This window comes from Nyctereutes procyonoides, unplaced genomic scaffold (genome assembly GCF_905146905.1).
Source record: "Nyctereutes procyonoides isolate TBG_1078 unplaced genomic scaffold, NYPRO_anot_genome, whole genome shotgun sequence".
Classification (NCBI taxonomy): Eukaryota; Metazoa; Chordata; class Mammalia; order Carnivora; family Canidae; genus Nyctereutes; species Nyctereutes procyonoides.
Window position 1 is genome coordinate 25,832,448 of NW_026575082.1, and position 72,089 is coordinate 25,904,536.

General features: G+C 37.6%; 1 protein-coding gene across 3 annotated transcripts; it reads right to left on the bottom strand.

Annotated features, from left to right (window-relative positions):
- Positions 1-407: 407 nt before the first annotated feature.
- LOC129514484 (telomere-associated protein RIF1-like) lies at positions 408-56,002 on the bottom strand. Of its 3 annotated transcripts, none has more exons than XM_055333072.1 (36): positions 55,850-56,002; positions 55,539-55,652; positions 55,027-55,105; positions 50,838-50,934; positions 49,714-49,841; positions 49,529-49,623; positions 48,421-48,610; positions 46,761-46,853; positions 42,363-42,501; positions 39,764-39,915; positions 36,412-36,529; positions 35,179-35,352; positions 34,828-34,938; positions 33,559-33,621; positions 33,031-33,131; positions 31,012-31,098; positions 30,279-30,352; positions 29,871-30,051; positions 28,433-28,540; positions 27,912-28,061; positions 23,952-24,051; positions 21,267-21,531; positions 19,664-19,706; positions 18,906-19,108; positions 18,275-18,374; positions 15,888-16,007; positions 14,735-14,886; positions 14,278-14,355; positions 14,142-14,196; positions 10,552-13,779; positions 8,616-8,762; positions 8,245-8,322; positions 8,046-8,161; positions 7,353-7,506; positions 5,734-5,842; positions 408-5,226 (listed from the first exon to the last, which is right to left on the bottom strand). In XM_055333072.1, the coding sequence occupies exons 2-36, from the start codon at positions 55,640-55,642 to the stop codon at positions 5,012-5,014; spliced, it is 7,407 nt and encodes a 2,468-aa protein (XP_055189047.1). In that variant the 5' UTR covers positions 55,643-55,652; positions 55,850-56,002; the 3' UTR covers positions 408-5,011. The 3 variants fall into 3 exon arrangements, with proteins under 3 accessions (XP_055189047.1, XP_055189048.1, XP_055189049.1); XM_055333073.1 differs by having other exon boundaries at positions 55,863-55,978; XM_055333074.1 differs by lacking the exon at positions 8,245-8,322.
- Between the last annotated feature and the right edge of the window lie 16,087 nt (positions 56,003-72,089).

A 72,089-nucleotide genomic window follows, 5' to 3' on the forward strand; every position in this document is an offset into this window, starting at 1 on the left:
GCCATCTTAATCTCATCTCCCCGCGGGTCACAAAATAGTACTTTTGTCGGCCCCCCCCCCCCCGCCCCGACTTCTAGAAAACGTAAAAACAAACAGGCGGCCGGCGGTAGTTTCTCGACCTGTCCCTAACAACTTACTAAGTCCAGACCGGCATATTTCAGTCTCTATACTCAAAATTCTTTAGTCTCATCTTGAATTAGACGCCCACTCTACAAAACTAACAATGTCCTTAGACACCTGCTAATTACTCAATTAAGGATCAAAATAGCTACTACAGTTTTCCGCGACGTTATTTTGAAGACGAACTTCCTAGTTTACACGCAATGTATTTATTTAAGAAATAATATTGCCTATTGTTGGGAGTTATTTACTGCCGGGGGTGGGGGTGGGAGAGCAGTATATGTATATTTTACTTTTTAAAAAAATTTTATTTTTAAGCAATGTGTACACCCAATGTGGGGCTCGAGCGCACAATTCCAAAATCAAGAGTCACATACTCTACCAGTGACTGAGCCAGACACATGACCTGTAAATAATGTAGGTTTTAAATTATTACTCAGGGTATTTACAAATATCAACTCTGGTACTGTCATATATACGACAATTGTCAGCTATTTTCAAAATATACACGACTGTCCTTGTACTAAAAAGCTACATACTTTTTTATATTCCATGTGCTATCAATTTAAAATACCACTTTTGATCCTATACTCTCAGGTATAGGGAGAAATTCTCTTTTCTTCTAATGGTATACACTTCAGGAGAATAAGCACTTACAGCTTGGCACTTCATGTATGGTTTTTTCTTTGGCTTGGTATACAAAGAAAAAATGGTTAAGATCATGTTATAAAATTTAACATTGTATTCCAAGAAATGGGTGAGCACTCAGTTAAGACTACCACTCTATTAAGTAGCTATACATCTTCAAATCCCAATGACTTCAGATTTTAATAGGTAGACAATATACAGAGCCTGGCATGTAATAAACATATCATCACAAACTAAGGCCCAGATTTGTTTTATAGATCAAGCAGTCAACACATTTTCATGTATCAATTCAAAACACCCCTTACTTAACTTCTGGCTGTATTAAGTGCTCTGGATGAGTCCAATTCATATGAAGAGTATTTAACACATAAAGGAAACAGAAGGCTAAGGAAAACTCATTTTTAGAGAGCCAAATTATTCAACATCTTTCAGACCCCATTTTAAGATAAAATAGAAATTCTCAACAATTAACAGCAAAGTAAACAGAGATCTTTACCAAAATGACAAGTCACATCTGTCAGCTATGACTTACTTTGTTTGGTACTGCTAACTTCACTGCCAAGTTAATCTTAGATAGGAGTAGTCTATTTACAATGGTTATTAGTAAAATAGTGAAGCTCCTTAACTTAGAAGGCAAGATTTATTTACAGACTAGATATATTTCTAATACCTGAAAATTTAGTTTTATGCTAAAAAAGAGAACATAATCCACACACACTACTGTTGGGAAAAGGTTCACATGGCCTCTTATTTAGTAAGGTTCTTTACAACATGAAATACATAACTGTCTGCCTATTTAAAAATACAAATCTTCCTCCCCAAAGCACAAATTTCCTGTATCTAAAAAAAGCTCCAAATGAGGCAAAATTCTACACTTGACTCCTGAAAAACCTTTGACCTTTACTTTGAAGCCTTCAAGACCAGTCTGCATCCCCGATCATAACTTTGAAAAAGCTATCTAAAAAAATACTAAATTCTATCTTTTGTGGCAACAATTTCTGGGGCTTACACCTGCTTGTGTTATCACCTCATCCGCAGCCCGAAGCCCCACAGGCCACTACCACAAATGCAGGCCACAGATATCAGCATTTGCGTGATCATGCGGGAGCTTTTAGAGATGAACTATCAGGACGCATCCCAGACCTGCTGAAATCAGAATCTGCATTTTCATACATACATAGTTTGAGAAGCACTGTGTTAAGAGTCAAAACTTCACTCTAATGCTTGGATACAATGCTGAAGACCTTTCTGATGGCTTAGGGATAAAATGGATTGGGCTAATGAGCAAACCGGTCCCTCCTCTCCAAAATTTCAGCCTAGTATTATCAACTATTTTATGGCCTTCTAGCCTAGCTGCAAATTATCTCCCTGAAAATCAATAATGAAGAATATGAGATGGAAACCAGGCCCTTCTTACTAGATTATATAGTCAAGATGGAAAGAATGGCATTAAGGGAAAATGTGAACCTTTTAAACTTTATTTTCTGTTAAATTCCAATAAAGGTTTTCTAAAGAGCAGTTACTTTTAATTACTGTTATTCCTTGATCTTAAAAAAAAACAAACAAAAAAACTCACCTCTTTCATTTTCCCCTCATTTTGTTTCTTGCCCTGCCACTTTTATTTTAGGCAAAATATAATCCAAGTTCCTTGGCATTTTTATGATTCTTAAATATATTACAGAATCCCTGACTACTTTCAAAGCTGTAAAGAATCCATGAGCAATGCCAGGAACTACCATGCTTTTTATGTTCAGATTTAAATCTTATTTTTGACTATATCATCCAATAATATTGTCACAGTATCAGATTCATTCTACACTATATGGAAGTTTGGCAAAAACTCCATAGCATTCAATAATGGCTTTCAAACTTGTAAAAGTTAGCATCTTTGATAATGGGCTCAGTTCAAAACTGAGAATTTAAATCCACTATATGAAGTCCATTTGGAATGAGAAATTATACTGTGCTTCTGCAACCAGATTCTTTCTATAAATGCATAAAATAAGAAATCACATTTGAGTGTTATTAATATTTGCCATTTGCTTTATTAACCTTTAGAAAATAGCCAAAAATTGATTTAATTTTAATAGTTAATGTACTGAAATGGATCAAGGAATAATAATATTTTTTGCTATTCAGAAATCATTCAGGAAAAAATTTGGAGAAAAATGTAAGGCAAGAATATTAAAAATAAGGTGCCTCAAACACACAACTATCTCAAAAATGAAGATTTAGCAAACTGCTTTCTGCCTTCAAATAACATTTTTAAACATATCCTTGGTTCAATCACATCATGTGAAAATTAATGCTTGTGCTTGTATCAAATTCACTGATTTAAGTAAATGCTAATCAATTACTTTAGTCACATTTTCTCCTATATGATTCACATTCTCAAGAACTTCATCTCACCAGCCAGTTCACACAAACTGTAAGATACAGTCATGAAATAAATGCCAATTTTGACTCTTCAAACAAACATATACACACTCCTTACTCACAACTGTTAACTAAAAATTTATGTGCCTCTTTACTATAAAATTTAATTTGGGAAATGAGAGACAATATAAACCACAATTACAACTGTTTAAGTTTCTATTTTTGGTTATTTCTTTAAGCTACAATCCTCAGTTTTATGGTTCCAGAATTTCTTTTGAAACCAACGTTTGTATAGGACTATGAAACTTACACTCCCAAAATATTTGTGAGGATGATGGATTTATAATTATGAAAAAGACATCAACTTTCCTGGCTGGCAGGTGGTCCCCTTCTGAATACAGGAACTAATAACTAAACACAAGAATTAAACTTCTTGTAACTTGAAGAATGTGTGCCTTTTTAAGCTGGTTAGTTCTGAATAAAGTATGAAACTGTAAAGATTACTCACTCATTCTAATCAGAGAACAAATGAAATATCCTCACTGCAAAGAGATGAAACAAATACAGGAATTCAGGGACTAATTAATACTAGTTGGTAAAATTTACAAATGTTTTAAGCATATACACCCTATTTCTTTAAAGTAGGCAAAACATACATATTTCAAAAACAGTTTCAAATTTCTTTCAAGTTTGCTTTAGGTGTAGGTGGAAAAGAACAGATTAATTCTAGACTTAATAGTTATAGTTCAATTTGTAACAAAAATAGTCAAACTCTGAAATGTAATGAAGCTTTCCAGTGGCTGATACCCTCCTCCTTCCGAACAACAACAACAACAAAAAGTATGGGTATGAATAGTGAAGTTCTCATGTAACACTTTCTCGTTTCTATAACTTTAACTCCTGGTTACTTTAGAAAATAAACTCATGTTTTTACTAAGACTACTAAGTACAAAACTATTTCATTTGTAGATACAGAATCCTACAAACATCTGCAGCAAGCCCACAAAGCACTTCTACTGTCCATACTGATATCTCAGTATCTAATATATACAAAATAGATCTCTATTAAACAAAGGTATTCACATGTAGCTGCAGAAAACTTCATGCCATTAACAAAGGCTGAAATTTATAAATTAAAAACATTATAATCTATATACATAATGTACAAATAGTCGTGCATTTTAAAAAGTCGTGCATGTCTCATACGACTAAATTTTCACAAGCAAATGCTGCTGCACAAATATTTGCTAATGCAAATGAATGGAATATTATTAAGTTCTGCTTTAATATTTTAACCCCAAAAGTTGCAACTTATGGTATTTTTCCTCAAAGCTGTCCAAAGTTGACATCTGTGAAAACACATCTCACTTTTTTTGCATCTCACCTGAGGTGTTCTACTGAGAACAAATTTTTTAAACCTCAGGCACAACAAATATAAATAAAAAAAACAAACAAGCAAGTATAAACACCTTCATCAGTTCAGCAAAAACTTCTAAATGTTCAACTTTGCTTACTTAAAATAAGGTATTTTTCATTTTTCATGAATGTTTCATCAGAGTACGTATGAGTTTAAAATGTGTGAAATAAAATGCTTTTGTTTCTGGTTTTTGCTTCACTATTTCAGTAGGATATTTAAATTTTTGGAAAAACTGCATAGTAGCCAAGAAAATGTTGCATGAACAAAAATCTTACATAATGAACTTACAAAATTGAACTTACATAATAAATCACAGCCCTTCAGGGTTTGAAATGTTACCAACTTTTCAAACATTCAGTCTGAAATTGTGCTATATTTCAGAACTTATTTTACGATCAACAAATCCAGTGATGTGAGGGGGGGAAAAAACTTCAATTTTCTCTTAAAATACTAAATGGAATTTTCATGAGTTGGTGACCTCCAACGTGACTGCAAATTTTTTATTATAGAGTTCGCCATGCTACCAAGTTTCTCATGCATTTCAAACAGCTGGCTTCCTGAATAATTATGGAGATCTTCTGAATCTAGCTGAAGAGCAAGTGCACTAATCTGCGCCAGAAGATTTTTAGGTAATGGAGTTTCTAAAGCAACAGGATCAATTAAATCTAAAAAGGAAAAAAAAAAAAAAAGCACAATGAAGTCTACCAGATAAACTCAGGTTGTATATACCTCCTTTTAAGTTAATAAAAAGCTTAAGTGCCCAGAATTTAGGTTGAGACTGCAGGCTAAGGTATCACTGTTCCTCAAGGGAACAAAACAACAGAAAAATCTACACTATAACTTACTCAGTGCCATTAAAGAAATGGTCAGGCTACTTCATTTTTATTAACAGCATAACTGGAACACTGTTTAGTTTATATCCTTGAGACCTTGATGGAGCAGCAGCTGACAATTAGAGAAAAACAACTAGACATACTTGGAAGTCAAATTAGTTACTTTTTCCTGCACTTGGCCACTAACACACACACACACACACACACACACACACACACACACAAGACCTGTCAAATTAACAGAGTATGGTCAAATTAAAACGAGAAGCGCATAACAAAGTATTTCTTCAAAGTCAGCTGATCCTGTAAATAAAACTATCCTGCTTTGCTAAAACATACCTGAGGCAAGTCTTTCTTCATCAGAAGGGACAGATTTAGTTTGTATTCCATTTACTGTTTTTTCAGTAATATCAAAAACTGGAATCTCCTCTAGTCCACGAGACTTTACCTTGATTATACATAGGCCAATAAAACAAAAACAAAACCAACAAATTGAAAAGTTGCTTTTAAAAAGACGAACAAAACTAACACTGGAAAAGAATCTGACATACTATGCTTCCTAGTCCAAAACATGACTATTAGCTCAGCTAATCCTGCCAAGAAACTAAGTTCTATTAACGACACACAAAATGGGATTATAAAGCACTTTCCCACCAAAGAGCTGGTTATGACTTCGTAGTATTTTCTAGTGGACTTCTCAAGAAATAGCTATGGTAGTCAACAAAATTACACTGTATTTCCCAAGTTTAGGAGGTAAGAAAATACAAGGCAGAGAGTGCCAAGCTTAAAAAACATATGGACTTCTTTAAAAAAGAATGCAACTTTGAAAGGTGTTCCCAGGATTACTGATTAGTGACTGAGAAAATTCAGAAAATCAGCTTCAGGTTAGAGTTAACATACTGATGGGTACATCAATTCGACTCCTATGTAGATACTTAGGAGAAAAGAAAAACACGTCTACACAAAAACTTGTTTAGGAGTGTACATAAGACCAAAAGTAAAAACAACCCAAATGTTAAGCAACTGATGGATGACCTAGATGTTGTATATTCACACAAGGAATATTATTCAGCCATAAAGAGGAATGAAATACTGATATATGTGACCTTGAAAACATTATGCTCAAAGAAGCCCGTCACAAAGACCAAGCTTATATGATCCCACTTTTAAGAAATGTCCACAGCAGGCAGAGGCTAAAAATTACTAATGTAGTCTTTGAATTACTTCAAAGAGTTTTAAAGATCACAAATAAATCTTTAAATCAGAGACTTCAAAAAAAAAAAAAAACAACAACAACAAAACAGCACAAGTCTTCAGTCGTTAGCAAACTCCACTCTTAGAAATTCTAATATAAACACTGGTTCTCAAGCTTAACGTACTGTTTCCACTTATTCATAATTCTGCATAATTTCAATGGACACATAAAGGGTCTCTGCAAAGGTTCTCAAAGGTCTGAATCCTTCTGAAGTGATATAGAGTTTTCCACATATATTCTTATGAGGAGTTGGGAAGTAGAGAATCTTGACTTTCATCAGAATCTTGAAAAATGTCTATGACCCAAAATATTTATGTGCAAAAAGTTAAGAACAAGAAAAATTAGAGTTGTGTTGGACATCAAAACTGAAATACTGTTAACTACAAATTTGCAAGATTCTCATTACAATGTTTAGATTTGAACATCCAGGTTTTAGGAATAGTATCCATGGAATCAATCACCAATTTGGTGGAAATGAGTGAGACAAGGAAGTAGGAGGAGAAATTTTGAATAAAGAAATACATTACATAAAACTGTACAAAAATCAAGAAGCCAACTTCTCTGTGGAATTATAAAGTGATCTTTTAAAGTTATTCTTGACTGTGGGGGAAGGGAAGAAAAGGTGGCATAAAATGAGTTTTTAAGCAAGACTATCTACTGAGATACCATTTATTTACATTTGGTTTAGAACATCTAAGTTTACCTGCTGCTCGTGATAGACTCTAAGAGCCTTTCTTACATTGGACACTTTTGGAGAACGGATAGGAAGAGTTTTTATTTCAGACGCTGTAAGAGTACTCAAATCACCAATCGTTTTTATGTTCTTAGCTCTAATGAGCTGTCCTAGTCCTCTTGCCCTGAAGAGGTTAAGAGAAAAAGGAAAAACATCATCATATCCTTTTACAATCTGAATTTGATGTGTTTGCCTGGCTTAAGCAATAGCGTTGGAAAGAGACTAAGCCCAGTATGTGTCTCAGACTTCACTTGTATTATGACTTACTGGCTGTATGACTTTGGTGGATTAACCTTTCTGAACTTCAACTTGTAAGAGTGGAAAAAATAATCAGACTCCTTATGGGATGAGCACTGGGTGTTATTCTGTATGTTGGCAAATTGAACACCAATAAAAAATAAATTTATTATTTAAAAAAAAGGATTAAATAAGAGAACACATGCAAAGAGCTCAGCACAGCACCTGGCAAAAATTAAGCACACAATTATCTTAGCCATTACTGTATTATTATAAGACACTTTTCTTCCCAAATGAATTATTTCTAAAATAAAATGTGTGAAAGTGCATAGGAATCAATTCTAAATACAAGAAGCCCAATCATTTAAATATTCCTCTTAAACAAGTGGCATCGTTAAGTATAAGCCAGCATAAACAACTACTTACCACATGTTTGATGTAATCTGAGGTAAAATGATATCAACTGGAGCCACGCAGTTCACCAAAGCTGGGTAAATACTTTCTGTTGGACATGGCATAGACTCTTTAACCATTTCTGTAATCTTAGAATAAATTTCAAATCGTTAAATAGAGGTCACCTGACTGAACATGAAAATATAAAGTTGAAAACTAAATCACTTCTTACTAAACACTTCTTTGAGCTCTTAAATTTAGGGCTACGTGATCCTGGGGACAGAAATCCTTTGGTTGAAGTGGCATTATGCTAGACAGAAGAAAGGAGAGAAAAAAAACTCACTCAGAACCCTAGAAAACTGTAATTTTACAAACTTTATTTTCATTACTTAGATTGCACTAATTTCCTAAAATTTTGAGAAAATGTAGCAAACTACTAACCTAATCAATTGCTTTTGGGATTATCGCTGCCTCTTTCCACCTCTTCATATTTGTTTACCATGTTGCAGACAAAACAATGTATCCACACCAAAGAAGTTTATTAATTTTAAGACAAATTGTACTATGCAATTCTGTACCTGCATATTAAAGCCTGCAGCTTACCTTAAAATGTGCAGTAGGTGAAGTTTTAACACTTTTCACTATGGGAGAACTATTTGAAGAATGGGACCTAACATTACAGCATCGTCTATCAATGTCATCTGCCAATCCTGCTTGGTATATAGGATCCGCAAAGGAGACACGGCGAACCTGAAAACACGGGTCATGTTTTTAACAAATTAAAGTTAAAAAAAATCACATCATAAATTCTCATTATAAGGTCCCCCCGAAATAGCATGTAGGATTAGAAGCCAAGTGCACACAGCTGCATTTCCTAATGGCTCTCACAGATACTACTTAATACCACTGGTCATTCCAATTATCCACGTACTAAATGGTCTATACATAAAATACCAAAAAAGACAGTGGTAGAAAATGAAACTGCATATAGCAGTTGAAATTGTATCATCAAATTCTACTTACCTTGTAGGCTTACTACAGTGACTTAAAAATACAAGGAAAAGAAGTAGAAATAGTACTAACTGGTCTCTGGTGTATCACGCTAGCCTGTATACCCTTTAGAGGGTACCAGAGTCACAGCAATTTTTCATTTTGGCCTCTTCTAAACTCTTATGATCTGTTCATTCATTCAGCTATTTGATATAAATATGCAATAAATAATTATGCAATAAGGCATAACCACTAACCACGTATATAAATGTCTCCTGGTCTTGATTCCCAAGAATGGACAGATTTATACTTTCCTGCTATGGAAAACTAAAATGTCTTGCTGTTGCCTAAATAAAAATTAAATATGAGGTACACTATCAAACAAAACATGACTAGTTAACTTGTATTAAAAATCTAAAACATACTGAAGAGGGCACGTCTGAGTGACTCAGTTGATTAAGTGTCTGCTTTCAGCTCGGGTCATGATCTCAGGGTCCTGGAGACAGACTCCCGCATCAGGTTCCTTGCTCAGTGGAGGCCTGCTTCTCCCTCTCTCTCTGTTCTCTCATTCTCTCAAATAAATAAAACCTTAATAAATAAATAAAATATACTGAAGACCTCAACCTCTATACATTCTATCTTCAGGCTTTATAAAAACTTCTATATTAAATACACACACACACACTATAACCCACACACCAAGAGCCTCAATATAAAAGCAAAGCAAAATAAAGCCAAAAAACTGAGTTCTCAGTGTAAGATTTTTTCATACATCTTGAGGAACTCTTCACAATGGTGCTTGTTAAAGGCAAAAGTCTCTCTTCTATCACGCATGTCTGTATACACAAACACATGTCTACAGTAAATGGCAGGTTCAATTTCAAACTTAAAGAATGTTCACATCATACCTTTTCAGAACATATCCTTTACTAAGGAGATGACAAGCTGAGCTCTGTAAGCATATGTAACTGACTTTTTAAATTTATTCATTCAACAAATGATGTGCAAGATAGAGGTTCAGGAGCTGGAGCTAAAGCAGGTACACAGAGGAAATCCATGTTTACAAACTAAAGGAGTCAGTTTAGTAAAGATGGAGAAATAAAATTATGAATCAAATCACATCCAGAAACTGATAAAAGCACAGCCTGAGACTTTCCTCATTAGCTAAGGTCTGGAAATAAAGAGTTTATAGAAACACTTCAAAGTGACAGACTGCGTAATGTCCTAGCACACAGTGACTGCCAACTAAAGCTTATCAGTTTCTAAATGTTTCCTCACATTATGAGCGAGCAAACAAAAACAAAAAACAAAAACTAGGAGAACCTCATTAACGTATGTGGTTAAAGATCTTTAGTGTCCTGAAGTAAAGGACTTCAAGCCCCTTTATCAACCCTTCTTCGTCTGCGTGCTCTCTTCCCTAGTCACTGTGGCTGTTACTCAAAATGTGTGGTCCCATCAGTCTAAAGTCTGTCATTCACCAGGTGTCACTGTACGGCCAAAACACTCAATTAAACATGGGCTAGTTAATATGCAGCCTCGATTCCCCTACCTTGTGAACAGGTGACGATATCTCATCTTCCTGAGGCCTTTTTAGTCCTCTCTTTAAAATGCTGGTGGATGGAGAAGCCAAAGGAGACCAGACACAGCGTGTCTGCATGCCACTAGGACTGCCATTTGCTGATATAAATAAAGGATCAAGTTCCCTTAATTTCTGAGGAGATGCATTATTGTCTTCTGTTACTAGTTCAGAGATGGCTGTTTCAGATGTCCAAGACTGGGAGGTTTCCTCCACTTTCTCTGAAGTATGGTGAACTTCCTGTAAAACTTCATCATTTCCCCCAACCATTCGATTGTTCTCTAATATTGTTTCTTCAGACTTACTAAATTCAGTATTTGTTTCAGTTTTGTTAGAGTCAACAACCTTCCCTTTTTCAGTGCTTATCTCCAGTGTGTTGGGAACAAAATTGCTGATTTCGGTAGCTGATATCTTTGTTTCGGCTTCTACAGGAATAGTAGAGATTTTGGTCGAGTCCCTGTCCTCTGTTTCCCTAACTTGATCCGTTTCACTGCTCACCTCACCAATCACGGTCTCTTCACAATTTTCGGTTTCAGCATTCACTTCTTCAGATGAGCCTGGACCAGATTCGTCACTTCCTTCATCTAATTCCCCAACGGCTGTTTGTTTAGGTATCTCCACCTGAGCATTCACTTCTATGGGTGTGGCATTATCAGAATGACCAATATCAGATTTAAATTCTTCAGCCTCCAGTTTTTCAGCTGTCTCAGCTTCAGATTCATCACTTCTTTCACTCTTTATCTCCATTACCTCTTCTTCGAGAACATCAGTTTCAGTACTCTTTTGTTCAGAAAAGCTAGCTTCAGATTTATCACTTTCGATATCCAATTCAATAGCTTCTTCTTCTTCTGGATCAAATTCTGCTTTAATTTTACATGCATTTGTTTCAACACTGACAATGTTCTCTATACTTACTTCCTTTTCCAAGACAGACTCTGGCTTTTCTTCGTTGGTGTCCAAGGCAGAACAATGTTCCAGTGAATTATCTTTGGAATCACTTAAACATGGGCTAACAGTTTTACATTTCTTATTGGCTGGCTCTTGGCTTTCAAGAGATGTTGCTTCTTCAGAATCCGTATCACAAGTTTCTTCAACACTTACAACTTCGGAAGGAAGAGGGTTTTGAGTAGGATTTTCTTTCAACTCAGTTTCAGATATAATTAATGAATCATTAATAGCATCATTCTCCTCCTTGAGATCCAAATGAAAATTCACACTATGATGTTCATCATCTAAAAGTTTTACCTCAGAGCACAGATTAGAAGTTTCTGATACCGTTACAGGTGTCTGCGTATCTGTCTTTTTGGTTTCACTGACCTTTACATCATAATCTTCTGTACTCTTTAGCCCAATGAATGACTTTTCCTGAGGCTGTGATTTTTCTCCACAGCAATCACAACCTTTAGATCTCCTTACCCTCTTACTTCTCTTATGCTGGCATTCGAGTGTTTGTAAACTTTTTTCAGAAAGCAAAGAAACCTCTGATGTCCCTGTTTTTGAGGATTCTCCCACAGTGTTATTTTCTACAGAATCCCGTTTTTGTAATCTCTTGCTGGCATTTCTAGTCCTTAGATTTGATTCTGGCACAGAAGGGTTTGAAAAGGAATATTCTGCACAATTGGTGGTTTTACTTTTTCCCTCATAAGTATTTGATACATCATCAGAAACCTGCGATAAATCTGAAGACGCCGTAGAATCTTCAAGAGTTACATTATTCTCCTCTTTCTGTTCAGAAATCTGAGATTTTAGGTCTCTCTCTACTTCAGAATTTGCTTTGGGATCAAGTGTCTGGTGTTGGATATTTATACATTCCTGTTTTATCACTTTCTCCTCTGGATCTTCAATGTCAACACTATCGTTGCTTTTGTTTTTCCATTTGCCAGATCTCTTCTTTTTAGAACCTTCTTCTTTTGCCTCAGAACTATCAGATTCTGAGTTCTCAATGCTGGAAAGTAAACCTTGGGATGCTCTTCTTGTTTGATACCGTGTTCGTCCACTTACTGGTTTTTCAGAGGGCTTATCTGCAATGTCCTGGGCACCATCTCCCTCAGATTTAATATTCTCAAGGTCTAGCTTTCTTTTACTTTCATCAATAGTGCTGGTTTCCCCAAAAGTCTTCTCATGTAAATTATTTCCTTTCTCAATTATATTATCCTGCACACTTTGTTCAAAAATCATTTTTGGCTTAGGTAACGCATCATCTTTTACATGCAATGGACTTTTCTGAAGGGTCTTTTCTTCTTCCTTACATCTTTCTTTTTTTTGAGGATTATTTTCCTTTTCTTGGCTGTCAGTGGTAGGCTCTATTTCTGAACGTCGCCTTGAGGATCGTCTAAGCGTTTTTTGATTTGGAGTGATCTGAACAGGACTATCCTCATCTACGATTTGGTCTGCTGGTATTACAGCTGGGGGTGTATTTTCTTTGGATTCCAAACTGATTCCTGTTCTCTCTTCTACAGTATTGTTTTCTAGTAATACTGTATTTTCTATTGTTGGTTTAAGCATTGCATCCTCATTCTCCACTGCAGATTCAGAAAGGTGAGCCAGATTATCTAACACACATTCTGTTTGATTAAGCAAACCAGGTGGGTTATTTTCTAAGACTACTGTGCCATCAATAGATTCCTGAATATTTTTCTCCTGATCAGATCTCGTTAAGAGCTTAGACCTTTTATTCCCTGTTTGTTCAGCTTTATTCGACCTTTTGCTTGATTTCTTAATCCCATGCACTATTTTTTCAGAATCAGATTTTACAAAAGCCATTTCTCTTTTTTTTGCTTTTGGTGGAATATCTCTTTTATTCATGACTTCCTGGTTATTTTTCACTGTAACAGTTGAGGACATATTACTTAAGGGGGACGGACTAAAAGGTCTATTTTCTGAACCATCAAACTTCTCCAAAGTAATAAAGGTTTGCCTCCGACTTGTAGGCTGTGGGGGAGTTCCAGAAATGACGGCATTAGAAAATGAACTACTGTTGACACCAGAAGTATTTTCTGCACTAGATGCACATTTGGTGGTTTTCTTTGATGAAATTAAATCTTTCTTTCTGGCATCATTATTACTGCTCAGTATTTTTGGATTTGTGTCTTCATTAGAAACACACTCATTCGAAAGGGAAGCCTTTCCAAGATGTTCATCCATACCACAGTTTTCTGTGACATCTTGAGGAAAGACAATGTCACTCTCCATTTGTCCGTCCTGCACAGAAACATACACATGTATATAGATAAATGAAAAACAAGTGTGACTTTCTAGGAGAAATCTTAGTATGAAACCTCATTCATTCAAAAGGTAATCACTGACTTTCAGTATTCTGCAAATATTCCAAAGTTGGTGATAGATGCCCATTAGTTTCTATAAAGCCTACTATATTTACATACATACAGATACACATCCACATCCTCACACAGACACACATCTACAAACACAATGACTACAATTCAACCAAAGTCTATTAGTTAGAGTTGAGGGATTATGCAATGTATTTTCAAATTAATACAAGAGACTTCATAAAAGGATAATTATTCTAAAAACCCCAAAATAGGAAATACCAAATATACCTTAAATACCACCTTAGAATCTTCCTTTGATTTTTCAGTTAAAGTAGGAATTTCCCTGAAACAAACATGTATAAATTAAAATACTGTTTATAATTAAAATTAGAAAACCAGTTACTTCAACAACTTCCATACTTACATGGACTCTTCCTGAGTATACTGAGAAAAAGTGTCTTGTGAAACATCCAGATTATTATACATGGCAGGAATATCATACCTGAAAAAGATCTTATGTAAATAACTTCAAAATGTGGTATTCCTACAATTAGAAATTAAACTTAAAATTGTATATCGAGTTATTTTTTAAGAACAATGTAATATTAAGACTTAGAAGTTTACTTTCCATTAACCATCTTCTCTCTCTCTCCAACACTACCTCCATTAATGATTCAGCTCTAAATGCGTAAATATTTGGTCTGTTACTAAGTAACAACCGTATACATTATGAAATGCAGCCTGTATGGCATAGCTTTTTGACATTAAAATATACCATTATTATACCAAGTATACTTGGTTCTAAACACAAAGTTGTAGTTAACTGCATGAAATCTAAGTGTGAATATAGAATACCAATTCAATATAAAAGACTACAAAACCTCTTTGTTTTGAGTACTTCTTTCTGATGTTCAGTTAGTATTCTTTCCTTTGATTCTTTTCCTTCTGGCGGTATAAACACAAAGTCAGTAGACTTTTCTTCTTCCAAAGGCATTTCACTCTTTGTTTTTGAAGAAGACGATTCTAATTTCAACTGCAAATTTATAAAAGACAAATGTATATTTGAGTTTCCAAATCATCTTCCAATATTACAAATCAATCTCTATCCTAGGCTATCTTAGTCAAGTAAAGTTCTTCAATAATGACTAGTAAGTTTAAAGTTCAAACCTACAGGATATCCTAGGTTAATAATTAGTACAGTGTCCCTTGCTTTCATTCTACTTCTAGAAAACATTCAGAAAATAAAAATTATCACTACTCTTCAAAAAGTAGACAACTTAATTATAAACAAAGCACAAATATGCTTTTCAGGCCAACATATGGAAATTAAGTAGTTTGGCAAGAAGAGAGAACATCAGCAGCTCTGAAGCTGAAGCATAAATTAATAAGTTAAATAAAGTTGCCAAAATAATACATTCCATACAGTAACACTGTGACTGTTATTTTTACAAATTTTCAGTGCACTGGTTTTCATTCTATTTTATAGTTGCTACCAGACTGTGTTGGGAGTCATTCTTTAAAAATAGTATTTTTCCTTTCATTTTGCCAAGACCACACCAGGACCACAATTTCAAGATTCTAGAATACCCTTACTGGAAGTCACAGAGGAAGAGAATTATTGTCTGAAATCAGTTAACTGTCAACTAGTAAGATTATGAGTTTTAAATGAGGCCAAAATAGATATCTCACCTAAGCATTCTTTCTATTCAATAACGGAAGTTCTACAATGTTCTCTCATATGCTACCTATGCTGTACCTACTCATACCTAGAGTTCATTCCACTTCAACGGGGCTACTGTACTTAGTGGATACTACATATTAAGCAGATGTAACTTTAATAAGAATGAATCATCTCCCAAAGTTTTTCTAGATTTCCACATTATCCTAACAGTCTTTTTAGTCTAAGCTCTATTATTCCCCTTTAACCCTTTTATTTAGCCTTTAATTGCTTTTTCTTTCAATTAAAAGTTGTATGTTCTCAAGCTACAATATATCTTAATTTTGTAAGTTCTATTAAAGTTTGGAAAAACATACTTTGACTGGTGGTTTCATGTTTTCTTTTGCATCTTTTGTTTGTGCCAAAAAAGAATCTCTTCTTCCACTTGATTTTCTTTCCATGCCACTTATCTTCATATTTAATTGTGAATATTCTGTCTGTTTTATTAAAAATGAAACAATTTTTAAAGTGCAAATGTTGTATTTCTCCTTTCATGCTTTGAATATTCCAGTATAAATTCTCATTTCAAATATCAAATTCCTTCTATTATTCAAACCTCTTAAAATCATGTCAAAGAAAAGCGCCATTGTCTAATTCATGAACAGCAAACAGGCTTGGGATCTCTAACTTATACAGTAGCTATTTTGCAACATTTTAATAAATTTTGAGTTCTGAATATTTTGAGAATTTTACAAATTCTAAAAATAAGATACAGCAAATAAATACTAAAAATGAATTAAATTAATGGACTCAAGGACCCTCTTATTACTAGGAATATATCTAAGAAAAAATCACAGCCATAAAACTTTAAACATCAAACAAAGAAATATGCATGATAGAAAATATTAACTGTCATGTCCCTTTCAGGCTTTTTCAAGACAAATTACACCAAACAAGTCTCAAGTCTAATCACCTGACAAGAAAGTTTTAGCCAAAAATTAAAACTAGAGTGCTTAGATAGCTATTAACTTTTTTCTCTTTTAGGTTCTAAACAAAGAACAGCTAGGCTCCATTTGCTGTTGAATAGGAAAAAGTTGTCTAAGAATGTCCTACCTCATGGATATGCAGTACCCATCCCTTTCCTCCTTGATCCTCAGATAGTAATTAATAAGTATTATTAGCCAAAGCAACCTTGTTCCAAATGGGTTATATGATAGCAAAGATGTGTTTTTCTGACAGAAGGAATGAGATTTGATGGAAAGAACTGAGAAAATGAAGGGTAGTTCTTGCTTAGACACAGACCAGTAACTATTATTCTTGGTTTACCTAAAGCAACACTTAACCACATATTTTAATAATTACATTTGTGAGGGAATACACACGAAATGCCACAGTTCAAAAAAGATTATTAATGAATAAGAATCAGACTATTTACATGAGATTCTATGGTGAAATTTACCCTCCTTAAATCAGAAAATTATTTTTAGTCGAAGGGCAACAAAAGCTAAAATAAACAAATGAAATTACATCATGAAATTAAAAACTGCTGCACAGTGAAGGAAATCATAAACAAAATGAAAAAGGAAATCTATTGAATGGGAAAAAAATATTCACAGATCATAAATCTGGATAAGGGGTTAATATCCAAAATATGTAAAGAACTCTCATAACTTATTATTAAAAAAACAATTAAAAAATGGGTAGAGAACTTGTATAGATGTTTTACCAAAGACATACAAATCTGGCCAACAGGCACATGAGAATATGTTCAACATCACTATCATAATCAAGGAAATGCAAATAATAATAAGAGTAACAATCATGGAAAAGGAAAGAAAAAAAAGAAAGTGCCAACAAAGATGTGGTGGAAAGGGAACCCTCATACACTGCTGGTGAGAATGTAAATTGGTGTGGCTACTATGAAACACAGTATGGAGGTACTAAAAAATTCAAAGGAGAACTACAATACAATCCAGCAATTTTATTTCTGGGTATTTGTCCAAAAAAGCCCAAAAACACCAAATTTTTCCCCAAAAAACACCAATTTGAAAAGATGTTCACCCTCATGTTCACTGCAGCATTATTTACAATAACCAAGATATGGAATCAACCTAAGTATTTCCTTAAAGATGAATGGCTAAGGAAGATATACCCACACCACCACCATGGAGTATCATTCCACCATAAAAAGGAATGAAATCTTGTCATTTGTGACAACATGGATCGACCTAGAGGGTATTAGGTTAAGTGACTGCCAGATGAAGACAAATACTGTACAATTCACGAACACATAGAATTTAAACTATAACATGAGCAAACAAACAAAACAGAAACAGACTCAAAGACAGGAAACAAACTGCTGGTTACCAGAGGGGGGGATTAGATGAGGGCAGATGAATCTGGTGAAGGGGATTAAGAAATACAAACTTTCTGTTATCATGAAGATCATTTCACGGTGTATAAAAATATCAAATCACTAGGATGTATACCTGAAACAGGATTACTGTAGGTCAATTATACTTCAATTAAAAAAAAAAAAAAAAGCATTTAAAGCCAGACAGTGGATTTCATAGGAAAACCCTACATTATGATGCTCTCTTATGCTCAAGTTTTACTTGTTTATCACATCAGTAAAACATTCTAAGTTTTTGTCTTTTAGAAAATTACACTGAAATCCAATAAACAAACTACTCACACATCATTCAAAAGTAAAGAAACCTCAAAAACAAAAAACAAAAAACAAAGTAAAGAAACCTCAACTTACTGCATCTGAATATGGTCCACTGGATTCCTCCATAATTTCAACATTTTCCAAACCAGGTAAGAGAAGCAGAAATTTCTGTTTGGCTTGTCTTAGTACTGGTCTTTTAAAAAGTACATAAACATATATACCTTGAGTCAAGCAGGACTGGTCAATACTAATGACATGTTAACAAGAACACTTTAATTTTGAAATGGCAAAACACATCCACCTTAAAAACTGTTTCTCACACTATATACACAAAACTGGGACAAATGTAGAATATTCGGTTATTTGCTAAACTCTTCAGTTCCCAAATTTTCTTCTTTAAAAAATTTCCCAATTTTTATCATGCAAAATTTCAAGCAAAAGTAGACTATTATATTAAATTTCCATGTACACATCACCCAATTTCTTACCCTTTATATTTCTTTTTAAGAAAAATTTAACACTGCTCTTTATGTTCCTAAAACCAAGGTTACTCTAAGGACCAAAGTAAAAGATCAATTTACATTTAATTACCACGTACTCCAAATAGCATTTCAACTGAGGAATGCTCTGTAATGATTCCTCATAAGAAAAATTCACGTTAAAACCAAAATCTTGATTTACATGATCATAGTAAATATATAAAATAGTTTTGTGGTTAGCATACTTTAACTCTTCAGGATAAGTCAACATCGTCGCTTTAGCAAACGTGGCATTCCAGAACTGAGCACTTTGTTTTCGAATGTGTTTATTCTTGTGCAAAAATATTATGCACAACAATGGAGAGATCTGTTCAAGAAGTTCGCTGTCATAAGTTCCAGTATAGTTGAAGTGTAGACAAGCAATTATCTCTCCTAGTAGCTTTTCTAACTAGGAAAAAAGGAAAACTTTATTAGGATAACATATGGAAATGTTCTTTTAAAAGAGGAAAATATAAAAACACAAAGCATACTAAATTAAATAACTCACAAGTTACGATTTTAATTTTTTAAATTCAAATGTTTTTCTTAAAAGCTCCACCAGTCTTCTTAAATATGATTATAAACTGACAAATTAACAGGTGAATTTACTTAATTACTGTTATAAGACCTTCATTTCAAACTTATTTTCAATTAACAGAAAAAATTACGTTTTTCTCATGAACAGAGATTAACAGTTGGCGACACAAGTTTTACCTATAAAATATCGGAACTAATTACCCTCCTATATAAAAAGGATCAAGAAAGGAGGTGGGGAGTTACTATAAATTTAAAGCAACATTATTCAATTCTTTAAAAACTATGTGCCCAATGTCATGTTACTAAATGTCCATTAAAACTGGATGTATAATGCTTTTAAAAATCAGAACTATACATAAAGACGACAGTTACTAAACCCTAACATTTTTCATCAAAGTATGTTTTATAGACTATTGTCCATTTTTACCTTGTTGCTCATACAAATATACACTTTAGGAACTTCATCAAGCCTGGGAAGAAAAACACAAGAGTACCACTTTTATTTTAGAAAGTTAAACCCAAAAATATGTAATGCAGCCATAAAAATGAGATCTGTGTAGTGATATAAAAAGGTGTCCCAAGACTTAATTTTAAAAATGTCAAATTATCAAACACTGAATGTGAAACAAACTTATTTTTAAAAGTGAACCATAGAAAAACATCTAGAATAGACCTCAAAGTACTAATACTAGTTACCTATTTCTGCACCTCTTCTAAAAATGCATAAATTATTTCTGATTAAGCTTAAAAACTAAAAGATGTTAAAAGTTAATATATTTAGGGTTCTACTTTGCACTTTATAAAAATTGTTCCTAAAACTTCCTCCATGAATTTAGTTTATAAAAAAGACTATTATGTTTGAGCCACATAAGTCTGCTAGAAAAGGCATCCATGAATCCTTTCAAATTGCTCTTTAAAGAATGTTATTTGGGGGGATCCCTGGGTGGCTCAGTGGTTTAGTGCCTGCCTTCGGCCCAGGGCGTGATCCTGGAGTCCCGGGATCGAGTCCCATATCGGGCTCCCTGCATAGAGCCTGCTTCCCCCTCTGCCTATGTCCTGCCTCCATCTCTTTGTCTCTCTCAAATAAATAAATAATTAAAAAAAACCATGATATTTAATAAAAAAATTTTAAAAATATGTTATTTGGGATTTTTCCAGGTTTTTTTTATAAGGCATTGCTTGCTTCAATTCAAATTTAAAGAATAATATAAATTAAATTTTTACAGGTAATTCAGAAATTTCAATGTGTATACCTTTTGAAAAAACAATCTGACATCTAGGACCTCTTTCTGCAGTAGTGGCAAATGTGGACATTGATGTGTGTACAAATATGTCCAACTGTAGTGTTGTTAAGTTAGGAGGGAAAGGGCTAGAAAAACATGTCCACTAAAAAAACTTCAGTACAAAGTTTTATGGAACCCTCTGCAAACATCAAAGAGAATGAGATTATTCTTAGATGAATGGTGCAGGATGCATACAATATTTAAAGTGCATACCATATACTTCATTGCAAAGTAGCATATCAGGTAAGCCTCATATACATCATCTGTTTAAACAGGTGTGCTTGTTTGTATTAACAAATCTAAAAACATATATACTAAATTGAAAAGGCGGGTTGAACTAGCACACAAAATTTTTAAATTCCCGATTTCTACATTATATTTATGTATGATGTGAACTATCTTTTTAACAAAAGCAGTTCAAGGGATCCCTGGGTGGCGCAGCGGTTTGGCGCCTGCCTTTGGCCCAGGGCGCGATCCTGGAGACCCGGGATCGAATCCCACGTCAGGCTCCCGGTGCATGGAGCCTGCTTCTCCCTCTGCCTGTGTCTCTGCCTCTCTCTCTCTCTCTCTGTATGACTATCGTAAATAAATAAAAAAAAAAAAAAAAAAAAAAAGCAGTTCAATATATTTATACTCTTCACTATATTGTAATTCATAACAACAAGCTGACAGGAAAATGACAAGTTTGCTACCTAGATCTAAAGACATTTAATTTAAAGCTTTTAAGTAGAAATTCTAAATACTTACTTTAAGTTTTCATAAAATAACGCCAGAGGTCTTGTTAAAGTTGCAAATAGTTTTCGGATCATAGAAGGCAAAGAAATACGTCCAAGTACATTAGAAAGAATACTGGTGATTGAGTTGCCAACAGTGAGGAGAGTATCAGAATGTACTTCCTTGAGGCTCAGAGTGTGGAAAGAATAGATCACTCTCACAATAAGTTTAAATAAAGAAGCCAACTTCCCTAGAGGCTCTTTCTTCTTTTTGGACCAATCTGAAGGTCTCTGTGGTGCTAAGATAAAATTGAATTTATTAAAAACTCAAGTACTTTGAAAAGTGTTACTGTACATCTTTACAATTTATTTCATTTAAATGGCATACATCTAAAATATAATGATACATCTAAAATATCTATTTCTGTAAAGAGATACCCACAAATCTTAAAATGATATGCCACTAGTGAATAAATATATCACAACATTGTAAGACCAAAGCAGAGACAAAGAAAAACTATTTGGCAGATCTAGAATAATTTCAGAAAAATTAGTATTTCCTCTAAGAAATTATAAAATGCATTTCAAATTTTTATATTCTCTGAATTTCAACAGCTCATTTGAAAAAAAGTACTAAATTATATAAGATCGGCTCCTGGGGTGCCTGGGGGCTCAGTCGCTTAAGTCTCCAACTCTTGGTTTCAGGTCACATTATGATCTCATGGGTCGTGGTGTCAAGCCCCAAGATGTGCTCTGCGATAGGGGAGAGGTATGCCTGAAGATTCTCGCCCTCTGCCCCTCTCCCCACTCACATGCATGTTCTCTAAAATAAATAAATCTTTTTTTAAAGATAGGCCCAAGAATTAAATTTTAAAAGTTAATTTTTAAAATAAACAAAATTTCCCTTAGAAATTACTGCTTCCTGGCTCATCTATAATACATTGAACCCTACAAATAACACAAGTCACAGATCCAAATCCTCAGGAAAACAGGAAAAAAGCCTAACTTTGAAGAAAAAGATGTATCTTAAAAGCACTGTCTGACTTTCCTGTGTTCTATTCTTAGATCCTGTCTCTCATTCAGATAGCTACCTCTAGAGATAAACCCACATCTGTCAGGAATGTCATATATATTCCAAAATTACCTTTCTTTCCCTAAAAGAATACATTTTCTTAAGGTAAAATATCTCAGATTTAAGAGAAAATTCTAAGTAAGTGCTTGTTAATGAAAAATATGTGGTGAAATGAAAAACAAATGTTACTTACTAACAAAAGAAGTCTATCTTCTTCCCTGGAATCAGTTTCCCAGACACAAATATATATTGGAACGGCCACTCAAAAATTCCAGGTCAGGATGTTAAGGCTGAGAAGACAGCCCATGAGTCAGGTGACACCTATCCCACACCTGTCTATTTAAGAGGACCCAGGAGCAGTAATATCTTAATAATAATGAATAGATCTCATTTCTAAATGCCATCCATCCTCAGCAAAAGGAACCATGTTCCTTGTAAATATGGTTGGTTCCAGGTTGAAAGAGAAGTATAGGATGAGCCTCATTATATTGTACCAAAGGTCTCAAAAAAAAAAAAATGGAAATAATGAATAATGAATGAATAAATGTCATACAGGCCAACACGAGCATAAGTATCAATAACAATTAATTATAAACCACTGAATAACAGCCATAGGGGTATAAATAAAATTGAGGAGGGGCACCTGGGTGGATCAGTAGGTGAAGTGGTAAACTCTGGATTTTGGCTCAGGTCATGATCTCAGGATCTTGAGACTGAACCCCAGTTCGGCTCCCTGCTCAGTGACGAGTCTGCTTGAGATTCTCTCCACCTGCCCCTCCCCTAGGTCATGTTCCACAGCACGCTCACGTGCTCTCGCTCTCTCAAATAAATAAACCTTTGGCGGCGGCGGGGGGGGGGGGGGGGGGGACAAAGCTACATCTTACATTAAGATGTCATTTGCACCTGGAAATGACTGGTGCCCAGTAGTGCTCAACAACTATAGAATGATTTTTTTTTTTAAGGCCCCAATGTGGGGCCTGAACTCACAACCCTCAGTGTAGAACAATTTACTATGAACATATGAGATAAGTAACAGGGACAGCTTTTAGAATTAATGTAATTAAAGACAGAGGAGATAAGCATCTTGATACATTTTAATATAATCATATGAAACAATGTGATTCCGGTAATCATCTTAGTGCTTTAGGCAAGATGCACTGATGGATGATAAATTCATGGGTCAAAGTTTGCTAAGAACCTGCCACAAAACATTAGTTTATTAGTCATAGCTACTAACTTACAATAGAAAACCTGGCAGATACTGTCTTAACACCAGTAATGGGACAAGTAAGAACATTTTAACAAACATCAAAGTTTCCTCCGAGATAATCCTTTTCTAAGATGGAGTAAGTAAAATCACTGTTAGGCAATCTCTAAACCGGATAATATTGATCTGTTTTATACAAGGAGGAAACATGTTTTGTGTGTGTGGGGGACGAGAGATCATGAGCATGGTCCAAGAACACATGAGCTTGTAGCATACCAATGTTGTACAATATAGTTGTAGGACAACCACATATGACATAGTTACATAACATCAAAAGCAGGTAAAATGAGGTCGGAAAAGATACCAGGATTTGTCTCGACCACAGTTGAAGACTGCTGTGTTTATAAAATATTAGGTGAACAAAGTAAAAAAGTACTTACATTTAATTTTGGGCTGATACTTAATATTGTATGGTGAGAAGTCGATGCAATCAACCATTACAGTAATTATATGAATGATCCTATCCAAGAATAATACATTCTAGGGAAGAATAATGAAGTATTATATTAGAAACTTTCAACTATTGGCATGGTTTCCAAAAATACTAAGGATCAACAAAAAATATAAGACTTTCACTTCCATATATAACATACAAGGTACATTAATCAAGTACACAGTTATGAATACTTTCTGGTTAACTGCTGTGTGCCAAGTACCATAATTTTTGTTTCTCAACATTTAGGGAAAATAATTCAGTTTTAAGATGCCCATAAGACTCAGCATATAAACCAATAAACAGAATGAAAAGCAAGATTCTTAATTAGATTCCTTATCAGATTCTTCATGAAAATTGTAGGTGTTCATTAAACCCAGTGATTAAAGAAAAAAAGCATTAGAAAATGCATTCCACCTCCCACTATCGACTTTGATCAACAAATATGCACCATCATGAAGGGTACCAGTCCCATGAAAAAGGTGTGCTAAATACTAACAGAACTAATCCATGAAGAAAAATCTAGTAACAAACAGAAGAAAACTTCTATGTTCCGGAGGAAATATTGACTTAAAAACACAAACTGTAAAAACAAAACCATTATAAAACATTTTCAGCATTTAAACCGCAGATGAAGTTAGAAATACCAAGCTCCTAGAAAGCAGTACTAAAACAAGACACAAACAGGTGTAGAGATAAAAAAAATAAGGGATACAGAAGATCCCTTACTCAAAAGATCTAAAACCACCTAAAATGGTACTCAAAAACAGAAGGGACAAGAAGCACACAATTAAAGCAAGGCAATTTTCCTGAGAGGAAGGCACAGCTCTTTATACCAAAAGGGTCTATATCAAGGACTGAAAAGAGTAATTTAAAAAGATGCCCCCAGAGACACCCTGGTGAAATGTCTATATTCCAAAGATTAGAAAAAACTCTTATTTTATAGAAAATGAAAGAAAAAAAATTCTCTCAAACTATGCATTTGCAAAAATGAGCTATAACAAATTAATTATTCAAAACTCTGTGATATAAATTCTCTGGAACCTAAAATTCCTAACTAATCAATTGATTATGTACTGAACAAGGAGGCATCAGTCATACATGATTGTTGAAAAGTGGCTTTTTTAATTGAAGAATAAAATACACTGAAGCAAAACAAGGGAAAATAATAGGATACAGGAAAATAAGCTGAGCAACAAAATACTCTCAAACTTTGAAAACCTATTTATTTTCCAAGTTTTACAGTACCCTGTATAATTTAAGTAAATAAAACTTAGATTTTCAACGAAACCTAAAAGGTGGTAAATTTAAAATTCTTGGGATAGTGATACCAATGTCTTTGCTTGCTGAAGTAGAATGGATATTAAGTCTTCACACTTGACAGATGAATAGAAAGTTTTAAAAGTAGCATGTGAAAGAAGCTAAGAATTAAAACACTTCTTACTTAATAGATCAAATACGTTTATTAAAGACTCCCATACTTCCTTATATGCTACAAGACACAGAAAAGTTAAAACAGATTGAGAAATATCTACCAAGAAAATCCTGAATCTGTACAATGGAAAAATATATACTAATTACAGTCAATGAACTTAGTGAAATACAACATGGATGAACCTTCCAACTAAAACACTATGCCCAAAAGACACACAGTAGGACTTTAAAACTTAATAAAGAATACTAAACAAATATAAGTGTGGGTGTATAGTAAAAATATTGTAATGAAACAAGTTTTCAAAAACATCAGGATAGTAACCTACTCTTCAGAGAGACAAGGGCATAGATTCAAAACGGATAGGGGAGCATCTGAGATGCTAACAGTGCTCTAATAACAGACCTTGGTGAGGTCTACAGAAGTATTTGATAATTTGTCAAATTGTACTGTTAAACGCATTTTGCTAAATTTCTCAGGAAGTTTTTTTTTTAAAAAAGATAAATTCTCAAAAAGGTGTGAGCATATTAATATTAATTAATATCAGGTTGGTAAAATGCAAAAGGCAGTAAAGAGAATAATTACCATGAAGATATAAAGTTACAAACATTAAGTATGACAGTGTAGCATTAAAATGTAATAAACATTTTCAAATACATCAAATTCACAATCAGGGAGACACTTTATGAAGGCTCTCAGAAACAGCTGGTAGGTGAAGATAGCACACTGGAGGATCCTAAACTCACCTCATCCCCAAATATTTATTTTTTTTTAATTTTATTTATGATAGGCACACAGTGAGAGAGAGAGAGAGAGAGGCAGAGACACAGGCAGAGGGAGAAGCAGGCTCCATGCACCGGGAGCCCGACGTGGGATTCGATCCCGGGTCTCCAGGATCGCGGCCTGGGCCAAAGGCAGGCGCTAAACCGCTGCGCCACCCAGGGATCCCCCCTCATCCCCAAATACACCTAAGATCACACCCACAGCAGGTCAACCCAGAAAATGACACAGAAACCGGCAGAACATACTCTCTTGTGGCTCAAGGTAGAGAAGAGGCCGCATGGACAAAGTAGGAAGGGTAAAGATGCAGGTGGGAACCAACCTGACTCACCCAACATCCCCAGGAGGGAGGCCATTGCAGACACAGGGAAGGAAGAGGAGCAGACCCCAGCCCAGGCACCACAAAGATAAATCACCCTAACATTTGGCTTTGAAAACCTGAAGGGCTTATTTTGAGAGTTTTTTTTTTTTTTTAAAGATTTTATTTATTCATGAGAGACACACACAGAGAGGCAGGGACACAGGCAGAGGGAGAAGCAGGCTCCATGCAGGGAGCCTGATGTGGGACTCAATCTCAGGACCCTGAGATCACAGCCTGAGCCGAATGCAGCCGCTCCACCGCTGAGCCACCCAGGCAGTCCCTTATTTTTAGAGTTCTTAAAATCAGTGGGGCTCAACACCTAAAACTTTAAAAAAATCAGCTGGCTGGGCTGGGACTGCCAGCAGAAACTGAGTCCCCACACTTAAAGGGACAGCATAACAAACAACATCACTGAGATATAGCACAGATACAGCAGTTTGAGAAATGCCTCGAGTACAAGGGAAAGATATTTAGAACGAATCTCCAAACAAGTGCTGGAGGGGCAGTGATCTTTAGGAGACTTATCCAAGAAAAAAAGAGCTGGCAGGGGCAATTTCGCCCCCCAACCCCCAGGTTAAATACATGGACCTACTTTTTTTTAAGTCTACAAACTTCCAAAGGATTGCCTTTAAAGATCTAAGAGGTAGGGGATCCTGGGTGGCTCAGTGATTTGATGCCTGCCTTTGGCCCAGGGCGCGATCCTGGAGTCCCGGGATTGAGTCCTGCGTCAGGCTCCCGGCATGGAGCCTGCTTCTCCCTCTGCCTGTGTCTCTGCCTAGCTGTCTCTATCATGAATAAAGAAATAAATCTAAAAAAAAAAAAAAAAAAAAAAAAGATCTAAGAGGCAGCTATGAGAAAGTTGGCTCTAGGATAAGATCCTCATATTGTTTGTTTGTTTTAAGATTTTATTTATTTATTCATGAGAGACAGAGAGAGAAAGAGAGAAAGGCAGAGACACAGGCAGAGGGAGAAGCAGGCTCCGTGCAGGGAGCCTGATGTGGGACTCGATCCCAGGTCTCCAGGATCAGGCCCTGGGCTGAAGGCAGTGCTAAACCGCTGAACCACCCGGGCTGCCCAAGATCCTCATATTGTTAATCTAGAATAGCATAGGCACGGAAGGTACGCAACATAGCAGTAAAAATGTACCACTGTTAAGGGTCCTGAAACATGGACCTCAGTCATGTAGACCAAAGACACCAAACTGTTTTGTCACACTTGCTTTAGATTAGTCACTTATAAACTAAAAGCATTGTAAATGACAGTTCACAAACATTTCAGTTTATTTGAAAAGTATTCTTTAAAAATAACCAAGGTCAGTACTGGGATAAACTCACTGAAAAGCCTGAATCTTCTAAACTGGACATCATCTTGGAAGAAAGTTCCTCACAACACAAATTCTCTTCTGCAGTTGCCACCAAAGCAGCACAGCGGGCAAATGCTCTATATAATTCTGACCAAGTTTTAAGTAAGGTGTTCATGGTGGCCTAAAAGTAACAATATAAAAGAAAATTTAAAACTGTATACCTACATATCAAACACCTAACAGAATGTATACTAAAAAACCACTGGAACATTTAAGGTGTCACAGAAGAGACTAGCATATAGTAAATTTACCTCCCCCACAGAATTCTATTTGAACTGTAATAATGCCACAATACCAGCAATTATCAAAGGTCAAGAGGAATTTCTCTCTTCCTTCAAAATTTTTCTTTACCCTAAGTTGATTAAGTCAAAGGAAATCTCATTGCAGGAAAAATTACTGTAGGAATTCATTATAAACGGCGAAAGAGTATTTTCTAAAAAAAAAAAAAAAAAAAAGTAAATTCCTTAGGTAAAAAATTTGCTATTGCCTTACCACTGGAAATTTCTGTACTGAAAAAATATGGTGTATTGGTAATGTCAATGCACCATATATGGCACTAAAATTATGTTCTAAGGCATCACCTTGATTCACTTCATTGGTCTGAAACAAGAAAAAAATGAAGTTAGACAAATTACCATCTAATTCTAATCCTATGTAGTATTTATTATTTATAGTGAGATAGAATACGTCCCCCAGTGCTGAGATGTTCAAGAGGTGGTAAATTCTTAACTCCTGTAATTGTGAATATGACCTTATTTGGAAACAGGGACTTTGCAGATGTAATCAGGTTAAAATAAAGGCATCCTGGATTAGGATGGGCCCTAATCCAATAATTGGTGTTCTTGTAAGAAAAATGGAATTTGGATAGACAAAATAGAGGTAAGAATACCATGGAAGATGGAGGGAGACTGTGTCTATAATCCTAGGAACAATCAAGAATTGCCAGAACAAAAGGAAGGTAAGCAAGAATTCTTGCTTTGAGGTCCACAAGAAACCAAGCCTGCCAATACACAGATTTTAGATTTCTGGGTTCCAAAGATACAAGAAAATAAATCCTTGTTGTTTTAAGCCTCCAGCTTGTGATAACCTGTTATAGCAACCCTGAGAAACAATGCATGGTGTTTAAGTGCTAAAAAAGACTCCTAGAGGGAACTCCAAAATCCTTTACTATACACAGAAGTTAGGATTCAAGCAAGGACTTATAAACCTCTGCTATCCTTCAAACAGTAGGAAAGTAGGATTGTAAACTTTTTTCTTTCAGAAGAATGTCTAAATGATGTACTGAACTTAGTAGTGAAAATAACTGACTACACTATCATTAATAAACTCTCTGGAGTATTCGTTTCATTTGAGAATTACAGTGAAGTATTTCCCAGAAAATACTTCCATTTAAAGACTGATAAAGCAGCTGATGAACCATTCATTAATTCTGACAAAAAGTTGAGCTCCACACGCTGCCAAAACAGTCAGTTTATTAAATATTTATATGCAAGGATTAGTCAAAAGATTACGGTTTAGGGACTACCATATGGCTTTGAGGTATTCACCAACTGACTTGCCCATGGAAATCTTAAGAATATACAGTCTAGTCAAGATGACCATTATTATACCTCATAGTAAAATACTGAAAGAACTCAAAATACAAATATGAGAAGTTAAATGTAACATATCTGAGTTCTGGCTTTATAATCACTACTGGAGAAAAGGGAGCTCATGTGTTCCCATTAAGTTATATTTTCTCAAGTAAGGCAGAAATGCAACGAAAAGAAGTCAACTAATATAAAGAATAGGAATCCCACAGAAAAAAATACTTCACGTTTTTTCTATTCAAATTCAAACTTCTATTTATTGCTCCATGTGCTGTTCCAACAAGAAAAAAAGGAAAATATTTCTTAAGCTTTAACGGAAACATGCAGCACTTACGACATACCTGATTAATCAATTCGATTAATGGAGTGACTATAATACTCCACATTCTCCAGAGATGCTCCTTGTTTTCCAACAGCTTTGCATTTTGGTTAATAACATTCAAAACAGAGTCACTGAAAGCTAATGGTGAAGTTGGACCAGAAAGGACACAGACTACAAGTGTTTCCAGATTGAGAAAAAACCTGAAGAAAAAATTTTGAGCCATGCATTAACTAGTGCTTTTTGCCAGAATATATGTTACGCTACTACAAAATCCTAAAAACAACTGACAACGAAACAAGAAATGGTAAATTCCAAGCCCCACTTTGATTTAATTTAAAAAGATGATATAGCATATAAACTCAAAAAAGAATCTCATTCATCAAATAACAACCTTTCCAAGATAAATAAAAAGACTAGTTTAAATTACCTCTCATCTTCTACACCATATTCCAACAGATTATTGTTGAAAATTAACCGAATTAAGAACAAAGCAGGAGTTCCCTGAAAAAAGATGGGACATTACAGTCAATCTTGTTATAAGTATAACCTTCTTGTTACACTTGTTTTCTACAATTATGTAAAGCTAATTTTAATTTTAAGCTAAAGAAACTTAACTTTTAATATTACTTAGGATATGATATAACAGTAGCAAAAATATTTCTAAACTGCAAACAAAAATCATTATATTGATAGCTGTATATTAATGATGAAAAGCTTTATATTAACAGCTATGCTATCTACATGAAAAATGGAGGAATGGTATATTCCAGATATAAAAAGAACATGAAGTTAAAACTTGCTGGACCAATAAATACCTAACATCCTGTAGATATTAAGTTTATTTCACCATAATTAAAGCCACTATTATTATGCTTCCAAATTTTAAAATAGTAATCACTAATTACTATGTATAAGCAAATAGAAAACTTTATTTCTATGACTTTTTGTATAAATCAGAAAATAGTTCCATTAATAGTGCCATATTTAATTTTTTACATTAATCTATTACTTTATCAGTTTTTCCTCTAACATAATCAGCAAACCCAAATCAAATTCTCTCAAACTTTTAATCTAAGTTTTATAGTTTTAAGGAAAAAAAACTATCATGGAATTTAATCTTTTGGCTAATTTAATTGTATCACTGCACTTAAGATACTTGCATTAAGAATATCCATATTAGAAACCTGATATGCTGGTGAACCTAATACTTTCTGGGGCAGTCCTTTAATTGTAATTTCCATGAGGACCTAAGGGAGATAAAAAGTTGTGTTGTAAATTAGCCACATAAATATTTCGCTTAGTAAAAATCCAGTACTGTTAACTATATTTTTCATTTAATAGTTTACTGTTAAGTAATGTTCATTCATTAATATTCTCAGTGCAAGAAGTTCAAACACAATGTTTATATATTAATGTATGTATTTACATTAGTTTTAAAAGTTCAAATACAGAAACATAAAAAATAAAATGACAAAGTCCTCCTTTATCTCCAGGGAAAATATCAATACTATGAGTTTGTGAAGTTTATTTTTCTAGACTTTCTAAATTTCCATATATTTAAATACACAGTGAAACCAAACTTCCCAGACTATCTCATATATATTCTTTTATACCATTAATAACATACTGTGAGATGCTCTGCAACAAACCTTTATCTGACTGTTAGAGTTTTCACATCAATATATATATATAGGCATTCTTGGGACGCCTGGGTGGCTCAGCGGTTAAACGTATGCCTTCAGCCCAGGGTGTGGTCCTGGAGTCCCAGGATCGAGTCCCACATCAGGCTCTTGCATGGAGCCTGCTTCCCCCTCTGCCTCTCTCTCTGTGTCTCTCATGAATAAATAAAATCTTAATAAAAAAAAAAAATATATATATAGGCATTCTTAACTGTTACATGAATGTGCATAGTTTATTCATCAAAACATTTTTCTATTAATAGCCCTTGAGGCCTTTTTTTAATGCCACAAAAAAAAGATCTTCTGTAATGAATTATGTATTCACTAATGCCAGAAGCAAGTATTTCAAGACTACTAACTGGAAGCTGGGTCTGAAGACACATCTCTCAAATATGACAGGGCCTATCAAACTGCCACTCATAATTATTATTATACTGCTATTAATCTGAACTACATAACAAGTGACATAATGACTTCATATAAAGGGTTATGTTAGTTAAAAAGTGCTTAGACTCTCATTTGAATCAGACACTAATGATCATAATACTAAACAGCATTTGTAGACTCATTTATTTTGTTCCTGATCCATGATGTTCTGCATATATTACTTATAAAGCTATTACTGTATTTCCTTCACAAAAGGGAAGAGTAGAAATACTGAGCAAGATTACTCAGCTAATAAATGGGCAGGGAGAGTCAACCTACACTGCTCCAGAGCCCATGCTGTTAACCACTATGATCTACTACCTTCTGGTAGGAAGACCCAGAAGGAATTTAAGTAGGGTACAGTTTACTCCATCTGCGGGTATCTTGGGATACTATTATAAAAAGTACACCCAGTTTGTTTTTTCCTTCTCTACTATATAGGATAAAAATGGTGTTTAATGTCAAAGACATTACCTCGGTTAAACAGAGGTAACTTAAATTGCCTAAGTTCCCCAAGATTACCAGGTATTTTCTTAAAAGTACAAAGTAACAATTAGTGGAGCTCAGCAATCTTCTAAAATTAGTGTTCACCTGAGTTTCCTCAGTTCAAGTTTCATGTCCTTTACCCCATTTCCTCTGTATGGCTCATTCTTATGACACTGGAAGATTTTTGTATCACTGGTATACTCATTTACTTTATTGAGGTTTCCAATGACTTGAGTCAATAGAAAAACATTTATTACAGGTCTAAATTACTGATAAATATTGATATAAAATGTCTTTTTAAAACCCGGTCAGGAGACACCTGGGTGGCTCAAATGGTTAAGGATCCGACTCTTGGTATCGACTCAGGTCATAAGCTCAAGACCTTCCTGGGGATTCACACTCAGTGTAGTCTGCTGGAGATTCTTTCCCACTCCTCCCCCTCTCTTCTTTCTCTCGCTTGTATGCAAAGATTTCTCTAAAAAAATTTTTAATCTTAAGGAAAAAAAACTCTGGTCTATGTAAGTATCTTCAATAAAAAATTCTATTTCAGAGTATGATTTTTGAGTTCTAGCACATAATTATACTTACCAGTGTTTTTGATACAGGAAATACTTCTGACTTCACTATGCTTTCTAAAGATTTTAATAAGAGGGTCAAAACTTCAGAACCTGGTCTCTCTTTTTTGTTACCTATCAAAAAGCAAAAGGAAGAATGTAGTTCTAAATATGCAAATATTTTTATGGGAGAAAATATAGTATTTTTGGGAATAATAACATATGCTTAGCTATGAAACATTGATTTTTAAAAAATATATCAAACAGCTTTATTTAAAAGTAAAGTCCGGGGCACATGGGTGGCTCAATCTGTTAACCGCCTGCCTTCAGCTCCAGTCATAATCCCACGGTCCTGGGAATAAGTCTCACATCAGGCTCCCTGATCCCATAGGGATCCTCCTTCCTGTCTGTCTCCCTTCTCTCATGAATAAATAATTCTTTAAAATAAGATGAAAGTCTAGAAGCTATACACTTCAAAAATACACTCTAAAAAAATAGTATTTACAAAAGCCAAACAAAAATTTAGTGCTATAAAAATCATTTGATCAGTTATAGTAGTTACCTGATTCAATAACTGACTTCATCAAGCTTATCAGCTCCTTCCAAATAGCATTGACAACTACATCTGCCAAACAAAACAAACTTTAGAATACAGTAGATAGGACTATAAAAGTTCACCTTTTATCTTTACACCAAAGAAATAAGTTGAGCAATACTTAGAATATAATTCTTATAATATTCAACCTTATAATCAGTTTATGAAACACTATCACAACAAAGAATTATTTCTGCAAACTCATCAATACTGGGTCATGTAACTTAATTAACAGTGATTATTTTCTCTTTTTTTCTATTATCTGCATTTTCTTTACTGAACACCTTTTGCTTCTGAGACAAGGAAATAAAAATCGAAATTTCAAAAGAACACCTGAAACATCCTAGAAAGAAATCTCCCAGCCAGTTAAATAGCTAACTATTTCACTTTTGAAATTTCATCTTAATATCTGATAGACCATCAGGACGCCCAGGTGGCTCGGCAGTCAAGTGTCTGCCTTTGGCTCAGAGCCTGATCTCGGGATCGAGTCCCACACCGGGCTCCCTGCATGGAGCCTGCTTCTCTCTATGCCTATGTCTCTGTCTCTCTCATGAATAAAATAAATCTTAAAAAAAAAAAAAAAAAAAAAAAAAAAAACCTCTGGGGCAGCCCGGGTGGCTCAGCAGTTTAGCGCTGCCTTCAGCCCAGGGCGTGATCCTGGAGACCCAGGATCAAGTCCCATGTCGGGCTCCCTGCAGGAAGCCTGCTTCTCCCTCTGCCTCTCTGTCTCTCATGATAAATAAATAAAACCTTAAAAAAAAATCTGGGATCCCTGGGTGGCGCAGCGGTTTGGCGCCTGCCTTTGGCCCAGGGCACGATCCTGGAGACCCGGGATCGAGTCCCACATCGGGCTCCCAGTGCATGGAGCCTGCTTCTCCCTCTGCCTATGTCTCTGCCTCTCTCTCTCTCTCTCTCTGTGTGACTATCATAAATAAATTTAAAAAAAAATCTGATAGACTATCACACACAGGAGGAGTTTAAGTGTAGATACTGGGGCCATAGAGCCCAAGTCTGAATCACAGCTCCACCACTTACCACGTGACGTTATTTACTTCTCTACATAACACAATTTCCTCAGCTGAGAATTGGACTAAAAGAGAAGGTTACTGTGAGGATTTATATGTAAAGTTCTTGGAGCACAATTTGGCCAAAATATGGCACTATATAAATATTTGCTATTTTACTTTCTTTATAAACACAGGATTAAACAAATAAAAAAATCTCTTAAATATTTACCAGAAGCATCTTTTCCAACCGCAACAAAGCTATCATGAACAGCAGTGATAAGTGTATTTGCATGTTTGGAAAAAAAAGAAGAGCTGCTGATTAACGGATGTTCAAGCGGCTCTAAAATATAAAAGAGAGAAAAAAGAACAATTATGCCAAACCAAAGTTTTATGAAATAAACATCACAATATAAAATTTTAGGTGGTCTGACATGTGTTTTCTATTAAAAAGATTTAGACTTATTTCATACATGATTACAGAATATTTTGGCTTTGGGGAAAATAAACATCTTCCCGCCTTAAAGAACCATGCTCTGAACGGTTTTAAAAAAAATACATACATACATACATACATAAATACCTAAACTCAGTACGAGTTTGTTTTGCTTAGCAAAACTCAAGACTTCTGGACCCAACAAAAAATGAAGCAGCATTTCAAGTCCCAAAAGTTGAATAGAGGGGATTGTGGCCATTCCACCTAAATTTGAACTTAAATTCATCCGGGGAGTTACAGTAGTTCCAAATGGGGAAGCACCTTAAAAAAAAAAAAAAAAAAAAAAAAAAAAGTTATAGTAGCTTAAATTACCTACCCAAATGAACATATTTATTGTTGACTTCATTTCAATGAAACATATCTTTATAAATAAAAAGGTTTTCTCAAATGAAAGTTGAATTTTTGCTTAAAGCCCACAATAGAGTTCCTAATTATCTTACTAGGTGAAGAACGAGATTAGTGTTACACATCATTTAAATGCATACAATTAAGAAGCATTAATCTATACTTTGAAAATTATGGAGGCATTCCTGCCACTTAAATATAAAAATCTGACTAGAAGATCTAACATAAAATAAATAGCAAATCATATTCTTTCAATGAAGAACATGATATACATATATATGTATATACACGCACACACACTAAGCCACTTAAAAAAAAAAGGTTTTTTTTTGTTTGTTTGTTTGTTGAGGGGGGGGTACAGGGAGAGGATCTCAAGCAGACATTGTGTGGAGCCCAACTTGGGGCTAAATCGCATGATCCTGAGAACATGACCAGAGCAGAAATCAAGAGTCAACACTTAATCAACTGGGCCATCCAGGCAACCCCTAGGCCAATTTTTTTTTTTTAAACATCTGTTAAAATCTGTTTTTAATATAAGCTGTAAGATTCTGGTTCTGAAACAAATACAAGAGTCACTGTAATACATCTCCCATGTATAGTGGAAAAACATTGATCTTTTCCCAATTACAACAATGCAATTACAACAGCAACACGTAAGAAAATAATTAGTATAGAACAAACTTTGTGATTAGGAGTCAAAATTATAAAGTGCTTCATTTTATGTGAATAACTGAGTAAAGGCTTCATTCAAGTCCTTTTTAAAAATAAAAAAGAGGGGCACCTGGGTGGCTCAGTAGTTGAGCGTCTGCCTTCGGCTCAGGGTGTGATTCTGGGGTCCTGGGATCAAGTCCCATATCAGGCTCCCCACAGAAGGCTGCTTCTCCCTTTGTCTCTCCCTCTTTGTGTCTCTCATGAATAAATAAAATCTTAAGAAAAAAAAGAAAAGAAAAAACCCCAACTATGTCTACCTCTTACCTTTGTGTATAGGAGTCATAGGACTTAAACCTGGAGAAGCAGCTACACGAGACGAACTGCCTTGAGCTGAAGCATTAGAATCGATGCTTATTGTACTTTGAATCAGAGGCACGCACACCTATTGGGGTTAAAAGCAAAAAAGGGAAACTATCTCTAAACTACCTAATTGCCATATATTTTTAAAGTCTTGCATGATTACAGTTAAACTTAAGAAGTAATCTGAATTCTTTTGATATGCTGAGTCCTAGCTGTTTGGATGCACTGGCTAAAAACTAAAACTGAAAAAGTAAAAATTTTTATTACAACTTTATTTGCCCTATAAATGGGTACTATCTATAAGTTTCAGTTCTAAATTCCAGATGGGAGATCATACACCTAAATAATGCCTGAGTTTTAATGCTATCGGTACAGACTCATTTTAAACTTTTAAAAAATGCACCCTAAAAAAATTTGAACTGAGACAACTTCAAACTCATTTCTAATCATTCCAGTACCAATCAAATCTAGCCAATGTATAAATTATATCGATGAATGTGTGGGACAACTGGGTAAGATTAGGCTACTTAGGACTTCATAATGGTAGAACTTGGAATAATTATGTTCCCATTACATATTATCATTAGTGTCCAATTCCAATCAATTCATGCTGTCAAGCTGAAAAGCCTTAACACACTAAATGTAATGATTACAAGTCTAAAAATTTGCCAAAAATAGAATTTTATTATAAACCCAATTTCCAATAACATATTCACTACCATGCAATTACGTATAGACCAGAAGGACTACAGATTTAAAAGATACACTTCAGGAGGAGGGGCAAGATGGCGGAAGAGTAGGGTCCCCAAAAAATTACCTAGATAACCTTCAAATCATCCTGAAAAATCTACGAATTCGGCCTGAGATTTAAAGAGAGACCACCTGGAACGCTACAGTGAGAAGAGTTCGCGCTTCTATCAAGGTAGGAAGACGGGGAAAAAGAAATAAAGGAACAAAAGGCCTCCGAGGGGGAGGGGCCCCGCGAGGTGCCGGGCTGAGGCCGGGGCGAGTGTCCCCAGGACAGGAGAGGCCCGTTCCGGAGAAGCAGGAGCTGCACCAACCTTCCCGGGCGGAAAGGGGCGGAAAGGGGCTCCCAGGGAGTTGGAGCAGGACCCAGGAGGGCGGGGATGCCCTCGGGCTCCCGGGGACACTAACAGACACCTGCGCCCCAGGAGAGTGCGCTGAGCTCCCTAAGGGCTGCAGCGCGCACGGCGGGACCCGGAGCAGCTCTCGGAGGGGCTCGGGAGCAGCTCCACGGAGGGGGCTGCGGGGCGGCAGCGCGAATCCAACAGCGCAGGCCCCCGAGCACAGGGCGCCGGGACGCAGCCCAGGATCCGGCCTCCCCCGGGACAGGCAGGGGCCGGGAGGGCCCGAGACAGCGAGGACGCTCCTGCCCCTAGCTGAGCAGATCAGCGGCCCCGCCCCGGAGCCTCCAGGCCCTGCAGACGGTCCTGCGGAGGCTGAATCCAGGCTTCCAGAGTTGCCGTAGCAACTGGAGCTGTTCCTCCTCATGCCTCACCGGGTAAACAACCCCAGCTGAGCCCTGCAGCAGGCAGGGGCAGAGCAGCTCCCCCAAGTGCTAACACCTGAAAATCAGCACAGCAGGCCCCTCCCCCAGAAGACCAGCTGGACCGACCAGTTCCAGGGGAAGTCAAGGGATTTTAAGTCTACAAATTCAGAAGATACTCCCCCGTGTTTTTTTTTCTTTTTTCTTTTCTTTTTGATTTCTGATTGCTTCCCCCACCCCACTCCTTTTTTTTTCACCTTTCTTTCTTTTTCTTTCTCTTTTTCTTCTTTTTTTCCTTTTTTTTTCTTTTTCTTTTTTCTCTTTCTCTTTTCTTTCCTTCTCTTTCTTTCCTTTTCCCAATACAACTTGTTTTTGGCCACTCTGCACTGAGCAAAATGACTAGAAGGAAAACCTCACCTCAAAAGAAAGAATCAGAAACAGCCCTCTCTTCCACAGTTACAAAATCTGGATTACAATTCAATGTCAGAAAGCCAATTCAGAAGCACTATTATACAGCTACTGGTGGCTCTAGAAAAAAGCATTAAGGCCTCACGAGACTTCATGACTGCAGAATTTAGATCCAATCAGGCAGAAATTAAAAATCAATTGAATGAGATGCAATCCAAACTAGAAGTCCTAACGACGAGGGTTAACGAGGTGGAAGAACGAGTGAGTGACATAGAAGACAAGTTAATGGCAAAGAGGGAAACTGAGGAAAAGAGACAATTAAAGGACCATGAAGACAGATTAAGGGAAATAAATGACAGCCTAAGGAAGAAAAACCTACGTTTAATTGGGGTTCCCGAGGGCGCCGAAAGGGACAGAGGGCCAGAGTATGTATTTGAACAAATCCTAGCTGAAAACTTTCCCAATCTGGGAAGGGAAACAGGCATTCAGATCCAGGAAATAGAGAGATTCCCCCCTAAAATCAATAAAAACCGTTCAACACCTCGACATCTAATAGTGAAGCTTGCAAATTCCAAAGATAAAGAGAAGATCCTTAAAGCAGCAAGAGACAAGAAGTCCCTGACTTTCATGGGGAGGAATATTAGGGTAACAGCAGACCTCTCCACAGAGACGTGGCAGGCCAGAAAGGGCTGGCAGGATATATTCAGGGTCCTAAATGAGAAGAACATGCAACCAAGAATACTTTATCCAGCAAGGCTCTCATACACTTCAAAATCCCAGATAAACAATAAAGAAATGAAGAAGATAAAAGAAGTTATCAGAGCCATCTTTTTTTACTTATTATACAAAAATACAGAAACCAAGGATGGGACTAACTGCAACACGAGGACAGTATACTTAAGATTAATAAGCCTTATGTCTAAATGCCAGCAAGGATATCAAAACCTAAAAAAAATGTGTAAAATCATTTATAATACTAAAAAGCTATGCTGGGATCAAATGATTTGTTACTATTAGGTGGCCTAGAAATAGGAGATACAAAAGATATCCAACTTATCAACCCAGTGTAGAACTTGATTCCTATTTCAATAATACTGATTTTATTCTCAATTACATTCTAAATCCTTTGAAATTTCTTTAAAAAAATTCTCAAAATGGCTTTAGAATAAGAATAGATATTTGAGTGATTGTTGGTTGAGAAAGCTTTAGAGGCTCCATTTCACACAACTGGAGAGTATTTTCTGAGGAAACTAAACCCAAGTTCTGTGTTAGGAAAAAATGATCTGTTATATATATAGTGTGGTCTGCTAATACAGCAAACTTAACACTGAAAGATTAAACTGTTAAGAATTTAAAAATGCATTAAGACACACCACACATTTTAGTCAACACTTTTATTACCTGTTCAAAATTGGCAGGAAGATGAGGTCCAAGTCTCATCAGTAGATACCACCAGACTTCTAGTTTTGTTAGTGCTAGAGTTTCTGTTCTCACATGGATGGAACTCAAAGGCTGCATTAACAACTTGAGTCTTTTTGCACTGCAAAGTATTTCTTAAAATAAGCACATGGGTTAAAACATGTGAGAGCTAAAGACTAAATTTCAGGAACAAGTCTCCTTTATCATTGCAAGAGAATGAATTAAAAAATTTTATCACCAGCTTGTTAGACCTCAAAATTTCACTTTGACAGAGTCTACTGCAACTAGACTACATATAATTAGGCCAAAGAAATGAGAGGAAAAGAAAAAAAAAAAAAAGTAATGTGTATTAGATACTGTGTGTGCCAGGGACGATTTTCCTACCAAGGGACATTTGGCAATGTCTACGGTATCTCTGGTTGTTAGACCCAGAAGGCAGGAGAACGGACGATGCTGCTCGTCTACTAGGTTACACATTCAAGGATCCTGCTAGATGGACCTTCAACACACAGGGCAGTCCTCCACAACAACTGTCCAGCCCAATGTCCCATGTGAGTTCAACAACTCGGGTACAGGGATCCCTGGGTGGCGCAGCGGTTTGGCGCCTGCCTTTGGCCCAGGGCACGATCCTGGAGACCCGGGATCGAATCCCACGTCGGGCTCCCGGTGCATGGAGCCTGCTTCTCCCTCTGCCTGGGTCTCTGCCTCTCTCTCTCTATCATAAATAAATAAAAATTAAAAAAAAAAAAAAACAACTCGGGTACATAAGACAAGACTTCTGTGCTCAAGTAACTTATCAAAAGGACTTAAATAGGATCTTGAAACGTGTCAAGCCACATATCTGATGGGATGGCATTCATGTTTTTGACAGCTATTTGGCCATTTGGCTTTCACAATTAATATTTCTATAAAGAAAGTAAGGTCAAATCACTATGGGAACAAATTCTCAAATCCTTAACTTGTATTCTACTTATGAGAGGAGCTCCACAATAATATCCCTATAGCAGAAATTGCCAATCGCCATTCATTTTTAGATACAAGACCTGATTCAATCAGAACACCCAATTTTTTATTTCTTTATCTAGTCTCCCATTCAGCCATTCAACCCAATGAGATTTAAGAGCAACTGTATATGGAAGCTCTAGAAGGCTCCAGAGATGCATGGCTCAGCTGAAGTTAATTTTTGCTCTTTTGTCTTCTCCCCTTCCCATATTCTACAACCAAGTATACTGAAGATGACCGAACAGAAAGACGGGCATCTGATTCCCTAAGATTTCCTTGATCATACTAGGGATGGACTTGAGCTCTGGACTTATTTCAAATGAAATATCGTTTTATTTATCTTAAGTCTTCTTATGTCTATTTTATGCTTTAACACTCAACCATACATAATTGCAACAGATTAGCCTAGAACAGTAACTTACGTTACCAGTTCATAAAGAACAAAAAGGTAATGTTTGCAATTAAAATTTCTGCCTGGCAACACACTTTTACCAATATTCTTAATAAAATTACAGTTAACAAAATAATCACCTTACAGAAAACAATAAAACGAGGAAGAGAAAGGATTATTAATGGTCTTTGGCAGAGAAAAATATACAATGAAACCAGTATCATTTAGCTGATCTATAAACATACAATATTGATTATATTTAAGATTAACTACCTGATTAAGAAGGTACTCCTACTGACCTATTCTTGGGCTATATACTCATTCTCATATATATAGGTGACCTCTGAACAAGGGTTTGAATTGCATGGGTCCACTTATACACAGACTTTTTTTTCTTTTTACAGAACAGTACTACAAATGTATTTTCTCTTATGATTTTCTTGACATTTCTTTGCTCTAGCTTACTTTATTGTAAAGACTAGAGCATGTAATACACATAGCATACAAAATACGGGTTAATGGACTATTTATGTTATTGGTAAGGCTTCTATAGTCAACAGCAGGCTATTTGCAGTTAAATTTGAGGGAAAGTGAAAAGTTACACGCAGTGGGATGTTGGTATCCCTAACCTTCCCACTGCTCAAAGGTCAACCGTGTATCAAACACCTCCACTAGACAATAGGAGCTAAGGTAAATCAAAAGGAATCACTTGTATATATTAATAACCCACCATTAGGCACTGTTCGAAAGGTACTGAAAGAAAAAAGTTTATTGATGTTTCACAGAAATCAAAATGGTTTCCTATCATCTATTGGCTTATGTGACCTTTGATAAACTATTTACTCTCTCTAAAAGAGTGATCATCATAATAGACTAGAGATACTAAGTATGATCAAATTAGAGGTACCTGAAGTGCTCAACTAAGTGTTGGAACATACTAAGAAAGTCACAAATGCTGTCACTTTGTTCAGTTTTTGAAATAGCTTAAAACAAATTTTCTATCTGTGATTTTTCAATAATGCCTAAGCTTTTAAATTCTATTTAGCTACAAGCTTATTTTCTTAAAAAAAAAAAAAAATTCAATGGGTTAAGTTTCAATATAGACTCCAAGAAATCGAAAAGGCCTTGTTCATCTCACTTGAGTAAAATTCATTAAAAAAAAAAAATCAATTTTAAAATATTACTTACCTGGATTCAAAGCAAAATTATCTATTAGACTCTTCCAAGCAATAAAAGCTATTTTTTTAATCATGGGTGCCCCACTACGAAATCCTAGTTCTTCCAGCTGTAATAGAGAATTAATGAAACTCCCACTTCGATGCAAAGTCTAAAAATGAAAAATCATTACAAAGTTATTTACCTACCTAAAACAATATGTAGACATTATTATTATTCCTTTATCTAAGTCATTATTAGCTATGTAAAGTCTTAAAATTTTAACGTTTAAAACGTCCTGAATCCTGGGATCCCTGGGTGGCGCAGCGGTTTGGCGCCTGCCTTTGGCCCAGGGCATGATCCTGGAGACCCGGGATCAAATCCCACGTCGGGCTCCTGGTGCATGGAGCCTGCTTCTCCCTCTGCCTGTGTCTCTGCCTCTCTCTCTCTCTCTGTGACTATCATAAATAAATAAAAATTAAAAAAAAAAATCTTTAAAAAAACAAAACAAAAAAACAAAAAACAAAAAAAAATAAAATAAAATGTCCTGAATCCTATACACACATTCAAAACTCAAGATCACAAAATCTAATCCTCCATCAATTAGATAATGGATAAACATTTCTAAAACAGAGAAAATTAGGAAGGTAAGAGAAATCCCAAATATTACCAACATAATATCAAAAAAAATGGTGTCCCTCTGGGGGGAAAAAAAAATCAGTGTATTTAAAATTTAAGATAAAATAAGAAATGTTGAACCTTGAAACTAGTAAAGAAAATAGCTTTTCCAAATACACTGAAATGAACAGGAAAAAGTTAAAGGAAAAAATGGACAAATGACAAGTAAACAACGCATCACAAAGAAACACATACATTAAAAAATGAAACAGCAATTGTAGCTATAAATCACATATAAACTGAATAGCACATAAACAAACAAAGTAACTTGCTGAGAAAATCAAATTCATAAAAAAGCTAGTAAAATAAATTCAATTACAGAGTATACAAGATCAAGACACAAAAACTAGCTGTGGTTCTACACAACAGCAACAATCTGAAAAGGTAATTAGGTAAGGAATTCCATTTACAATAGCACTGAAAAAAATTAAATACTCAGGAATAAATCAAACCAAGGAAAAGACTTCTACACTACAAGCTACAAAATATAGCTAGAAAACATTTAAAAAGACCTAAATAAATGGAAAGCCATTCCACATTAAAGTACAAAGTTTTAAAAACCATTAAAATGTATTATACAGAGCAATCTACAGATTCAACAAAATCTCTATTACAAGTCCAGCATCCTTTTTCACAAAAAAGCTCATCTTCAAATTCCTTATGGAATTGCCAAGAGCCCCAAACAGCCAAATCAATTTTGAAAGAATAAATTTAAAAGAACTTACACTTGCCTTCCAAATTTACTTCAAAAGTAAAGTAAAATTAAAACATATGGTAATGGCATAAGGATAAACATACACACCAAGAATAAAGTATCACCAAAATAAACCTTCATATATGCTGTCAATTGATTTTTCTTTTTTTATTTATTTGAGAGTCTCAAGTAGACTCTGTGCTGAGCAGAGTCCCACATCAGGCTCCATCTCACCACCATGAGATCATGACCTGAGCCAAAATCAAGAGTTGGATACTTAACCGACTGTACCACTCAGGCACCCCGGCGGTCGTGATTTTTCAATGAGGGTGCCAAGAGCATTCATTATAAAAGACCATTCTTTTCAACAAATGGTGCTACAAAATTGAATATCCACATGCAAAAGAATGAAAACTGGACCCCTGCCTTACACCATACACAAAAATAAACTCAAAATTGATCAAAGATAAAAAAACTTACAAGAACGAGAACTATAAAAATCCTCCAAGAATATAGAGGGGAAAAAGATTCGTGATATTGGATTTGGCAGTAACTTCATGGCTATGACACCAAAAGCACAGGTAATGAAAGAAAAAAAAATATATATATATATTTTAGATTTTATTTCAGAGAAAGAGTGTGTGTGAGAGAGCAAGAGCTAGCGGTGGTGGGGAGGAGGCAGGAGGAGAGAGAAGCAGACTCTCCACTGAGCAGGGAGCCCGACACGGGGCTTGATCCTGGGACTCCAGGATCAAGACCTGAGCTGAATGCAGACACTTAACAGACTCGGCCACCCAGGCGCTCCAAAAGAAAAAAAAAATTTAATATTGGACTTTATCAAAATTGAAAATACAGAAAGTATACTAAAAGATATCAAGTGAAAAGACAACATATGGGGAGGTAATATCATTACAAAACATAACAAAATTTTCTGGAATGGCTATCGTATCAAAGACCAAAAAATAACAAATTTATGCCTGGATGCTCAGTCAAGCGTCTGGTGGGTCTTGATTTCAGCCCAAGCCATGATCTCAGGATACCGGGATAAAGCCCTATGTCAGGCTCCTCACTCAGTAGGTAGCCTGCTGGAGATTTTTCCTCCTCCCTGTGCCCCTCCCCCTCACTTGTTCTCTCTAAAATAAACAAACATCCTTTTAGGGAAAGAAAAGAAAAACTAGAACTCTAGTGTATTACTGGTAGGAATGTAAGAGTGCACCCACTGTGGAAAATAATTTGGAGGGGTCTCAAAAAGCTTTGTTTTTTTAAGATTTTATTTATTCATTTATGAGACAGAGAGAGAGAGGCAGAGACACAGGCAGAGGGAGAAGCAGGCTCCATGAAGGGAGCCCGACGTGGGACTCGATGCCAGGACCCCAGGATCATGCCGTGGGCCGAAGGCAGGTGCTCAACCGCTGAGTCACCCAGGGACCCCGGGTCTCAAAAAGTTAAGCACAGTACTACCATATGACCCAGCAATTCCACTCTTACACATATATACAAAAGAATGAAAAGCAGAGAATCCAACATAGATTTGTACATCAATGTTTATGGCAGCATCATTCACAGTAGCCAAAATGTAAAAACAAGCCAAGTGTCTGCCAACAAATTATAGTAAAATGTAAATAAAATGTAATCTAAATAAAAATGTTATAAAGTATTATTCAGCCCTAAGAATGAAAGTTATTAAATGCCTGCTACTACATGAATAGAACTTGAAAAAATTACATATAGAGACAGCAAATAGAACAGCAGCGACCAGATGTTGGGGGTAGAGCAGTAGAAGGAGTCATCGTTTAACATGTATAAAGTTGGGAGATGATGAAAATGTTCTGGGGGACGCTTGGGTGGCTCAGTGGTTGAGCACCTGCCTTCGGCCCAGGGCGTGATCCTGAAGTCCTGGGATCGAGTCCCATGTCGGGCTCCCTGCCTGGAGCTTGCTTCTCCCTCTGCCTGTGTCTCTGCCTCTTTCTCTGTGTCTCTCATGATTAAATACGTAAATAAAAAATCTTTAAAAAAAAGAAAATGTTCTGGGTATAGATATTGATGTTTACACAACTTGTGTATGTGTTCCATGCACTCAACTGTATACTTACGATGGTATGATAAATGTTTATTCACTACAATAAAAAAAAACACACCCATCTCTTCCCCTCAAAAGAAACAAACAAACAAACAACCTGGCTTAAAGGTAGAACATACAGTTGATCCTCACTAACCATCAATGTTAAGTTCTGTGAAGCCCACCACAGAACAAGTACTGAGTACTGAGCCACTGCTCCTAGGGAAGATGCAGGTTAGGTTCCCATGAGAACTTTTCTGTCAACCAAATGACCTTAACCTTGTTTCCTACTTATTTCTGTTTAAAGATACCATACGTATTGTTGATTCACTAACATGAAATCTTAGCCAGTAACACTAACTCATGCCTGAAGAGAGTATACATAATATGTGTAATTTCTCCCAGGGCACATCACAGTCTTCCTGTGCTTAGGAACCACGGATAACACTTTGGCACTAAGCTTGGGGGCCATTTAAAACTAAATTCACCAAGGAAAACCACAAAATGTGGAAAATGTGTCACTAAGATTATGAAAAGGACATGTGGGTTTTTTTGTTTTGTTTTGTTTTAAGATTTTGAGAGAGTGCTCACAAGCAGAGGGAAGGGCAGAGGGAGAAGCAGGCTCTCCACTGAACAGAGGGCCCGATGCGAGGATGGAACCCAGGACCATCCACCCTGGGATCAAGAGCTGAGAAGGCAGACGCTTAAACAGAACCACCCAGGCTCCCCAAAAAAGACGTTTAAAAAAAAAAAAAAGAAAAAAAAACATTGAGAGTTCAAATAAAAAGGCAGAGTATAACCTTGCTCTACCTCTGCTAGGAACCTGCACGCTGGTGGGACTCAAATTTATGCTACTCTATAGGTTTACAACTGACTGGAAAAGCAGCAGAAGTACTTATTGTGGGTTTGCAAACAAACTTCGGTGAGTAGCTACATCTTCCTATATGGTATTCACGAATAAGAAATGAAAGGGTCTCACAGGTATAAACTGTAGACTTACCTTCCCAAGAAGTTTAACAAACAAAGGCCACAATTTTAATACATAAGTCTCATTCTTACTCATAAATAGCTTTTGGAGTTCTGAAAGTAGTTTCTGCAAACAAAAGCAAAAATATTTACCAAAAACATTCTTGAGAATACACAATATGCAGTTCAAACTGTCTCAGCTGAATTAACTTTTCCCAATGTTTTATTAGAAAAACTTTCATATACATAGTAAAGCTAAAAGCTTTACAGTGTATGTCCAAATATAAATAGCATTACCATCTTACTATGCTTATCACAAATCTGGCCATTATTTCATTCATCAATTCAGCTTAATCGTTTTCTACCAATACCCTTTTCCCTGAAAACTTCAGCATGTGTATCTTTAGAGTTCAAATGATCCTGTTAACTCTTCACTCTTTAAAATACATTAATAACTTCATGGATAACAGCTGAGAACATTTTAGATGAAATTTATAAAAAATTCTATATACGCTTAGAAAATTAATAAACTTAGCAAAATAAAAAAAATTGCAAAGACACTGGAGCTACTTTATTAGGCCCCAAACATTACCATGAGGCCTCCTAAATTTTAAAAAATAAACAAAACCCCAGGCTTTCAAATATGGAAGGCTCCCTCACTACACCTGGATTACTGAAGTTACCTCTGAACTAGTTTCCCTTCTGCTCAATTCCCCTAGAGTCTATTTTCAACACTGGCACAGTGATCCCTTTAAAGTCCAAGTCAGTACATACATACAACAATCCTAGACTCAAAATCTTCAAAAATGGTTTTCAACAGAAGCCAGAGTGAAAAACAAATGTCTCAGAATACCGCCCAAGGCCCTATGCGATTTGGCCCTGTTTCTCTGACGTCATGTCCTATCCTCCAATCCTCATTCACTCTATCATACTGGCCCCCTTGCCCAGGGTTTACTGAACACCAACACAAAACCATCAGAGCAGGGCCTTTTGCTCTCACACAGTTCCTCCTGCCTGGAATGACCTTACATTCCCTATCATCCAAGTACCTAATTTTTATACACTTTCAAATCACTGTTTAAATACCTATTCTTTTCCTCTCTCTGTCCGAAACACTTCCTCTCCAATGGCACTCTCCATCTAGTCTCTACAGTTCTCCATTACATTCTTCACTGATTATACCATATATTCTTTATTGCCTCTCCCACTAGACAGTAAGTGCCAAAAGTTTCTTCTGTTCACTGCTATATTCAGTGTCTAAAACAAAGGCCAGCATATAAGTGCTAATAAATATTTGTTACGAGAACAATGGTAGAATAGCCTAAAACCTCGGGCAAGTAATAACTTTAGGAAGCTGTACACATTACAGGCACGTATGTGCTTTAAATTTATACCTATTGGATTACGTTAAAACAACCCAAATAGCACTGAAATCAGTTAACATTCTCCCTTTTCCAGAAATGCAATCTCTTTCAATCACTATTCACTGGGGATGAAATAAAATGCCTGGATCTTACAAATACCAAATAGACTCCTTAAACTAGTAGTGTACCTATACTAACATAAACAATTACTTATGTTTTATTAAAAGTGGAACTTCCCAGATCATAATGCAATTATACCACTATGAGCCCTAAGCTTGGGTCAGAAACTTACAATGCAGTACTCAAAAAATCCTTACACAAAATACTTACAGTAGTCATAAGCTGCTCTGTGATAGATGCTATTTCTTGTTGCTTCTGAAGCAACAATGGCATTCCCATCTCTAGAGCAGTTGCTCCCCGCAAATGCACCTTTTGGGCTGAATGAACCACTAAAGGTATCACCAGTTTTGCCCACCTAATGGACTCTTCTCCCATTTGAACTGGGGCTTGTTCAATTAGTCTGTAATAGAGAAATCAATAAATAAATTGGCTTGACCTCACCTTTTATGTCCAAACTACTAGGAAAATAAGCAGCACACAGAAATATACCTAGTAGTGTACATTTGTTTTAGTATACATATGCATATACACAAATATAATTTTTACTAATTTATAGATTTCTGTATTATTTTTATGAATTTTTAAAATAAGAAAACACTTTTTCTTCAGATTAATATTTAAAATATTAGTTTTTTTATAAAGTAAACTCAACATTCTTTGAGGATAGCCAGAGAATTGTGACATAATGTTATCATGCAAGACATGAGAACACGAATTAGGTTAAGCAAATAGCTCAATTCATTCTTTGAAAGAATGAAAAACAAGGTAAGATAAAGCATATCAACAAAGTTTGTATGCTGTCAGCTTATCCTTTAAAGAGAAGGGATGGATAGGAAGAAGGTAGAGGATTTTGCTGTTTTCCCATCTGCTAATGGCTGTTAATGCCTTCTTATACTCCCTATGGCCTATTTGGGTGCCTATTATTATTTTTTAAACTCTTCCAAGTTTTAATGGAAATAATTTAAAAAATCAGAATGTTAGCAGCAGCAATATAATCAAGACTTTATTTTTACATATGCTCTACAACATGGGGCTTGGACTCAGTACCCCGAGATCAAGAGTATCATGTTCTACCAAATGAAACAGTCAGGCATCCCAACCAAGACTTCATTTGTAAGACTCAGTAAAAATAAAAACAAAAAGAAACCTAGTAATATAAACACATCTACTTCTTTTTCCTGTTACCTTTATTCCTTGAGACTTTTAGAAGACATTTTGTTCTTTTCATGTCTAATTCATATTCAAGTCCCCAAAGTCCATTTCATGTAGTAAATTCTAAATTTACTGAAACTATTCTTCCAAAACAGCAAATTCATACCTTATGATGACATTTAACGCTTCATAATCAACAACAGCAGAATGCATCTCTCCTCTATTAAATACTATTTCTAAAGAATCAATTATACTGGATACCTAAAAAACAGAACCAAAGAAATACAAATCAAATAAGCCTGAATTTTTAAAGTGGCATGTGTTGAGAAAACATACAAAAACCATACTCACTACTTTGCCAATGACTTCAGCAGGAAACGTCTGCTTGGATATCACCCAAAGTGCCCTAGTACGTACATTTTTGTCTGGGCTCTTAACACTATCATTCAATTTTAAAAGCAGTTCTTGAATATCTGTCTCTGAAAAATGAGCAGCTTTAATTATGTGAAAGTTTGCATCTTTTAAAATCTCAACTACAGAAACAGAAAAACAACATACTCTTCACTGTGAAAAAATTAAATGCATATCCAGAGAGATGGATCAGCGAACCAATGCTAATATCAAACTTCATCCCAAAACACAAAACTTAGGACAGATGGAAAGGGATACTCAGAGAAAATAAGCAACATACTCAATTTTGTGCAACTGAGAATATTTCACTGGTATCGTTATTTATTGATACCATATATATAACAATTATCATTTATAGTTTTATTTAAACATTTAAGACAAAGATGCTATAAATCCTCCACCTTTGCTCTAAAATGGACTTCTATTTTAGACTGGGAACATGTGTACATATAAAAAAGGGCATAAACTTTACCATCACAGAAAAAGATGGTAGTAACTTTCTGGCATTCCTATTCCCTATCTTGGATTTCCCCCTCTCTAAAGGTCACTTCCTAGATTCCCATTAAAATGGCAAACTACAAAGGAATAATTAAGGTCACCTGAAAACTTAGCTACTTTGGGTTCCAAATTATCCTAATACTACTATGTAAAAGAACTTTTTAATTCCAACACATTCATTAGTGCTTGCTCTATACAATAACCATCTAACTGTCGTTAACTTCTTAAGCAGATATGCTTCTTAAAGGAGAAGGTTCATTTTTTGTTACGATCATTTAAAAATAGGTTTATATTCTCTTTAGAGCAGGCTTTATGTTTATCAAGTTAACTTGATAGCTATGTCTAGAAAAAACAAGCTTTTAAAAAATGATAACCCAAAGATTATTTCTTTCTCAAAAGCAAATCCCAAACTACAATTTACAAAAGTAATACAAAAGTAACAGTATTTTTAACGTTATCAAACTAAATTTATAAACTCTAAAAATATTTTTTGTGTCAGTGTCAGACATTTCTCAACCAAGTGCTAAAACATAAACTCTAAAAATGTTATGCCATAATAAATTTACCTGATAATCCCACAGTAATTTTGGGATTATATAAGCAAAACCCCAAAGCCTGTAGAGCAGCACTACGGAGGTCTGAATTTTGACTGGAAATGTGAATCTAAAAAACAAAAAGTACATTATAAGCAATTATGATTGTAAATATATTCTCAGGGAACAAAAGTCGCCCAGAAAATAAAATTGTTTTAATCCAATCAACCAACAAATGTTTGAGGAATAAAATCAGGAGGCCATCTATACAGCTTGGCAAAGAAAGGAAGAGCACTAGAAAGGGATCACACCAAAAAAGAATGTTTCTCTTAAAAAAAAAACAAAAAACAAAAAAACAAACAGCTCCACACAGCTGAAAGCAATAAAAGAGCCAACAAACGGAAAATGCTAAAGACACCTCCACAAAAGGTAAGCAAGACACTCAAAAACACAATCTAGCATCCTAGCTCTAGAGTAGAGCGACACTTCTAAGACAGAGCGTGTTGGAATGTAACATTTACGGAGGATCTAAAATGACGGGAGCTTTAAACATTATCTCAATGTTTTAAAAGAAATCCCTACTTTGTAGACTGGAAAATCTGAACGATCAAATGGATTTGAAGCCCAACCCATATCATGCATGTAAAATCCATAAAATCCCAAACCTGTCAAAGGTAGTCTTGTTATATTCCCTAACCTACATTTCTTTGTAACTTTTTCTTGGTACCATTTCCTATTCCAAATTGATTTCTCTTTAAATCCCCTCACTGCTCTGAACCAGATATCTTTTTTTTTAAAGATTTATTTTTTATTTATTTATGATAGACAGAGAGAGAGGCAGAGACATAGGCAGAGGGAGAGGGAGAAGCAGGCTCCATGCCAGGAGCCCGACGCAGGACTCGATCCCGGGACTCCAGGATCGCGCCCTGGGCCAAAGGCAGCTGCGAAACCGCTGAGCCAGCCAGGGATTCCCCCTTAACCAGATATCCAAGGAATACTCAGCTATTTGCTGCTCTCGAGCAGGAAAAATAAGTATATAGACACTTCCCTGGGGTACTCTTTTTATAATTAAATGAAACAATTCTAAAAAACAAGCACTAGAGCATAGGACATTAAAACAACCAGTCCTAGGGGCAGCCTGGGTGGCTCAGCGGTTTAGCACCTTTAGCCCAGGGCCTGATTCTGGAGACCCGGGATCCCAAGTCAGGCTCCCTGCATGGAGCCTGCCTCTCCCCCCCCCCCCCAGTGTGTGTGCCTCATGAATAAGTTTTTTAAAAAATAAATAAATAAAACAACCAGTCCAGGGAAACCTTGTTGGGACTCCTCCTACTTCCCTAAGAACTTTTTCTGTAACCTCACTTAATAAAACTCTATTGTGGGCAGCCCCGGTGGCTCAGCGGTTTAGTGCTGCCTTGCTGCCTTCAGTCCAGATCGTGATCCTGAAGACCCGGGATTGAGTCCCACGTCGGGCTCCCTGCATAGAGCCTGCTTCTCCCTCTGCCTGTGTCTCTGCCCCCCTCTCTCTCTCTCTCTCTCATGAATAAATAAAATCTTAAAAAAAGATCTCTATTAAAAAAATAAAAATAAAACTCTTGCTTATTCACAAAAAATAAATAAAACAATTCAGACAACCACAGACAGTATTAAACATCTTAGACTGAGGGCTACTACTGTTAGCTCTTGGAAAATAAGCAGCTGTGATCAACTTTAAATATATATACCTTTAACTGTGTTGCCTTCAAGATTGTTGTGGGTGGGGTACCTAGGTGGTTCAGTCCTTTAAGTGACCAACTCTCTTGCTTTCAGCTCGGGTCATGATCTCAGGGTCCTGGGATTGAGTCCCAGTTCCCTCTTTCCCTCCCCCAAGCTCTTAGGTGCGCTCTCTCTCAAATAAATCTTAAAAAAAAAAAAAAAAGTCATCGGTTCCAGGGCACCTGGGTGATTTGGTTGGTTAAGCACCCAACTCTGGATTTTGGCCCAAGTCATGATCTCAGTCACGAGATGGAGCCCCATGTCGGGCTCTGGGTCAGCAGAGTCTGCTTTATATTCTTTTCCTCTGCCCCTCTCCCTCTCTCTAATAATAAATAAAGCTTAAAAAAAAAATGTTGTGGGTTCCTAGACTCAATACTAATAGAATTCTAAACAATACAGAAACATGTTACAGTTCACCTAACCTGGCTTTTGTTCTAAAGGAATTCAATTATCTTCACAGTACTTAATAACTCACCTAGAAAGCTTTTGTTGATTGTCAAGCTTCTGTTGACTTTCCTATCTAACCACCCACAGGCTTCCAAATAATTATTCATCAGACATTTAAGTTACAAACTCTATTAATCAACAGTGCAAGCAATAGAGTTCCTGATCCTGCACGTTCTCAAATACCAAATTTATGAAAATGCATGCTTTCATCACATCCAATAAACCACTGGGATGCGGAATATGATAATGAAGAAAAATGGGATATTACAATTAACACTGTGTAATAATATTATTAATAAGTCCCAAACCACTACACAAAAAAGTTCCTGCTTTACACAAACAAAAAGCACTGCTAACTAGCAGGAATACTTCTGGGCAGGCAGTACCTTAAATGCCTAACATTTAGCTGGAAATCGTGTTAAAATGTACATTAGATATCACGACAGAACACTTCTGTTTAAAAGCACGAAAGTCATAGAAATAAGAACTCTGTGGAAATGTAACTCATCTTCTTCATTCTAAAAAGAAGGAATGAATTTAGGGATTTGGGGGGGGGGGGGCTCAGTAGGTGAGCGTCTGTCTTTGGCCCACGGCATGATCCTGGCAACCTGGGAATGAGTCCCAGTCAGGCTCCCTGCATTGTGTCTCTGCCTCTCTCTCTCTCTCTCTCTTGCTGTGTATCTCATAAACAAATAAAATATAGATATATCCATAAATGAATACAGAGAAGGAATTTAGAAGTGTTAAGGACCATCGCAAAGCCACTGTGTACTTGAGGATCATATGTCCTCAGTCTGACGTTAAACTACAACACCTCCCTGCAAACAAGCAAGATAACCATAAAAACGGTTTTTTTAACCAGACAAGAGTAGCAAAAACTGATGGTGAGTGAAGATTAAAAAAAAAAGTCACCACAAAATTGATCAGACAAAATTAAAGAATCATTTACTTATCAGAAGTACATTCCTACAAAAAGACAAACATGAAATAATCCGATAACTGCTTTTAAAATTTGTGGAGGAGCCTGGCTTGCTCAGTGGGCAGGAGCGTAGGTCTCTTGATCTCAAGGTTGATTTGGAGCCCCAAATTAGATTTAGAGATTACTTAAGAATAAAATCTTTAAAAAAAAAAAAAAAAAAAAAAGCGGGAAGCCTGAAGCCCAGGTGGCTCAGTGGTTTAGCACCACCTTCCCCCCCAGGGCGTGACCCCGGGGTCCCGGGATCAAGTCCCGCCTCGGGCTCCCTGCTTGGAGCCTGCTTCTCCCTCTGCCTGTGTCTCTGCCTCTCTCTCTCATAAATAAATAAATAACATCTTTTAAAATAAGTAAATAAAAATAAAATAAATAAAACAAAAGCATAGATTTTTGTATTCAAGTGGCCTTGGGCAACATAGGGCAGATTAAACCAATTTGTTCTACGAAGTGGGGGTTCAAGAGAACCCTTCCAGGGAGATGGAGGATTAAGGAAGAGAAAACACGCAAGGTGTTTAAGAAAGTACTCGGCGGGGGCAGCCCGAGTGGCTCAGCGGTTGAGACTCTGCCTTCAGCCCAGGGCGTGATCCTGAAGTCCCAGGATCGAGTCCCACGTCGTGCTCCCTGCATGGAGCTTGCTTCTCCCTCTGCCTGTGCCTCTGCCTCTCTTTCTTATGAATAAACAAATAAAATCTTAAGAAAAAAAGGGGGGGGGAGGATCCCTTGGGTGGCTGAGCGGTTTGGCGCCTGCCTTTGGCCCAGGGCGCGATCCTGGAGTCAAGGGATCGAGTCCCACATCGGGCTCCCTGCATGGAGCCGGCTTCTCCCCCGGCCTGTGTCTCTGCCTCTCTCTCTCTCTGTCATAAATAAATAAATCTTAAAAAAAAAAAAAAAGGAAGTACCTGGCGCCTAATAAATCCTCAAACGGCCCTGTAGGAATCGCACTCTTATATCAAGCCTTTTTTTTTGGAGTCAGCTTAGAACTTTCTTTCCACCACACACATACAGACAAAAAAAAAAAAAAAAAAGACTATTCAGTAAACGGATACATACTTTCAAAACTCTGAGGAGCTGGGGAAGCCTTTTCTCGATTTCCGTAACGACTTCTTTCCCATCTTCTCCTGTCATTCGACTTAAAATCAGAAAGGACACAAGCTCACGCACATGGCGCGCGGAGGGCACCGCGGGGGCGCCCCGCACCCAGGCCTAAGGAACCCCCCGGGGGGGCAACGCCACGGGGCACCGCGCTTGACACCAACGCGCAGGAACGGCCGCCGAGGGGGCTTCCGCACGCACGGGGCGGGGGGGGGGGGCACGCGACGCCACACGCTACAGTGAGCGGCCGTGGTTTTCCAACAGTTGTTACCCCTGCGGGCGTCCGCACCTGCAGGGCGTGGAGGCACAGGGCGCCTGGCCGCCGGGGTCAAGAACCGCCCGCCGCCGCGCCCACCGGACACCGAACTTCCAGCCAACTTCCGCGGCGCGGCTCGGCGGCGGGACCCACGTGAGGGCTCCCCGCCCCCCCCCACGGGGGACCCCACGCCCCCCGCCCCCCGCAGCCTCACCTGCTCAGGGCCAGGTAAGCGTCGGCCTGCTCTCCGGGCGCGGCGGACGCGTCGTCGAGCGTCTCCAGCAGCGGCGCCAGGGGGCTCCCGGCCGGGGCCGTCATGTCGGCCGCCCTGCGCACGGACCGGAAGAGGACGCGACCCCTTGACCGCCCGGCCTCCCGCCCCCGCGTCCGGGCCGCTAACCGCCCCCCGCGCCCCCGCCCGGGCCGCTCCGCCGCCGCTCTCCCGGGCAGCTCCCCACGGGGGGAGGAGCCCCGCGGGGGCGGCGGGGCGGCGGGCCGAGGTCCGCCAGCGGGCCCGGCGCTTACCCCACGCACGCACAGCAGGGCCGTGTCCTCCCGCGGCGCCCGACTCCGCGGAACGCGACTCGCCCGGCGCGGCCTGTTTACTCTCGCGTGCGGTCCGCTCCCGGCGGGACCAAGATGGCGGCGGGGGCGGGCCCGCGGGCGCGCGGGAGTCGGGTAGGCCTGGCCGCGGAGCCCCGAGCGAGTCCAACAGGGCGGCGGCGCGCCGACGTCATCGATGGCCCCGCCCATCGCGGGGCTCCTCCCGGGGGCAGGCTCTGGCTGCGGACTGCGCCTGCGCGGGCGGGGCCTCGGCGCTCGGGCGGGGGCGTGTCCTTTCCTCCACGTCACTTGGTGGGAGGAGCTGGCTGCAGGGCGCCCGCCCGCGACCCAGAGCCTGACCCCGGGTCCCCGATGCTGTCCCCAGCGGGCCCCCCGCAGGGCGCCTACTGCTCCCCCGGCCTGGGTCTCCGCCCCCCAACTCTGTCTCTTCAATGCATAAATAAAATCTTTTAAAAAAAGACTAGAGTTGCATTTAGATTGCTGTACATTCCAACCCTGGCTCTGTGACTTCAGCAAATTAGCCAACCTTACTTTTTTTTTTTTAAGGTTTTATTTATGCAGGGAGCCCCCTGCGGGACCCACCGCTGAGCCGCCCAGGTGCCCCATGACCAACCTTTCTAGGCCTCCGTTTCCAACTCCGGAAAATAGGGATGGTCAAGGTAACCATTGCAGGTGAAAGTGAAGTGAGTACAGGTAGGAAAGAAGCCCTGAGTGTTAATTGAATTTAAATTTAAAAAAAAAATTTTTTTTTTTTTAAAGAAGCCTTTGGTTTTCACATTTTAAGTGTTCATAACAATGGCCTGGGGATATTTGTGGTTAAACTGCCAGATTTCTGGGCCCCACCCTTAGACATTGTGATTCCGAGGATTCAGTAAGTAGCTCCCAAAGATCTGCATTCTTTAATGTAGGCCCCAGGTGTTGAAGGGTGGGACTTGGCCCGGACTTCAGGCGTGGAGAAAGGACTGTGTATACTCTTGACAATTAAGGTGTCACCCTCCTTTTCCTAGGCCTCCGCCCTGCCCACATCACGCAGGATCGGACCAACCTCACACTAGGCATCTTATTTTTTGTTGTTGTTTGCTTTACTTTTTTTTTTTTATTTTTTTGTTTGTTTGTTTTTGCTTTCTGATGCCACTATTATTTTTATTTATTTTTATTTTATTTTATTTTTATTGCAGTTCAATTTGCCAACATATAGCGTAACACCCATAGCATCTTAGACTCGGCAGCAAGCGGTTCTTCCACTTTGGCCTCAGGTTTCAGATCCCCCACCTCTCCAGCCTCCACTTACAGACTCTACAACTCTCAGCTGCAGAGGTGGGTGCTGCATTTTGCCCTTCTCTGACTCTAGCCAGGTGTCTGCCAAACTAAACATTCAATACAGAACATCTTTCTTAAGAAAAAAAAAAAATGGAGGAAGAGAGGGAAGGAGACACACCGATTTTGTGAGCCAAGCTATGGAAATTAAAAACTTAAAAAACAGTGAAGAGTTGTAAGTCTGGGTAAAATGTAGAGACACTGTAGAAGTAATTATACAGAAAATTTTCAGTGCAGCCTGATAATGAGTTCTATAAGCTTCAGAGGGGAAAGGGCTCATTTTGTGGGGTTTGGCAAGACAAGATACTTAAGGTAAAGAAGTTATTACACAATAAATGAAATATGGACAAGTTGGCAACATAAGATTTCAGTAAAGTAGACCTGTTGTAGGTTGTAGACCTGTTACTGAAAGTAAGAGAGGATCTTAAAACCATAATATTAAAAAAAAAACACATAATATTTTTATGGTGGCTATGAGATTCCTGGAAACACTGAGCTTGCCTTAAGACAGTACCTCCGCCCAATCCTTCTGTGCCTTCCTGTGCTTTATTCACTGATACTGCATTATATATCTAGATTTTATTGTGTCTCTATCCGTGAGAATGGAAATTCCTTGAGTGTAGGGAATTTGTTTTAATCCTTTTTTTCCCTATTTATATCCCATTTACAAAGAAGAGGTTGGGGTGGTCATGTTGCTTGTACCTCTTTCGAATGCATAGTCCTGTGATCTTCCTAAAATGTTTCATAGTATTATTGTCACTACTGAGACTGAAATCCTTCCCATCAATCATAGAATAAATTTCAAAACTTTTGATGTAACACGTAGGCCAATGATGATTGGGCCACTGCTAACGTTTCATCTCCACCCTTATCCCCATGTCAGCCAAGTTTTGAACAGTCTACCACGATCTCTAACTCTTCTGTCGTTGAAGATCTGTGGTGTTCCTTGTGTATACAACATTAACTCCCTTTTTCAAGTGTGATAAATCAGAGTAGATTAAAACCACGCCTTTTTATTAAGTCCTTCCCCTTTATTCTTTCCCCAAGGAAAATTATTTAATTTTTTTTAAATATTTATTTATTTATATATTCATGAGAGACAGAGAGAGAGGCAGAGATCCAGGCAGAGGGAGAAGCAGGCTCCCTGTAGGGAGCCCCACCTGGGACTCGATATCAGGACCCCGGGGTCACGCCCCAGGTAGAAGTGAGGCGCTCAACCAGCCACCCAAGTGCCCCTCCCCAAGGAAATTAAATGCACCTACCTTCATGCTGACATTTTTTTTTTTTTTTGGAAACCTGTTAAATATCTCAGTAATTTATTGTTATTTACTTATTTTTTTAAAGATTTTAAGTAATCTCTACACTCAAAAAAAGAAAAAGTAATCTCTACACCCAATGTGTACCTCAAACTCAACAACCCTGAGATCAAGAGTTGCACACTCCACAGACTGAGTCAGCCAGACGTCCTATCATTGTTCAGTTCTGTATGTCTGAGCGGCCAGGTGCAGGGTTGGTCTGAGGAGAATTAGTTGTAGCCTGATATCAATCAGTGCTCCTCACTCTTTTTTGGTATTTTCTCATCTAAGGTGCTAAGAGATTACACAGAGTCTAGACAAATCCTCTTCCCCACCCAGACCCTTCTCTCCACACCCTTCCAAAGAGATTGTTATCCCTTTTCTTTTTAAAAAAAGGATGTTATTTATTCACAAGAGACACATAGAGAGGCAGAGACACAGGCAGAAGAAGAAGCAGGCTCCCTGCAGGGAGCCCGATGTGGGACTCCTCGGACTCGTGGGACTCCATCCCAGGACCCCGGGGTCACACCCTGAGCCAAAAGCAGATGCCCCACCCCTGAGCACCCCCCCTCCCTGGGCATCCCCTTAAGCTTCTCTTTTGTAGAAATTCTGGAACTACTACCATAGATCTTCTCTTACTAGGCAATAAATTCATAGTACCAGGCATTCAGTAAGTACATTTTGTTGTTGTTGTTTTTCATAATTACATTTTTAAAAAGATTTTATTTATTCACGAGAGACACAGAGAGAGAGAGAGGCAGAAACACAGGCAGAGGGAGAGGCAGGCTCCATGCAGGGAGCCCGATGTGGGGTCATGCCCTGGGCTGAAGGCAGACGCTCAACCCCTGAGCCCCCCAAGCGTACCATATAATTACATTTTTAATTAAATTTTTTATGTATTAATTCATCTGTCCTTTCATCTAATTATCCAACCAATATACAATTCCTGTCTCTCTGCCTCTTCAAACCGTAAATCTCTTTTTCTCCTCAGAACATCATAAAAAGCCTTGCACCTTCAATCCAGTGTCACTTCTAACTTGCACATTTCTGTCTCTAACCACCGCATTACTCAGCAAATATCAAGCCTATAATCTTAGGTCTCTCAATGACAACTTTCTCCTACTTGCCCCCAGTAGTCCTAATGATATTTTCTATCTAATAGGTGTTAGACCTGTCCACCCAATATCTACCTGGGATCCCAATCTGTGGCCTGAACATAATTATTTCAAGATTATAAAATTGCTTTTTTAACTGCTTTTCATCGAGTGCAGATGTTGCATGTACATTATCTCATTTATTCCTCACAGTGGTTCTAAAACAGTGAAGTACTCTTCCTGGATTTACAAATAAGCTTAAAGAGTTAAATAGAGAACTTTAATGTAGTCATACAGAACTCCAAAGCTAACTTATTTAAGTGACATTCATTCATTAGCATTTAACGAGCTCTACCCTGCATAAAGCACCCGTGGTGGTATGGTTTTCATAATAGATGTATTCTTGAACATGGTAAGAAGAATTCAGTATAAAGAGTCCTATGGAAGCTCACTGTTTACAGGACTCCTGTAGTTATTCCTTTAGTAAAGTATCTATCTGTGATCCAAATTACTGGAGTTAATGTAATAGCCCAGCTTTGGAACCAAATAGATGAGGATTCAAATAGTGGCTCTGCCACTGTGTGTCTTAAGATCTTCAAGTAAAATACTTAACTTCACCATGTTTTCAGCAAATAAATGGAAAGAGGGGCACCTGGGTGGCTCAGTTGGTTAAGCATCCAAGCATCCAACTCTTGGTTTCCGCTCAGGTCTTGATCTCAGGGTCATGAGATCAAGAACCCTGAATAGAGCCCGGCATCAGTCTCCTAGCTGAGCATGGAGTCCACTTGGGATTCGCTCTCCTTCTCCTTCTGCCCTTCAGGCTTGTGCATGCTCTCTCTCTCTCTCAAATAAATAAATACATCTTTTTTTAACAAACAGAAAAACACCAACATCAAAGTTCAGTAAACAGTAACTATTATTGCCCATTGTCTAGCACAAATCCTAGCACATGGTATTTAATAAGTGCTTATTATAGGATTATGTAAGTATATTAATTGAAAAGTTTATAAATTTTTGCTGAAATGTATTAATTAGTTTAATTTTCATCATTTAAAAGTTGTGGAGAATAAGGGTTCTCAGAGACATCTGCAACATTACCCAACATGGTAACTATTTTACTGGATTTATTTAAAGAAAGATCTAGGGCAGCCCAGGTGGCTCAGCGGTTTAGCGCCGCCTTCAGCCCAGGGCCAGATCCTGGAGACCCGGGATCAAGTCCCAGGTCGGGCTCCCTGCATGAAGCCTGCTTCTCCTTCTGCCTGTGTCTCTGCCTCTCTTTCTCCATCTCTGTGTGTCTGTCATGAATAAATAAATAAAATCTTAAAAAAATAAAATAAAGATCCACTTTGAGGATGAGGGGGTGCTTTTTAATTCTGTGTTGCTGATTTTTCAACAAGTAATATGTGAAAAAAAGCTTTATAAAGATTATTTTATCTTAACATTAGTTTATATACAGTGAGTATACACAGCTAATAACACACTCTATGACTAGCTACCCTTACTCCACAATGTCATCAAATTGTAATAACAAGAGGTGCTTCGTTTTCATCTTTCCACTGAGCTGGACAAAGAGTTCCTATTATTTATGAACAAAGCAACTCTTTTTTAGATGGGAAAATTTAGCCCTTTTGAGTTCAAATGAAGAGAGGCGACATAGTGTAAAGGCTAAACCTGGAGTCCTACTGATACGGTTTGAATCCTTCATAGCTCTATGACTTTGGCAAGTTACTCTCTTGTGCCTCAATTTCTTTGTCTGTAAAACGAGAGTAATTACCCTTACGTCATAGGTGTCTGAGGTATGTGTAAGTTCATATGCAGAAATTGCTTAAACAATGACATGTTATAAATATTCAGAAGATGTTAGCCAGAGAGACTGGTTTCTCAGGTTCAAGTAAGACAACATTTATAAAACCACAAATGCTTCCCTCCAAAAAAACCCAAGCCCTATTTTCATTTAAATTGGTTTTCTAGTCCACATTAAAATATGAGACTACAGCTATCAACAATAATTCATTGTTCTATATCTTAAAGTGTGATTCCAGAATCATTGCATCAGAATCACAGGGGAACTTCTTTATAAAGCAAGTATCTGGTCCAGACCTGGCAGGCCTACTGAACCAGGAGTTCCAAGACAGCCCTGTAATCTGCATTTTATTTTTTTAAAAGATTTTATTTATTTATTAGAGAGAGAGAGAGCGCGAGAGCATGAGTGCAAGCAAGCATGAGCAGTGGGGAGGGGCAGAGGGAGAAGCAAACTTCCTGCTGAGTAGGGAGCCCCACCCACACTGGATGTGGGCTGAAGCCAGCCAGGAACTTACTGAGCCAACCAGGCACCCTCCATAATCTGCATTTTAATATGCACACTAAATGATTCTTTTTTTTTTTTAATATTCTTTTTTTTTAATTTTATTTATTTATGATAGTCACAGAGAGAGAGAGAGAGAGAGGCAGAGACATAGGCAGAGGGAGAAGCAGGCTCCATGCACCGGGAGCCCGACGTGGGATTCGATCCCGGGTCTCCAGGATCGCGCCCTGGGCCAAAGGCAGGCGCCGAACCGCTGCGCCACCCAGGGATCCCTAAATGATTCTTTTTAACACAAAATCTGAGATTCCTACTGTGTACAAGTTACAAATGTTCTTTAAATCTTATGGGAGAGCTCTTAACTATTAATTTTATTTGTAATTGGAAAAATAAAACTCTATTTTTAAAAGAACCAACTTAATGTATAGCAGAAACCCTTTGCCTGTATCTCAAAACTTTCGTGGAGAGGACACAAAAGTCTTTTATGAGCTCAAAAACTCAAAGTCTTTTATGAGCTCAAAAATAATTGATACTGACAAGCCTTGAGGAACCAAAAGAGAAAGTGACTCACTGTCATGCTTCAGGCCTTTCTAGAGAAAGAGCATAATCACAAATTTAGAAATTTAATCTAATTTGAATTCATCACAAAGGGTATTCAAGGCAGGATTAAATCTATTTTTCTTGATAACTGAGTTAAGGAGCTTTTTCTTAGACTATCCTATTAAATTAACATAACTGAAAATTTTTAATCCCCCAAGTATAGTATGGATAAAACAGAATTTTGAAATAAATTTGTAAATTTGGTTGTCTGCTCTCATATGATACTTGTGGAAATACAAATTGGTACAATCTCTACAAAGGACAATGTGCAATATTTTTCAAAATTTCAAATTCCCAAAGTTTTTGATGTTGAAATTCTACTTGTAGATGATTATCCTACAAATGTACTCATTCATGTGCAAAATGAAGTATGAAGACTTTTGTCAGTTGCAGAGTTGTTTGTAAAAAAAAAAAAAAAGAAAAGAAAAGAAAAAAGAAATTAAAAGCAACCAAAGAGGACATGGTAAATAGATTATGGTACATCCAGACTGTAAAATACTATGCAGCTCTCTATGTACTAATTAATATATAGTGATATCCAAAGTATGTTTAATAGGAAAAAAGTTCCATTGAAAAGAACCAATGTTAAAGGAATAGCTTGTTCTAGAGCTGAGGCTGAAAAAAATATAAAAGCCTGCAACATCTTTTGGTGTCAGAAAGTAAACAACTGCTTAGGGGCACCTGAGTGGCTCACTTGGTTAAGTGTTTGCCTTGGGCTCAGGTCATGATCCCAGGGTCTTGGGATTGAGTCCCCCATGGAGCTCCTTGCTCAGTGGGGAGTTTGCTTCTCCCTCTACCCCTCCTCTCTGGTCTTGTGCACTCACTCTCTCCTTCTTTCAAATAAATAAACTCTTAAAAAAAAGAAATAAACAAATGCTTTTAAAAATATGGGAACATGTTGAAAGGACTCGGGAGACAGCTTGAAGGGGTTCTCATGGCTGAATCTGGAACAATGGATCATAAACCATCAAATAAGAAAAGAATCCATGAGCCCTTAATGATGCTAAAAATATAAGTAAATAAAGGTAAGGGAGGGAATGACAAGAGTTAGGAAATCATTTTGCAACCGCAGTAGTGATAAATGATTCAGGCAATAATCATCAGTAGGTCCTAAAACCACCGAGCAAAAATCTGATGGCGAACAGAGTCTTGAAATATCTAAGATACTCACCAACGAGGGGCGCCTGGGTGGCTGAGTCAGGTAAGCATCCCGCCCTTGGTTTCGGCTCAGGTCCTGATCTCATGGGCTCTGCGTTAGGATGAGCTGAGCCTGGAGCTTGCTTGGGATTTTCTCTCTCCTCACCCCCCCCCCCCGTCCCCCACTCTCCCCGCCTCACACATGCAGTCTCTCTCCCAATGAACAAACAAAATTTTTACAAAAAGTTACCTACCAAGTAAGAAGAGACAAATGGTAACTTTACAGCAGAGACACCCAGGAAAACCATCGAAACTGGTGCCAACTGATACGGTATTGTGCCTGCCAAAAATCTATAACCTGAATCTATACATGAGGGAAGAATCAGAAAAACCATAATGAGGGATATTCTTTAAAAACAAAACAAAACCAAAAAGCAAAAGCCAAACAAGAAACTACCCTATGCTCTCCAAATGACAGTGTCAGGAGAAACCAAGGAAAGCGGAGGGACTGTTTCAGAATTAAGATGATTCAAGAAACATGACAATCGAAGTGCAATCCACAGGGGTGTTAAGTTAAGCAGCAGGCTCTTGATTTCTGCTCAGGTGATGACCTCGGGGTCTGGGACTGAGCCCCCCGCGGGGCTGTGCCAAGCATGGAGTCAGCTCAAGGATTCTCTCCCTCTGCCCTTCCCCCTACTCACACACTTTCTCTGTCTCAAATACATTAAAATAATAATAATAATAATAAAATGCAATATGTAATCCTGGACCAATGCATTGTGGAAACAATACATTTTGCTTCGAAAGGGTAGTGAAATTTGAAGGAAGATTGTAAATTTTCTATACTTGACAATTATACTACGGTTATGTAAGAAAATCAGAATAAGAAATTCCAACAAATTTAGGAAAAGATTGATAGTTCTGTAGCCATAGGACCAAGTTGCAACCAGAACCAGTTTTAAACACATTCAGCGGATAAACACAAATCATCTCGGTGAACAGGCTTCCACAAGCCAAGCAGTCATCATCGCTTCGGAAAGTCGGTGGAGCCGGGCTGCTGAACTCACTCCCAAAAAGATGCCCCAGAGTACCCACCAATCCACACGGTCACGAAGTAACCAAGCTTCTAAAGATAGTGCCAAGCTGCATGTGCCTCTGCAGCCCGCCCACCTTGACCTCCACATTTCCCAGAGACCCAGCAGTTTGCTTTGCTCAATTTTGCCTGACCAGTATTCATCTTTTTATTTTAAAAATTGAGTGGTAGGGACAGCTGGGTGGCTCAGTGGTTGAGCATCTGCCTTTGGCCCAGGGTGTGATCCTGGGGACCCAGGATCGAGTCCCGCGTTGGGCTCCCTGCATGGACCTGCTTCTCCCTCTGCCTGTGCCTCTGCGTCTCTCTCTCGGTGTCTTTCATGAATGAATAAATAAAATCTTAAAAAAAAAATAAAAATTGAGTGGTAGTTTCATTATCTTGTAATTCTTGAAGTTCCCCCCAGGTCATTTTGAAAATTCTTTGTTGGCAGAATTCCAGGTAATTTTTGGGCCAACAGTTGTGCTTGACTGGGCCCCTTGTGTCCAAGCTTCGTCAGTCAAGGTCAGCTGCTAAATCAATTAGTTTCAATAACCATTTGATCTCTTTTTTCACTGAATTTTTTGTTAGTGTATTTGTAACCAAGTAGGTCTTTACATAAGATCATTAGGCTTAGGTTTTTGTTCTAAGTAATCAGACCTTTTGGTTTAGAGTAACACCACTTGGTAATTACACCTAAGTGTGTAATGAGGTTTATTAGACCTTTTGCTTTCAAAGTCTACCATTTGAAAATGTTTGCCATCAACCTGCTTATTTTCCTGCTGCTTGCTCTGGTTTTTGTGATGTTTTGTTGTTTTGTTTTTTGTTTTTTTTTTTTTTAGGATTTTACTTCTTTATTTGAGAGAGAGAGAACCAGACATGGAGGTCAACCCCAGGACCCTGGGACCATGACCTGAGCAGAAGGCAGACACACCTAACTGACCAATCCAGCCAGGTGCCCCATCTTTCATTTTGAATCAGTCTTTTGCTCATGCATGATTTTGTATTTGTATGCACTGGCCATTTGAAAAATATTAAGTCATTGAGTTTTATGGATCTTCCAAATGTTGACAATTTAATTATATGTTACCAAATATCATATTTGTTTAATACCACTGTCAGCATCAGAAAGGTCTTTCTATTGGTATATACTTAGCAGTTGAATTTCTGGGTCATAGGATATGAGAACATTCAACTTTATAAGGCTATGACAAATTATTTTCTAAAGTGGTGTTCCCAATTTATAATCGCACAAGCAATTTTATAAAATATCTCATTGGGCAGCCCGGGTGGCTCAGCAGTTTAGCACGGCCTTCAGCCCAAGGCGTGATCCTGGGGTCCCAGGATCAAGTCCCACGTTGGGCTCCCCGCATGGAGCCTGCTTCTCCCTCTGCCTGTGTCTCTGCCTCTCTCTCTCCCCCTCTCTCTCTCATGAATAAATAAATAAAATCTTAAAAAAAATCTCATTGATCCACATTTTTTTTCTGATAGTTGGTAGTTTTAATTTGTACCAGCTACACTGTGTAAAAAAGTATCTCACCATGGTCTTGAGCTGCATTTTTCTGATAATGAATTTGAGCAACACTTTATATTATTCTCTTATGTGAGATAGATGACATACCTTTTATTCTTCTCTTTTTTCCTGTTTTATTGAGATAATTCCCATTCTGTACAATTTACCCTTTTAAAGTGTACAGTTGAGGGACTTTTGATATATTCACAGGAATTGTACTGCCATCATTGAAATCCAGTTTAGAACATTTTTATCACCTCAAAAAAAAATCTTGGGGCACCCGAATGGCTCAATCAGTTGGGCATCTGTCTTCAGCTCAGGTTATAGTCCCAGGGTCCTGGGATTGAGCCCCACGTTGGGCTCCCTGCCCTCTCCCTTTGCCCCTCTCCACCACTCATTCTGTCTTTCTGAAATGAATAGATAAAATCTTAAAAAAAAATCTTTGTACTTTCTCTTACCTCCTTTGCCACCTAATACCAGCAACCCCAGCCCCACACAACCACTAATCTACTTTCTCTATAGATTTGCCTGGAAATTTTATATAGCATCACATAATATGTGACCTCCTGTGACCAGCTTCCTGCACTTAGTATTTTGTTTTCTAGGTTTATCCATGTTGTATCATCCTTTTTATTGCTAAATATCCCATTTGAATGGATATACCACATTTTGTTATCCATTTACAAATTCATGGACATTCAGAGTTATTTTTTTTAAAGATTTTATTTATTTATTCATGAGAGACAGAGAGGCAGAGACACAGGCAGAGGGAGAAGCAGGCTCCATGCAGGGAGCCCGACGCGGGACTCGATCCCTGGTCTCCAGGATCACACCCTGGGCTGGAGGTGGCCCTAAACCGCTGAGCCACCCGGGCTGCCCCGACATTCAGAGTTAAATTAAAATCCTGGTCTAGCCTGGGTGGCTCAGTGGTTGAGCATCTGCCTTTGGCTCAGGGCATGATCCCAGGGTCCTGGGATCAAGTCCCATATCGGGCTCCTTGCGGGGAGCCTGCTTCTCCCTCTGCCTGTGTCTCTGCATCTCTCTCTCTCTCTCTCTCTCATCTCTCATGAGCAAATAAATAAAATCTTCAAAAAAACCAAAAAAATCATTGTCTAGAGTAAAGTTAAGGGCTATAATTAAAGAACCTCCTAATCTTCAGAATGGCACAAATTTTACTACAGAATCCAAGACTCTAAAGATCTTTATTATTCTGGACTGTAGATCCATCCTAACTAATTTAAAGGGAAAAATGTTTGAAATCAGCAAGACACGAAAGAGATTTTAAAAATATAGCGGTGAAAAACTTCTAAATACAAGGGAAAAAATATACTACATAAAGCAATTATAAAAGCCTTTCTTTTAAAGGTAGACTATAGACAAAGATTCAAAACTGTAACATAAGTAAAAATGCAAAACAGACTTTAGGAAACTTTCAAACGGTACTCTTGATTAGATAGAGTACCTGAAGTGAAAGGAGCCTTACCTTCTGTTTTTATAAATGGGTTCACACCTAAATTAGACAATTTAATTTAAAAATTAATTAAAAATGTGAGATTGCCAATTTAGAGGATATCTAATATGTTGCTCAACATTTCCAGACAGCTTTAAAAAGTAACAAGCTAGAAACCAATACATCTTGTGGCTCTCTTGGTGAAATAACCCGAAATGTCTCTTCTCTAAGATATGGGAGCCTGTAGATAAGGATATTTATACATATAGTGAGCAGAAGGGCCATTAAACAAACTGTGTACCATACGGCAACTATCCATCCATAAATCTACCCAGTGATGCAACTCCAAGGTAGAAGAGGGCACCTAATAATCCCCAGTCCTTGTTCTAATTCCCTAGAGGAACAAAATTCCTGTGTATCATTCTATCTAACATTAGCTTCACCTCTATCACAGAGCAAAAATTTTAAGTTGTCTGAAAGGAAGAAAAAAGACAAATTGACTTTTCATGAGAAAAGAAGAAGTTTTTTATTAATGTAAAAATGATGGAGCCAGAATTGTTTTAGGAAAAAAAAATGGACAAGATAAATTTGAATATATAGAGTAAATTCTGAAAGGCTCAAAGAAAAATAAACTTCATTTTCTTTGGTTTAATAGAACCACACAAGTCATCAAAACCTTTAACAATTCAATGTCTTGGCTATAATTGATATTTTGAGAGGATTGTCAGAAAAATATTCTTGCGGCACCCCCGTGGTGCAGTTGGTTAAGCATCCAAGTCTTGGTTTTGGCCCAGATCATGATCTCAGGGTTATGAGATTGAGCCCCACTTCGGGGAGCCTGCTCGGGATTCTCTCTCTTTTCCTTTCCTTCTCCCTCTGCCCCTCCCCACCCCCGCACTCTCTCTCTTTCTCTCTCTCAAATAAATAAATAATTCTTAAAAAATAAAAGACGAAAAATATTCTTACTCTCTGTGATACAATATTGTGCAGAAAACAGTCAAAATAGCGGAAACAGAGTGCTATCTTTGAAAAGGCCCATTTTTGAGGTCGGCTCTTGGCTGGCATCTGGGAACTTAGGTTTCGGGAGGGTTCCAACATCAAATGATGAGAATGACTCACTGAACTTTTTGTACAAACAATATGTTTTTTGCTAAATACTTGCTTTTCCTTTTGGGAGCCTGGAATTTGGGTAACGTGCCAGGCAGGGGCTACCTACACAATTAGCTCCTACTGGAAGCCCAGGCACTGAATCTTTTTTTTTTTTTTAAGATTTTATTTATTTATTCATGAGAGATACATAGAGAGAGAGGCAGAGACACAGGCAGAGGGAGAAGCAGGCTTCATGCAGGGAGCCCGACGTGGGCCTTGGGACTCGATCCCGGGACCCCAGGATCACGCCCTGGGCAGAAGACACTAAACCGCTGAACCACCCGAGGATCCCCCCAGCACTGAATCTTTAATGAGTTTCCAGGCTTGGCAGCATTGCATACACGTTGCCACAACTCATTGCTAGGAGAATTAAGCACGTCCTGTGTGACTTCCCTGGGCGAGGACCCCTGGAAGCCTGTCTAGTTTCTCCCAGACTGTGTTCAAGTGCTTTTTCTCCTCGTTGATTTTGCTCGGTATTATCTACACTCTTTAGCTATGAGGACTGCTGTATGCTGAGTCCTGTGAGCCTTCCTAGTGAATCACTGTCACCTGGGGGTGGTCTTGGGGCGTCTCTGATCCTACAAATGTAGTAAGTGAGATCTAGTTTTAGAGAAGAATATACTGCAGCTCTTATACCTGGTCAGATTATAATGCACCTTGATGTGAGAACTCATATACTATATATGATTTGGGCAACTACCCTCCCCGAATAGTTTCGGTTCCAGAATTCCTAGGGATGAAAGACAAGACCCCACAGACTGGAAATTTTAACTTGGAGCAGAGCCCATAAGCTTACAGTTTGATTTTTTTCCCCTTAATTACTTAAATCTTTATTTTTGTACAAACATGAACATGTTAGGCCATGCTCTAGAGATTTTAACTCATTAAAAAAACATTGCCGGGATCCCTGGGTGGCGCAGCGGTTTGGCGCCTGCCTTTGGCCCAGGGCGCGATCCTGGAGACCCGGGATCGAATCCCACGTCGGGCTCCTGGTGCATGGAGCCTGCTTCTCCCTCTGCCTGTGTCTCTGCCTCTCTCTCTGTATGACTATCGTAAATAAATAAAAAAAAATTTAAAAATAAAAAAAATAAAAAAAAAAAAACATTGCCTATCAAGCCTATCCCCCAAAATAGAGGGTGGATGGGTGGGGGGAAAAAAAGAAAAGTAAACTTCCTTGCCTCAAGAGCAATTACAGGCATCAACACATAAGTCAAAATAGCCTCAGATCTCATAGTAGCTGTCAAGTCTATGTCGCTACACATGATAAATCACTGTGACTAGCAGACTCCACTCAATGTTTTTTACTTATTAAGTAATTATGAATTATTATTTTCTCCTTATATAACCAAATACTGCTGTAGCAACTCCATAACCTTACCCTGTGAAGGAGAGTCCCATACGTGTATAATCCAAGAAAATTTCCATGATCAGAACACAACTTTTTGTTGTTGTTTGCTTTTTTGTTTTTAACAACAAACTTACCACTTTTTTAAAATGAGAGATTTTTCCCAAAACTGAAGAATAAGAAACCAATCCAGTGTCCGTGCACTCCCAACTGCAGTCTTGATTCTGGGATACCTCTTCCACCCTCAGACCAAGTTGGCTCCCTAGGAATCCAGTGGTGGTCTGTCAGTTAAGGGTTCTTCCCTGCTGGGTTTTCACTGCACCTCCTCTGAGTTTTAGGGATGGATTCCGCAGGCTTTTTCATTGTGGACATGGTCCTCTTCCCCTTCTTCCATTGCCATGGAGACATGGACAAAATGATTTAAGAAGGAGGTTGAGGATTATATTAAAAGTATGAAAAGGAGCACCTGGGTGGCTTACTCAATTGAGCAACAGACTCTTGGTTTCGGCTGAGATCATGATCTCTGAGTAGGAAGAGTGACCCATGTTGGGCTCTGAAATCAGTGAGGAGTCTGCTTCTCCTCTCCCTTTGCCCCCTCCTCCAATCACGCACCCTCTTTGAAATAAATCTTTAAATAAAATGGGGCCTGGGTGGCTCAGTGGTTGAGTATCTGCCTTTGGTTCAGAGCGTGACCCCCCCCCCCAAGGTCCCGGGATCGAGTCCCACGTCAGGCTAGGAAGCCTGCTCATGCTGTATCTTTTATCCCCCTTACTGATTCATCCCATAACTGCAAGGCTGTGTCTCCCACTCCCCTTCATGCATTTTGCCTATTTCCTCACCCCCCTTCCCTCTGGCAACCGATGATTTAATTTATAGGTCTGATATATTTTTTAAAGATTTTATTTATTTATTCATGAGAAACACAGAGAGGGAGAAAGGGAGAGGCAGAGACACAGGCAGAGGGAGAAGCAGGCTCCTTGCAGGGAGCCCGACATGGGACTCGATCCCGGGTCTCCAGGATCAGGCCCTGGGCTGAAGGTGGGGTAACCCGCTGAGCCACCTGGGCTGCCCCTATACGTCTGATATTATGACAACTTTTTAAGAATTTTTACTCCAGTGTAGTTAACATAAAGTGTTATATCAGTTACAGGTGTACGATGTAGTGGTTCAATAATTCTACACCTTACTCAGTGTTCATTGTGATAAGTGTACTCTTAATCCTCTTCTTCTAGTTCACCCATCCCTGCCCCACCCCCATAACCGTTAGTTTGTTCTCTATGGTTCAGAGTCTATTTTGTTTCTCTATTTTTTTTGCTTTGTTTTGTTTCTTAAATTTCACATATGAGTGAAATCATATGGTATTTGTCTTTCTCTGACTGACGTCACTAAGCATTACACTCTACATCCATGTTGTTGCAGATGGCAAGATTTCATTCTTTTTTATAGCTGCTGAGTAATATTCATGTACATCTATGATATAGATATTGATAAAGATATTGATATGGATATATACCACTTCTTCTTTATCCATTCATCTATGGATGGGCACTTGGGCTGCTTCCATAGCTTGATTATTATAAATAATGCTGCAGTAAACATAGGGGTGCATATATCTTTTTTTTCATATATCTTTTTAAATTAGTGTTTTTGTATTCTTTGGGTAAATACCCAGTGGTGGAATTATTGGATCATATGGGAATTCTATTTTTAATTTTTTGAGGAATCTTCATACTCTTTTCCACAGTGGCTGCATGAGTGCACATTCCTACCAATAGTACACGTGGGTTCCTTTTTCTCTACATCGTTGCCAAGACTTGTTTCTCATGTTTTTGACTTTAGCCATTCTGACAAACGTGAGGTGATATCTCATTGTGGTATTGATTTGCATTTCCCTTATGACTAGTGATGTAGAGCATAAATTCATGTGTCT

Bases quoted from the DNA above. Each gene is read 5' to 3' on its own strand.
- LOC129514484 (XM_055333072.1), bottom strand. From the start codon at position 55,642: ATGACGGCCCCGGCCGGGAGCCCCCTGGCGCCGCTGCTGGAGACGCTC. The intron at 28,062-28,432 runs GTAAGGCAATAG...TGTTACTTTTAG, and splicing joins CAGTACAGAAATTTCCAGTG to GCCACCATGAACACCTTACT. The intron at 8,763-10,551 runs GTAGGGGAATCG...CCGTGTTTTCAG, and splicing joins TATCGTCACCTGTTCACAAG to GTTCGCCGTGTCTCCTTTGC.